We start from the raw sequence: 61,154 nt of genomic DNA on the forward strand, positions 1-61,154 counted from the left end.
AGGATTTATTTTTAATATTTATTTATTATTTTCTTTTCCCCCTGGGTCCTTGATCAAAGATGCCTATAGTCCTGCCTCTCTTTGGTTAAAGTTTACCTTTTCCTTTTATTGTTTTGTTATTTACTTTCTGCAATTATTTTTCAACATTTATTTATTGTTTTACTTTCCCCCTGGGTCCTTGTTCAAAGATGCCTACAATTATGCCTCTCTTTGGTTAAAGAGTCCCTTTTCCTTTTATTGCTTTGTCATTTACTTTATGCATTTTTTTTGAAAACATTTTATTTATGCATTTTTTTTATTAGATGATGAATTGTTAGGTTTTGTTTACTTTATTTTTCATCTCAATTCAATTGCATTGGATGTATGGATTAGGACCGTTTGTTTAGTTTAATTAATTAGTTAACAAATTTGAATCATTGCACTCTCGCATTACCATTAAGAGGTTAAATTCTAAGTGGCATATCTCCCTGAGATTGACCCATTAGCTACACGATACCGTGTGCTTTGAGGTTATTTTTATTTTGCAAACAATGGTGGAGGCCATTCTTGCTAAAATTTTGGAGTATATATCTTCTCTTCTATTTTTCTCCACCCCTACCATATTCCATCTTTCATTTCGTCTACCCTTTCATAGAGATATATATGGTGTTTTGGTTAGTATCTCTCATTGGTGACTCCCCCAAGTTGTGTGATCCCTTGAATAGACCAACGATGACTTGAAAATGTTAAAAATATTGTGAGTAGATCTTCCTAAATAACTGTCGGATAGATAAATATTTGAAAGCCACGTTACAAGTGTACGATACGTCTTAGGTGGCATCTTGGGGCCCCAGGGGGGAGTATTGTTGGAAGAAAAAAAAAGTGTGCTTAGAATTGTTATATTCTATGCAAAAGAAGAAATAATAATAATAGTAATAATAATAAGGTTGAATTTATCATCTCTATGTATGTATTTCATCCATTTAGCCCCTTCCAACATTATTTCAACCTTCACAAAGCCTCCTCATGATTAGTTTATTCCATGCCCATTTTTATAGGTGCATACTATTTTGGGTTATTATTGGCTATATTTTCAAATTTATTTGGTTGTCACATTTGAACTCGAACTATTTTCAAATTATTGGCTAGATTTGAACTCGGATTATTGGATGCAAAGTCCAATATCCTAACTAGTAGACTATTGAACCACATAAACAAGAAGTTTCCTTGGTTAAGCTAGATTAGGAAATTGGAGATTATTTGTATTTATTTAGTTCAAGGACTCTTGTCCTAATTAATCTAGAAGTCCTAAGTGAAATTGTATAAGAGGGTGGACATAGCAACACCAAAAGGGTCAAATTTCAGAGAGAGCACTACTTGGGGATGCTGGACCTTGGGAGGCACCTTGGAGCTTGGACACAAGCTAGAGTCCTCGACCATTCAATCTAGAGTGATGTATCCCTTAACTTATACTTCTTCTTCTCTCGTGATGTTCTATATTTTTGCTGCTAGAGTATAGATGGATCCTTACATGAATTAAGTTATTGATTTTTCATTTTTCAGGCAATAAAATCCTCTACTCTTCATCTTCTTCAATTTTGTTCTTAATGTCTAAATGCCTAATCAACATTCATGAATTCATGATATATTCTCATACATGTAACAATGGAGAATGCACGCTAGATCTAGGGTTGAAGAATGATAAATTATATCAAACATATAACAAGTTAGACAGCTTATTTGACCTTGTTTATGAATTCTATGTTTCACACAATGCATTGAATAGATATTCTATGCGTAAACGGTAGAAGGAATTTGGTGTGTTGGGCACCCTCAAGCATAACAGGTGATGTGATCTAATTTTGTAATCCCGTCGGCAGGGGTAGAGAGTAAATTGATTATATGAAGAGGAGGGATTGATAATTTATGACATGTTTGTTGAAATCGAAGCTCTAGTGTTTTTGTTAATTTATTTATTTCATGTTTGCATTAGTATAATTAGTAGCTAAATCTTAGTTAATTCTCAACTTTGATTGACTAGATAATTAAAAGTGTTTTTGAAGTTTGTACGTAATTTGACTCAAGTCAATTCCTATAGGAACGAAATCCCTCTTACTTCTATATTGTCTGGGCAACTTTGAGCACTTGTGAGTCAAATGCAACATCAAGTTGAAAGAATATGTCGGATTAGCTAACAAAGCTTCACTTTGTATTGGAAGGTTGGTTGTGGTTGAAAACTCAGATTATACTGATTATAACAAGTAGCAGCAATGTGATTAATCAATGACAAATTTGGCATGTGGAACCTCAGTTGTTTGATTGATTAGTGGTGTTGGGTTTAGCCATAATTAGGCTGATTTTGTCTACATCCTCATTGACCTAAGTTGTTGTAGTAGCCATGTCCATGTCCTCATTTGTTGCCTAGTGCATTTTTAGGGTAGCCATATGATGGTTTAACAACAAAAATGGTTTCAGCAGATGGTAAATGTAAAATAGAATTTCCCTATTCCTTCAAAAACTTTTGAGTAATTAAGAGGCCATTTAAGTCATTTGGTAGGAAATGATCAATTCTTTTTTTCTTTTTTTTTTTGGTACGAAAAAATGAAATGATCAATTCAAGCTATGATAGATGTTGAGAATGAATCATAATCCAAACCTAAGCCTTGTAAAATGCTAAGAATTACATCTTGATAAGTAACCGAATTAGCAGCAGCAGCCAATATGTCAACCAACCCTTTTACTTTTTTTAGCAGCAACCAAGAGCTCGATGTGACTCAAAAAATAATGATAGCAGCTTCAATTCCACATTGCAAGCATCTAACGGTAGAAATACCGCAAATGAAAATCCCCTGAAGATATGTTACAAAGGAGGGTCGGTTTGGGTTCGCATCCATTCAAAACATGTGACACGTGTCAAATTATTGTGGTAGTGGATAGTCTTCTTAGTTCTTACCATCTGGTATAACCTATTGATATGGAGAGATTATGATCAGACCGGGTTCATACCTGGTCCAACCCTCGACCCCGGTTGAGACGGAGAGATCCGACTCGCTCCCGAGCGAACCGGATCCGAAAGATGGCTTGCTGAAGAAGAAAGCTTTTTCGGCTGCAAGCGCGCCCTAATCCTACTTATGGATTAGGGTAATCACCCTAATAATGGCAGACTCGAATTGACGGCTGCGGATAATCATTATCGAAGGGATAATCATCACATTACCTAAAGGTTATCTCAGGAGTCCTCTACTAGTCCAAACTAGTAGAAGTCCATTGCTCAACGGATCTAACTGTTAAGATCCAACGACTACCCGAAGAAGGCTCAAGTGCATCCAACGAAGGAGATTCGAAGGTACACTCTATATAAACCTCACTACCATACAAGGTGAGGGGATCGGTAAAGAATACTATCTCGAGACTCGGAGTTCGGATACATACCGATAGACCTAAACTATCGCCGATCGCTATCTAGATCACCTTTCCCGATTCTTCATTCCTTAAGCTCTGCCTTCTAGCAGAGCCGTTTGTGATTAAGTTCATCAACCGACTTAGCCTTCGGAGGTGGACTCCCGACCCCGCGGTCGGGCCACATCCGACGCTTTCGTTTTGCGAGGACATCACGAGGAGATCTAAGGGCTGAGCAGATTTTGGACGCATCAATTGGCGCTGTCTGTGGGAAACAACTTGAAAAGCCATGGTGACTAGATCAGCAGCAGCTGCACAACGCAATTTCGGTGTTCAGATCCCTGGAGTGAATAATCCAGATATTCCCCAGGAAAGCCAAAATCCTATCGAGGTAGATGGTGGCCGGGGAGGACGTAATCCTCCTCCCGATACAATCCAAGATCAATTGGATCAGGTAAAGATTCAACTCTTAGAGGTGAGCCAAGCACTCCGCATGCTCACCAGGACGAGTGGTTTTACCACAAGAGCCTGATCAGCGCGATTCAGGGAGACGTGCATTGCCACGTGACCAGAGATTGGCTGAAGATCGGAATATCGATCAGAATTTCCCCGAAGGAGACCGAGGACTTAGGAGGATCGATGATCAACCGAGGCGAGACGATCGGTTCGACAGACCGCAAGAGAGTACAACTGATTCAAACACAAGGTTGGATACGGGGGTAAGAACTCACTCACCCACTGTTAGAAGAACCGTCTGTGATGATCGAGCAGTTCGCGACGAGAGGAATGCTCGGGAAGGACGGGCTGTTCGTGATGATTGAGTAGCACGGGATGATCGTGTTAATCGAGGTCATGATCATATTGCTAAAGATCACCCGACCCAGATTGGTCAGGAATTGGCCAACATCAATGAGAAATTAGGGCAGTTGGCTAAGGGAAGAATAACTGAGGATATTTACTCAGTCATTCGGAAGACTCCCTTTGCCGAGCCAATTGCGGGATATCAGTTTCCCCGTAACTTCCGTTTGCCTACCTTTTCAACATTCGATGGCTCCGGAGATCCAACAGCTCACATCGGCTATTACCAACAGAACATGGCAGTTTCAAGTAATTCTGATGAAATTTTATGCAGGATTTTTGGTTCATCACTTATCGGAGCAAGCACAAAAGTGGTTTCGAACCTCCCCTCCGGAAGGATCGTAAACTTTGACGAATTGGCGTGCCAATTCATAGGGCGATTCCCGGAGTGGGATACAGGTCAAGAAAACGGAAGAAACCTTGTTTACTGTCAAACAAGGAAAGAGCGAATCAATCAGAGAGTTTTTGAAAAGATTCAACAAAGTGACGATGGAGATAGAAAATTTGGATGAACAAGTAGCCAAAACTGCTCTATTCACGGGACTCACTAATCGGAAACTCCTGGAGTTATTACTACAGGATATGCCTGCGACTTATGCTGAGTTGGTACAGAGATGCCGAAGCAGGTTGAAGTCATGGAGATTCTAGATGCGCGCCAAGGAGATAATAAAGTCTCCAATAAGGAACAGAAGGCTCTGAGCGAAGCAGAAGGCAAAGAAAAATGTTCGTGATCGGGTTGGAAAATCTCAGCCTTGGCGCCAAAGGTCCCCCGGTAAAAGTGAGTACACTCCATTGAATGCTCCTCGGGCTGATATTTTAAATATCCTCAAAAGAAAAAATATTTTAAAGTGGCCGCCTAAAATTCTTTTGAAACCCGGAGAGCAGCAGGAAAGAGAAAAGTATTGCTGATTCCACAAGGACTATGGTCATTATACTAATGATCGTCGTCATCTCGAAGGCGAGATATTGAGAGATTAATATCTCAGGGACATCTGTCCAGTTTCGTTAGCAGAAGAAGGGAGGAGCCACGTGAGCCACGTGCGGCTGCTCCGAAAAGGGATCGTTCGGTTAGTTCGGAACGATCAAGGGAGGCCCCGAAATCTAAGAAGGGCAAGGAGGTGATTGAAGCTACTCGGTCACCAATCCTTACCATCTTCGGGGGACCAGAGCCCGAATCACTCCGGAGTCTGAAAACAAAATCCAAATTTGTTGGAACCGGAGAGACGCAGAAGCGGAAGAAGCTGAATGGTGAAGATTCTATCACCCTTAGCGAGGAAGACGAAAGAGATGTTTGTTTACCTCATGATGATGCTATAGTCATCAAGGTAGAGATTGCACGACGGGAAGTGCATAGAGTTTTGATTGATACAGGTCTCTGCAGTGACCTAATTTCCTACGAAGTGTATCAAAAATTGAAGGTGGATCAGGACTTGATGAAACCTTCATCCACACATCTATATGGTTTTGCAGGGTCATCTGCAGTGGCGGAAGGATCGGTCCAGTTGGATTTATCCATTGGAAGTTTTCCTAAGGAAACAACTGTCCGAATCAATTTTTTGGTGGTTCGGGAACTGCCAACTTATAATATGATCCTCGGGCGACCATCTTTATCCAAGATAGGTGCTATTGTTTCGACAAAGCACCTGAAGATAAAATTCCCGACTGATATGGGAATTGGTCAAGTCTCCTCTAACCAGAAGATCTCTCGGCAGTGCTATGTTGCCTATTTAAAAGACAAGGAGGGCCCGAGGAAGGTAACTGCCCTCCCCATAGAAGTTCGAGATGATCGGGAAGAGACAGAGATGCAAAGACCCGAACCAATGGAGAAGCTGGAACAAATCCAGCTGTGTACCGAGGATGAGAAAAAGATTACTTATATCGGGTCCGAACAATTTGGAAGAATTTAAAGATGAGTTGAAGTTTTTTCTTCAAATGAGAATAAAGATGTATTTGCATGGTCTCTGCTGAGGACATGCCCGGAATCGATCGGGCCATTGCAGAGCACAAACTCGGGTTAGACCCTAAGGCGAAACCAAGTGATACGAAAAGAAGAAATTTCTCCATTGAAAAGTATGAAGCCGTTCGAAGCGAAGTTGAAAAACTTAAGAATTCTGGTTTCATAGAACCAATTGAGTGCCCAACTTGGTTGGCCAACGTGGTAATGGTAAAAAAGGCGAATGGGAAGTGGAGGATGTGTACAGACTACACAGATCTTAACAAAGCTTGCCCAAAAGATTGCTACCCGTTGCCTCGGATTGACCTCTTGATAGATGCGATTGCAGGATATGAAACTTTAAGTTTCATGGATGCCTACTCGTGGTATAATCGGATCCTTATGAATAAGGAGGATGAGAAGTATACGGCTTTCATGACTGATCGTGAGAGCTATTATTACAAGGTCATGCCTTTTGGCCTCGAAGAATGCAGGAGCAACATATCAGAGGGCCGTCAACAAGATTTTCAAAGAGCTGATAGGAAAGAATGTTGAAGCTTATGTTGACGACATGCTAGTGAAAAGCAAAGCTTTACAAAAGCAAATCATATTGCAGATTTGACTGAGGTATTCTCGATCATGCGGAAACATCGGATGAAGCTAAACCCGAGAAAAATGTGCCTTTGGAGTCTCCTCGGGCAAATTTTTGGGCTTCATGGTATCACGAGAGGGGAATTGAGGCTAATCCTGCCAAAATACATGCTCGATTGATATGGAGGCTCCCAAAACTGTTCGGGATGTACAGTGTTTAACAAGGAGAGTTGCTGCTTTAAATCGATTCATCTCCAAGTCTGAAGAAAAATGTTTGCCTTTCTTCAAGGCACTTAAAGACCGGAAGGGCGGTAAGGAAGCAAAGTGGACTCGAGGAGTGCCGGAAAGCTTTCGAGGAATTAAAAGAAGCACTTGGACAACCACCGATCCTGTCCGGACAGAGAAGGGGGAAATATTACAGCTATATCTAGCGACGTCCCTTTCAGCGGTCAGTGCAGTACTTGTTCGTGAAAAAGATAAAAAACAGTGGCCGATTTACTATGTAAGCCACGTGTTGCTAGATGCGGAGACAAGATATTCACAGATTGAGAAGCAGGCTCTGGCTCTCATGATGGCCGCCCGGGAAGCTAAGGCCATATTTTCGGTGCTCATCCAATTGAGGTATTTACAACTTTTCCTCTTAGTAAAGTTCTTAACAAACCTGATTTGTCCGGAAGGATGGTGTCTGGTCGGTTGAACTCAGCGAGTTCCAAGTGAGCTTTAAGCCCGTAACTACAATCAAGGCTCGGGCATTAGCCGACTTTGTAGTAGAAACTATCGCACCGAGTGGAACCCACCATTGAGGATCCCATTATACCAACCACTTGGGAGGTATATGTGGATGGTTCGAGTAATAAAGATGGAGCAGGAGCTGGAATTCTATTAAAAAGTCTAGCAGGATTTATTATTCGATATGCTTTGAGATTCGCATTTGACGCAAGTAATAACGAAGCAGAATATGAGGCTCTGATAGCAGGACTTCAATTGTCAAAAGCATTATCTATTGCAGATGTTACTATTTATAGTGACTCTCAACTTATAGTCAACCAAGTCCAGGGGCAGTATGGTATTAAAGAACCACGCTTGCAGAAATATCAAGAGATAGTGCAGGCATTTCAAAACCAATTTCGGAATTTGAAGATATCTCATATTTCGAGGAATGAAAATTCAGTGGCAGATGAGCTATCCCGACTAGCCAATGCCAAGGAAAAGAATCTAGACCCTTCGGTCTACATTGAAGGGATAACTTTTCCAAGTTATCATGAGAAAGAAATTTCTTATATTGAAGCGAACGTTCTTTGGATGGATCCAATAATCGAGTATCTAAGGGATGACAAATTACCCGAGGATCCAAAGTAGAGGCAAGGTTGATCAAGATTCGATCAGCTAGATTTGTCATTCGAGAATGGGAGACTATACAAAAGATCTTATGCTGGACCCCTTATGAGATGTATAGGCCCCGAAGGAGCAAAATTAGCTTTGGCTGAGGTTCATGAAGGAATTTGTGGAGCTCACATGGGTGGACGAGCCCTGGCTCACAAAATTTTGAGACTTGGGTTATATTGGCCTAAGGTCCAAGAGGCTGCTATGGAATACGTTCGTCAATGTGGTAACTGTCAAATTCATGCTACAGGATCGAAGCGCCCGGCGGAAACTATGACTTCAATTCTAAATCCCATTCCCTTTGCAATGTGGGAATTGATATCATGGGCAAATTCACCAAGGCATCAAGCGGACGGGAATATCTCGATAGTAGCAATTGATTACATCACAAAATGGGTAGAAGCCGAGTGCATCGGCGGCAATTCCTGAGAAAAAGTGGAGAAATTTGTGCTTGAATCAATCATATATCGCTTTGGGATTCCAAAGATTATTGTCACCGACCATGGTACTCGGCCCGATTGTCCACAATTTGAGCAATTCCGTGGAACATATATGATCGAGCATCGTATGTCCTCAGTGGCATACCCCCAAAGCAATGGGCAGGTAGAGGTTACTAACCAAACGCTACTGGAAGGAATAAAGAGAAGACTCGAAGCTGACAAAGCTTCTTGGGTCGAAGAACTTCATAATGTACTGTGGGCTTATAGAACTACGATTCGAACACCCACAGGAGAAACTCCATTCAGGTTGGCATATGGATCCGAAGCATTGGCACCAGTGGAGATAATGGCGGGGACATTACGGGATCGTGAGTTCAAGGAAAAAGCAAATGAACAAGGGCTGCTTGATAGTCTTGATTTGTTGGACGAAGTTCGGGCAAAGGCAATAGCACGAACTCAACATTATCAAAGAAGGATAGCGTCTCATTATAATACTCGAGTGAAGAATCGTCGGTATTTAGCCGGAGATTTGGTGTTGAGAAACACCCTAGCTTCCGCCCGCGTCACCAAAGAAAATTAGACCCTTCCTGGGAAGGACCTTATATGGTTGTGAAACCGGTCGGTTCAGGAGCTTACAGGCTGAAGAACATCAACACCCAGAAAGAGTTGGATCGTTCGTGGAATGCTAGGCATCTCAAAAAGTTTTATCCTTGAGGATGATTTCATACACCACATTCAAGAACAAGATCCAACTATAAGGCATCGGATGAAAATTCGTGTGGGTCCTTCAACACTTATGGAAATTTTTGGACTTTCTTAAGTCGAGGCATCGGATGAAAATCCGAGTGAGTTCCTTTTGCAAGGCGTCGGTTTAAAACCCGAGTAAGTTCCTTCAAGACTTATTGAATTTTTGAATTATCCTTAAGTAAAGGCATCGGTTTAAAACCCGAGTGAGTTCCTTCTCAGACTTATTGTATTTCTCCGGAAATCCTTAAGTAAAGGCATCGGTTTAAAACCCGAGTGAGTTCCTTCTCAGACTTATTGTATTTCTCCGGAAATCCTTAAATAAAGGCATCGGTTTAAAACCCGAGTGAGTTCCTACTCAGACTTATTGTATTTCTCCAGAAATCCTTAAGTAAAGGCATCGGTTTAAAACCCGAGTGAGTTCCTTCTCAGACTTATTGTATTTCTCCGGAAATCCTTTAGTAAAGGCATTGTTTCAAACAACTAAGACCTAATGCAACAGCGATTCAAGTGGCTAGCAAAGTTCAAGATAAAGTTAATTTCTTATTTCTTCAAAAGATCCAAAGAGGCCAGTATCAAAACAATTACAAGAGCTGGATACAATCTTCGGTCAAAAAAGAAAGTCATCATAGGTGACTGTTGAGAAGTTATACAAGATCAACGCGACTTTGCTAGAACAAACATATGAGTCAACCATTGATGGGGATTCAAGGAAAAGAAGAGAAGAAATGAGGATTACAAAATATTTCGGTATGCATAAAATCCTCCGCAATTTCATACTCTTTGTCCAGGAGAAGCATGGTCCTCGACCAAACTCGCATTCATGACAAGCTCGTCATAATTGACTTCTTCCAGGGGAGAATAAACAGGAGAATCTTCCAGATAATGCATAATATCTGGATCGGAATGTGGAGGATCAATCTTATCCTTGGTCCGATCGGGAGGAGGAATACCCAAGTCGGTAAATACTTCGGGATGGCAAACAAGACCTTGTAGGGAGTCGTATCAAAATGAGGATCCTTCCTTAATATTGATTCCCATACTTCGTTCTCACCATCCCGATGCCTTTGCAAGTTATAAGCATTCAGCATATCAACAAAAGGCTTACTTGTGTAAATACTTGAAGACGCGAGCTCTGCGAACATCGGTTGGAAGAGATTCGGGCAAAGGAACGACAGCTTGCCTTTCGGGTAACGTTTCGAGATCCTTTGGCTTCGACTTTCCAACTGTTCGCTCCCAAGAGCCGGATCTTCTCCCCGACATCATCCAAGTCGACCGAAGACGACCAATCATCGAATTTTTTTCTCCGCCACCTCCCAAGCTAGATTCCGAAGGCGAGCAATCTCAACATCTTTAGCTTCGGAGATTTCCCGAAGCCTAGAAACTTCATTGCTCAATCTACTGAGCCTAGTAACTGCTTCCACTTGGTTGTAGAAGTTACCAGCAAGACTCCTGCAAACAACTTCCGAGTTAACGAGGAGCAGAAAAGTAATTTTTCAGAATCAGAGGATAATGAAGAAAGACTTACATCACCGGTGACTTCGAAAAGACTTCATCCGGAAGTTTGGAAAGAACTGCGCTCTCAGAAGTCATTCGAGCAGCAGTACACCATTCCAACGCTCTGTCAAACTCGTTTGACACTAATTCAGGCGAAGGATGAGAAGGATGAGCTACACCAAGAGAAGGATGAGCTGCATCACTTGTCACCCGACAACGCTTCCTAGTGGCAAAATCCTCCAACTCGGAAGGAGAGGAGGAGATGCCAAACAAGCACTGGAGTTGGAAATAGGAGCAGCACCTGCTGGGACCACACCTTCATCAGACGCCAACATAGTTGCCTCAGATGCCCGAAGAGTCTCTTTCGGGGGTGCACCAACAGTCTCACCAGCAGGGGCGTCGGCAGCACCATCGGCAACGGAGTGATCAAGATCTTCCTGGGAAAGACGAGCGATCACTTCGAGCAAAGGAGGCGCAGGGACCACACCTTCATCAGACGCCAACATAGTTGCCTCAGATGCCCGAAGAGTCTCTTTCCGGGGTGCACCAACAGTCTCACCAGCAGGGGCGTCGGCAGCACCATCAGCAATGGAGTGATCAAGATTTTCCTGGGAAAGACGAGTGATCACTTCGGGCAAAGGAGGCGCAGGGACGACATCAATAGAAACTGTGGGAATCTGACTTGAAGATTCACCGGCAACAGTCGCCTTACGCTTGGAGGATTCACTAGCTGAAACTACCGCACTGGCCCCAACCACCACCGATGGAACGATTTTCTTGCAAGATTTTGCTCTGATAAAGTTCGGGTTGATCTTGGGAGCCACTATGCAAACAAACAAGCCGTATCAGTACAGAAATAAACGACAACAACAAGAGGGAAACCCTAGTTTTTTATTACTTCCAACAAACCCAAATAACTAAACCCCAAGTATAACTACTGTGCAGTTTACTCAGGGGGGAAGTGGGGAAAGAGATGAGTAATCAAGAAACTCACTTGTTTAGAAGTTGATAGAGCTATTGTTGGAGTACGAGGAATACGGAAGCAGGCCGAAGGACGAAAGGTCGCTTTAACACTTTAGCAAATCTAACTTGCAGAAGAAAGGATAGATGGAGAGTACCCACGAAGGCTTTAAATAGCCTCAGGTATTAAGACGACAGTTGAAGGCTAAGGACAACCGACGACCTAGATCGAAATGACGCTTCGAAATCCGCAGAAAGCAAGATCAACGGTCGGAGGGATGCCACATGGAAACATGTGGAAGCGAGCACCTGATGCAGAGATACCTCCAATCGTCACACCGCCATTAAAATAATGGATGTATTTCCGATTCATTGGAAACAGTGAATGGTATACAAAGGCAAGAAAACGTTTGAACTTCGCAGAAGGGAAACGTGCGGACTTTGCAATAAATGAAGTAGTGAAGAAGATTAATGCATCTTCCCGAAACGCATCTTCACAATATTTCTACAAGATTATTATTTGGCGAGGAATGTAAAGTTAAGTGATGAGTTTTATCATTAATACTTTGATATTCAAGGCAAGATTTCGGCAGGAGACGTGGAAATATAAAGGCCAACATGAGAAAGAAATGTCTATTCATTAAATAGAGGGTAAATCTGTACAAAAAGATAACTCCCTCAGGATCATGAGAAGAGCCTTCCTCAAGAATGGCATCGGCTGAGTCCTCTACAGCAGCAACTTGAGACTCGGCTTGTGATTTCTCCTCTGGAAGTGGCGGCTCGTCAGCCAGGTATGCCTCATATTGAGGGTCAGCTGGAAAAGGATCATCTTCTTCCTGAGCCCAGTCCGGGAGATCCATACCAACTTTCCCGAAGACCTCTTTGTGGCACACCTCACGAAAAGGAGCAGTGTCGAAGGCAGGGATTGATCCGAGGATTCGCTCCCAAACGTCGTTCTGCCCCAAGCGATAAGCTTGAAGGTTGTAGATACCTAGCAGCTCGGAGAAAGGTACGCTGTTCAGGTATTTCCGAACACACTCCTTCCGAAGCTCTGGCTTTATATGCTCGGGCTTGCTAGGGATCGCCAACTTCAGATGTTCTTCGAGCTCCCTACTTTTGAATTCAAGCCTGTCACCAAACAACATGGCAGCTGCTTTTTGCTTCCTGGCCTCGCGCTCGGCAGCAGCGGCACGAATCTTCGACGCTTCGAGGGCCTCCTTGAGGGAGATCACTTCTTCCTCATGCTTTTTCTGCAGCTCCACGGCAGCTGCAGTCAGCTGGTCTATTTCAGAATTAGCTTTCGTCAAATTCTCTTCACAGGTTTGCAACAAGGAGCTGGTGCGACCAACCCGGCTCAATGCTTCCATGTGTTGATAAAAGCTCAACACAGCATTCCTGGGAAGGCGGAAAATATCAGAAGAAGTCATAAGGAATTATGAAAAAATAACTAAGCAAGAAGACCGGTACCTTGTAGATTGACTAACAAGGGAGGTGTCATCCAGGGCTTCAAATTCCTGGCGATCAGAAGGAGCAAGACTGAGGGAGCTCCATTCTGCAGCTTTCTCGGGATCCCAAGTCACCGTGTCGGTCAGCTTCAGGGTCCACTGAGGGGTAAAGACCTCCTCACCATCCATTGAAGCTTTGGATTTTTTATTGGAGGGAGCATCAATTGTGTCATGCCTCCTCTTGGTTCGGGCGGAGGAGGAGACATTAGACCTCTCCACCATCGGTTTCTTCCCTTTACCAGAAGCATCAGCCACGGGCCTAATATTCCTGATACCCCTATAAGAGGGGTCGGGAGAGGGAATAGAAGCCTCTTGATCTACGGTCAAGGCTCTGGGCGATCGTTGCTCGGCTGTCACAACGGCCCTAGCGGCCTTCACCCGCAGGCTTTCAGGGTTCATTCTTGGAGGCACTGCAAAGAAGAAGGACAAGTGTCAGAATTAAAAACATATCACTTCAGTCAAATTAAAGGATGGTGGTTAGAAGCTCACAATGAGCCAAGCCCCAGTACTGAAGGATGGAGTTATACTCCACTTCAAGTCCATGTATCTCTTGATACCACGGAATGGATTTGATCTTCCTGATGGTCGCCTCGTCTTCTCTGGATAAGGGAAGGCCTCGGTTATTCTCGGAAGAAGAAGTACACCTCCTCCAGGTGGTTGGGAAGTTAAGATCTGATGGAGGCGCTCGACAGAAAAAGTATCGTTCGCGCCATCTTTTGTTGTTAGAAGGGCAAGTTCCTTTGACAAGGATGCTGCCCCTCCAATCAAGTTCAGCCTTATTGCGTTTGGACAGAAAAACCCATCCGGGAGGATGGGAGATAGAAAGAACATGAAAATGTACAAAGAGAGAAAGAGATGGCGTAATGCCAAGTTCAAAACACAAACCCAAGAAGCCGACGATAAGACGCCGGCTATTGGGGAGGAGCATTCCGGGACAAATGTTCCAATGATTCGAATCACGGAGAACAAAGGATTAAAAAAGGGAAAGCGAACCCCGCTTTCCGGTGCATCTATATACGAGAGAAAATTCACCCGAAAGGGATGAATCAACCCTCTCATCGGGGTGGGGAGCCCTAACCTGATATGAGGAAGGAAAATCAAAATCTTGGACAGCTGAAAGAAGGGTTTCCTCATAAATGGAGGGAACAGAGCCAGGTCCACCATCGGATCCGGAAGTTTGAGGCTGCCTAGAAGACTCGACAATCTTGGAAGATCCAGACTCGAGAAGGACAGGAGAAGTTTCGGTTTTTCTTTCAAAACCTTTTTGAGAAACTTCAGCGAACTCGCACCAGAGGACAGTTAGGGTTTTGTTATCACTATCCCGATGTTGGGGGAGCGGGAGAAGCAAAAGCCTCACTGCTATTACCAACACCGGGTACCGGAGAGAAGCCCTATCGTCCGCCATTACTTGTTTCGATAAACTACAAAAAGAAAAAGACTAGTAAACTTACTGATTCGGTGAGGCGGAAGCTTGAGAGCAAGAAGGCGCGAAGCAGACAACAAAGGTTCAAATTCCAGACAGGAAGAATGAAACCTACGAAGACAACGAACCGCTTTTAAAATTCCCGCACGAGTGTTCGGGAATCTAAACGATCGAGATTGATTCAAAATCAGCGATCAAGATTGAAAGACGTTTTGAAAGTTTGAACTCACGAATCCGAAATAGGCGTTCGGAAACCGTCGCTTGGATGACGTGAGCCATGACAGATCAACTGCAAGGAGATATGTGGCCTTATACTCACAACGCTCGAGGAAAAGTGACCACCGCATTAAATGTGATATGACATTTAATGAAGCACGCAGAGATTATCACCTGACCACGAACCCAGTTAAAAACCAAGCCCTCGGGATCGACCGAACGCTTGGTCTGGGGGGCTCGTGATATGGAGAGATTATGATCAGACCGGGTTCATACCTGGTCCGACCCTCGACCCCGGTCGAGACGGAGAGATCCGACTCGCTCCCGAGAGAACCGGATCCGGAAGATGGCTTGCTGAAGAAGAAAGCTTTTTCGGCTGCAAGCGCGCCCTAATCCTACTTATGGATTAGGGTAATCACCCTAATAATGGCAGACTCGAATTGACGACTGCGGATAATCATTATCGAAGGGATAATCATCACATAACCTAAAGGTTATCTCAGGAGTCCTCTACTAGTCCAAACTAGTAGAAGTCCATTGCTCAACGGATCTAACTGTTAAGATCCAACGACTACCCGAAGAAGGCTCAAGTGCATCCAACAAAGGAGATTCGAAGGTACACTCTATATAAACCTCACTACCATACAAGGTGAGGGGATCGAAAAGAATACTATCTGAGACTCAGGTTCAGATACATACTGATAGACCTAAACTATCAGCGATCTGCTATCTAGATCACCTTTCCCAATTCTTCATTCCTTAAGCTCTGTGCTTCTAGCAGAGCCGTTTGTGATTAAGTTCATCAACTGACTTAGCCTTCGGAGGTGGACTCCCGACCCCAGCGGTCGGGCCACATCTGAGGCTTTCGTTTTGCAGGACATCACGAGGAGATCTAAGGGCTGAGTAGATTTTGGAAGCATCACCTATGGCCCGCGTGGGCCATTGGCTTTCAAAACTTTTCGTCTTCTCTTTCTTTCTCGTTCATCAGACGCAGCAGATGCAGGTCTGTATCTCACTTTCCTTCGTTCCTTGTCTCAAAAAAAATCAGGAATATATGAATCCCTTTGGCATTACATACTTGAAAAAAATGGAGACATCAATATCACACTCGTTTGTACTGTGAGGTCCTAGGCTTCTGAGGTTTGCTTTATCCTTCCACTGTCATTCATGAATATGAATGATCATATGACCTTCATAAATAAAAATCATAAACAATCATATTGAGAAAATTAAGGAATGCAAAAGTACTAACCTAATTGCCGAGACTACCAATTCCAAAGGAAGTTTTCCTAAGAACCAACCAAAATGACCTTGATTGTTTTCTGCGATAATAACATTAGTGTTAGTTCCATCAAAAAATGGATCACAACTGAAGCTTAAGATCAAATTTCTTCCACCAGTGATATTCCTATGTTTAAATTTATTCACCGTTTATCAGATACACAAGGGGATTACAATAAAATTATTATCTGCAATAGGAAGCTCCATTTGACTTTGTTTAGTGAAGTAACCTGGGTTGAGATCAAAATTATATTTTACTTTGCAATTTCTGCAGACTATCACTGTTCCAAGATATCATTTGTGAGTTTCCTCGATTCCTCTCCCACCCCAAATCCATATGTGAAATAGCAGTCCACCAAGAGTGCTAAGGAGCAAGACACGTTCGAGATTACACTCGGTGGGTTTGCAGAGCATGTGAAATACCTAACGTAAAACTGGAGTGTTGCCTTTGTCCTCCTGTGAAAGGTACGTTTTCTAGTTTGTACGTAATTTGAAGTTTGTACGTAAATTACGTAGTTTGTACGTAATTTGCTAGCGAAAAGGATTCTTGGGTGAGAGTTCTCTGTAAAGGTAATCTGGTCTTTTTAGATTTATTTAATTGGTTTGAGCCAGTTCTTTGAATCGGCTTGGTTCACATGTATTGTATATATCATTTGGCTGGTTTGGTTCATTCATTCTTGTATGCAATCGTATTTGGGGGTTTTCTGGTTTCGGGAGAGAGCGATGGCGATGGCGATTCCTCTTTGTTCTTCAGCATCGTACTTGTTCTTGGAGAATTTCTAAGCCGCTGCAACTGGTGATGATCCGGCGAGGGAGAAGAACACTCGATGGCTGATTGAGGGTGATTTGGTGCCTATTTTGATTACTCTTGTATACTTATTTCCCTTCTAATCTCTATAAGTTTTCCAAATCCCATAGTAGAATTGGACTCCTTTCCTGAGTCTCGGAGACGTAGGTCCTCTTGACCGAACTCCGTCATCAATCTTGATGCCTCCTTGCTTTACTTTTTTGGTAAATCTCAGTCTATTGATCACGCTTTGGTGAACAGATTGGTATCAGAGCCTGTGTTTAGGTGATTTGGTGGAACTAGATTAGGGTTTCTATGTGTTTCATATCTAATGTGGTTTATATAATCTCATATGGCAATTAGGTTAGATTACTAAATCAATTTGGTTATATATATATATATATATATATATATATATATATATATATATATATATATATATACATTCTACTGTTGCTACTACTGTTTACAGATTGTATTCGGTTCTAATGTTTCCTTAAAAACCTATGGATTCTGTAATTGATAACTTAGGTATGAGATTGAATTCTATTAGAATTAATTATTGATTTAATCTTAAATATGATGTGTTAGATATTGTTATATGCTTGCAGTATTTGTCTTTTCTTGTTAACCTGGCACTGTATTTGGTCTATATGGGCTGCTGTGTTAACAATGTTGTACAATTTAATGCTGTTGTAAATTGTACATGTTTATCTAATGAATTGTGATTGATTAATTCTTGTAATTAATTTTTTAGAATTGTTCATATCAGTATTCTTGAATTATTTCTTGTATATACTGATCTGTGAGGTCTACCGGCTTAAAAGTGGAGTTTAGCAAGGGGCTAAGTCTGCCTGGGGAGGGTTCTCCTCCCAGTGTGGTTACCATTAGCTCTAGTAGAGCTATAGGTCTGGGTGAAAACCCTAGGTACCTAAGTTTGGAAGCTCCAATGGGGAGTTCCAGGGACTGAGGATTTTGGAATATGGAAGAGGAAGATCAAGGCTCTCATGGCACAACAAAGACTCCTTAGGGCAATAGATGATCTTGATGCTTTCTTCAAAAGCATTGACCTTGTGTTAAGGACTAAAGTGAGGGAGAATGCAATAGGTTGCATGCTCTGGAACATCACTGATGGTGTTATTAGGTGCTTAGATGAAGAGAATAACACTCCTATCAAAATATGGACAAAACTTGAACAAATTTATCAGAAAAAGAACTTAGGTAATATGATTTATTTAAAAGAAAACTTGTATTATCAGTCTAGATTTTTATCTAGACGTGTTTAAGAAATTAGTTCAAGATTTGGCCATTACTGGGGAGAAAAGCAAATTAGCTGACCAAGACTTGTATATTATCTTGTTAAATTCCCTTCATAATGATTATCTTATTGTTAAGAATTCAATTAAATATGCTTGTCAAAACATTACCCTTGAGCAATGTATTGATGCTTTAAAGAATAGGGAGTCAGAGTTATTGGCTTCTGGTAAGACTAAAGGAAGTTGGGGAAAGTTGTTTGTTAAGGGCAAGGGCTCTTACAAAAAGGGAAACCCAAGGGAAAGGGTAAAGATATGACAATCATGCCAATAACACCAAGAATAACAATGGGAGTAAGAAATCTGATTCTAGTACCAAGAAATGCTTTTACTGTAAGAAAGTAGATCATTTTAAGAAAGATTGTTTTGCATACAAAAGAAAATTAAAAGAAAATGAGACATTTAATTCTAATATGCATAGTTCTAGTAATGGTCAAGCTAATGTGTATGAAGATATTTATGAAGTATTGACTATTTCTGATAGTGATAGGCATGATGGATGGATTATGGATTCAGTGTGTACTTACCATATGTGTCCTCATTTGCATTGGCTTACACACTTGATTGAGATAGAAAATGTCAAAGTAATGATGGGAAACAATGATGTATGTGATGTGATTGGAATTGGCACTGTTAAATTGCTCACTCACAATAAATATGTTTTCACTTTGCATGACGTTAGATATATACCTGATTTGAAGAGAAACTTGATTTCAATAAGTAGCATTGATAGTACTGGATTTGACACAAATATCTCTGATTGTATTCTTACTATTTCTAAAGATTCTCATGCATGTTTGAAATTTGATGGTAGTACATACTTTGATGGTGTCTCTAATATTTGTTGTTTGTCCAGTGAGTCAACCAGTACAAGTGTGTGGCATTCTAGGTTGGGACACATTAGTAATAGAGGTCTACAAGCTCTAAAGAAACAAGGCATATTTAGCAATGATAAAATTGAAATTTTAAAGTTTTGTGAGTCCTGTATCCTAGGTAAGCAACACAGGTTGAGCTTTGGGGTTGGATCCCACTTATCCAGTGCTATATTGGAATATATTCATGTTGATTTGTGGGGACCAACATCTGTCTTGTCTTATGGAGGAAACTCCTATTTTCTATCCCAAAGACCAAAGGCTATTGCCTTGCAAGTGGATATTTAAAATCAAAGATGATGGAGTAAACAACTCCAAGAGATATAAGGCCAGACTAGTTGCTAAAGGTTTTGTCCAAAGAGAAGGGGTGGATTACTATGAAATTTTTTCCCCTGTTGCCAAGTATAAGACTATAAGGTTGTTGTTGTCCCTAGTTGCTCAGGCAAAAATGACAATAGAGCAAATGGACGTCAAAACTGCCTTTCTTCATGGAAACTTAGAAGAAAGGATTTATATGCAACTTCCTTTAGGCATCTCGGCAGCAGGAGATGGATCTCAAGCTTGCTTGTTGAAGAAATCCCTCTATGGACTCAAACAAGCCCCTAGGCAATGGAACAAACGGTTTGATTCATTTGTTTTGAGTGTTGGTTTTAAGAAAAGTGTTTATGACAGTTGCTTCTATTTTCTCATTTCAGATTCTGTTGTTTTGTATCTAATACTTTATTATTTTTTTTTTTCGGTAAGATACTTTATGTTGATGATATATTGATTGCTTGTGTCGATTCCAATCTTATTCAAGAAATGAAAGACAAGCTAAAGCCTAAATTTTAAGTGATGGAACTTGGGACAGCCAAGAAGGTGATAGGGATTGAAATTTATAGGGATAAGGGGGAGGATACAATGTTTGTCTGTCAAAGTTTATATTTGCTAAAGGTTCTTGAGAAATTTAATATGTTAAATTGTAAACCAATGAATATTCCTTTAGCTGCACATTTTAAACTTTCTAATGATCATTGTCCTAGAAATAGTTTTGAAAAGAATGAAATGTTTAAAGTCCCTTATTCTAGTCTTTTAAGTTCTCTTATGTATCTCATGATATGTACTAGACCTGATATTGCTCATGCTGTTAGTGTATTGAGTAGATTTATGTCCAATCCTGATAAGGAGCACTAGCTTGCTCTCAAGTGGTTCTTGAGATATTTGAGAGGTACTGTTCATAAAGGTCTTTTGTTCAAGTGCTCATCTGGTGACCTAATTCTTGAAGGATATACTGACTCTAATTATGCTAGTAATAAAGATAACAGGAAATCGTTATCTTCTTATTTCTTCATGTTATCTGGTAATTGCATCAGTTGGAAGGTGCAATAACAGTTTGTAGTTGCCTTGTCTACTACAGGGGCTGAGCTTGTTGTTGCATCTGAATGTGTGAAGGAGTGCATATGGTTAAATAGCTTGTTATGTGAATTGGGTGTTTTAAAGATTAAGTCTATTGTATTTGTTGATAATCAAAGTGCTATTTTCTTGTATAAAAACTCAATTTATCATGATAGGACCAAACACATTGATATTAAGTACTTCTTCTTTAGAGAGAAAATAACTGATGGTGTGAGTTTGATTGAAAAAGTAAGTATTGAGCATAATCCTGCAGATTGTGGTACTAAGGCATTGGCTCTTTCCAAATTTTTACATTGTCTTGATTTGTTGGGATTTGGTGATGGTGTTTCTTAGTTTTATATATATTTTCTGTAGTCTTGAGTTGTATATTACTTGTTCTTTTAGGTTGTGGTGTGTGTCTTGTAGTCTTTTCTGTTTATCAAGTTTGCATTTGTTGCATTTTTAGGGGAGATGCTGCCCAATTTTCTACAGCTCTTGTTTGTTTTATTTCTTTTATGAGATGTATGCCTAGTTGGTGCATGTTTACTCTCCATGGTGTTTGGTTGAGTGGTGAACTGTGAGTTGTTGTTTAGGGGCTTCTCTACCTGTTGCATTGGTTGCATGGTGTGCCTATAGGTAGTCCTTTGTTGTTGACATATGTTTAGATATTTGCATATCTGTATTTGTCTTGTATTTGTTGGTCTTTTCTTTTGTCTTGCAGGTACACTTGGACGATGACGGTTGAAGTCCAGTCTTTTATGGGTATTTTATGCTTACAGATTAAGGGAGAGATTTGTGGTAATCTTGCCTTTTTAGGTTTATTTAATTGGTTTGAGCCAGTTCTTTGAACCGACTTAGTTCACATGTATTGTATATATCACTTGGCTGGTTCGGTTCATTCATTCTTGTATGCAATCGTATTTTGGGGTTTTCTGGGTTTGGGAGAGAGCTCTGGTGATGGCGATGGTGATTCCTCTCTGTTCTTCAGCATCGTACCTGTTCTTGGAGAGTTTCTAAGCCGCTACAACTGGTGATATGATCCAGCGAGGGAGAAGAACACTCGATGGCTGATTGAGGGTGATTCGGTGCCTATTTTGATTACTCTTGTATACTTATTTCCCTTCTGATCTCTATAAGTTTTCCAAATCCCATAGTAGAATTGGACTCCATTCCTGAGTCCCGAAGACGTAGGTCCTCTAGACCGAAACTCCGTTATTAATCTTGGTGCCTCCTTGCTTTACTTTCTTGGTAAATCTCAGTCTATCGATCACGCTTCAAAAGCCATAGGTGGATGGATGATGCAAGTCAAAGGCTATAGTACCATGATAGAAGTAGAAAGTCGTATTGATATAAATTTTCCCCTTGATAAAAAAATAAAGAAGTTGATACTACAATTTAATGTGGTTTGAGTTGGGATAAACCTAGATCCATGGCAAAGTAGTTTAGCTAATCATTTCCTTTGAATAGGATCCTTATTTATCGATGGAGTACATTATCTATGAGCAAAGGTTCCTCCACATATGCAGTCACAAGATGTTATGACATGGCAAATTGTATCATCTCCACTGTTGGTAAGTCTTGCTAATCCTTCGTGGGTGGAATCTCTTGAGGCAAATCATCTCCATTAATTGAATGATTAATTTTAGTAGCCATCTTTCAGTAAAGTCTTGCTGATAAGTTGAATTTGAGTTTAAATTCATTCTTCTCATAGCTGTCTCCACTTTGGAAGCCTTGCCGGTTGATTGAATTTGAATTTTAAGTTCTGAATATCCTCCATATAACTAGAAAGTTCAAAAGATTATAGAGAAACAGACGTTCCCTTTATTCCTCTACCACCATAGGAGTCTCAGGTGAGACTTGAGAGGATGTTGCCCATCCTCTCTACCCGTTGTTCCCTTGGTTTTCTGCAGTTGTGGTCATACCCACTAATATGTTAAAGAGACGACTTTTGGTGATACTGGGATCAGAATATCCATGTCTGTTTCCTGTGCAAGTTATGATTCTTTGTTCCAATCACCATCTCCTATATAGATAAGAATCACCACCGTGGACATGATAAACCCTAATAATTGTTCATGGTTGTCAACTCTTCCTTCCCTCAATCCCTCTACACCAAACACAAAAAACATAAAGACATATAGACAAACCAGGAAAAAAAAATTTTGTTGCTACAGGGTTTCCTATTTTTATTATTTTTGGTGATAGAATCATGTAATATAGATTCATTACCTATTCCCATGGTTCTGGAGCCGTAGGATTACCTCCTTGTGGGATTCTGAGAGTGATTCTTATGTTGGTAACAATGTCTCTGGGGATAACCATGAAAGATGGGTATAGATATGGGATCTACCAAAGTCAACTTAATGGTTGTTTTGATTCTGACCTTTAACAAAAGTACCCCTGAAGAATAATCTCCGCAAGAATCTTATTACTTGGTTCACATTTCTGAGAGTAACATCAGTAAGGCTAGTTTCTGCAACTCAGTCAAAACTCTATCACAATAAACTGAATCAGAGATGATTTCCTCAAAAGAAACTTAAAAAAGCATCAGAATATAACAGAGACATCACTGCCAGTGATAATAGACAGTGTACATTATGACCCACACCAGACCCTACAGCCGTTTGGAGAATCATACTTTTGTTCTAAATTCCTTGGAGATGTTTAATCCTATTAGCATAGTTGTTTTCTAGAGTCTCTTATAATTTTTTTCCCACCTTACAAGATCCCCATCCATTATAGTCCTGTGTTTATTCATGCATGTTATTGTCATGGTATCCAATACCTTTGGAAGAAAGCTATTTGTAAACAATTAGGATCAGGAAACTTGAGAGGCCTAATAGTAAAGATAGCAGATCACATATACCTTTTGTTGGGGAAAGAAAAAAATACAATAATATTAGAAGCCTCTGAAATAACCAGTTCAAAGGATACAATACCACACCAGGAGGAAAGTAATGATTTATCTCATTTTTTTATTTTGAATCTAATTTCCATCAGCCACTTTTATACTTAAGCAACCATGGTTTTGCCTAGAATAGTCTGTATAATTAGGGTAGGAGTTATAATATATCAGAGAGTGAAGGATTACTTTCTGATCCACCAAATTTTGGGAAAAGAATGGAGGATTCCTACCAACCAGTGTTAATCCAATTAAAACGACTATAGATTGAAGATGTGCGTATGGATAGAAGCATGCTGGAGCTTATCTACTATAACAAAGTGTAATCAGTGAATAATTTTTCCAGGGAAACAGATGGCTGTCAGGTTTACAGTTTTTGTGCCCTGAAGAAAAAATCCCACCCCCAGTTTGATGTTCTGGACGCACTCTTGTTACAGTCCTTACTGGTGCAGTAGCCACAAGGCCTGGCAAATATTCCCCTATGTATATTGCTTTCGTACTAAATGTATCAAGAAGAGAGAAACATGTAACATTAAAACCAGCATTAAAAACTAAAAAACAAACGTTGATCAATTACTGCACAGGAAAGAGCATTTCTAATTTTGAGTATCATGTACAAGACCATCACCATAATATCAACACTATACCTTGCTTACATTATGAAAAAGCTACCTGGAGAAGTTCTGAACTTGACCAATTACATCCACCAACACAACCGAAAAATAGAGGGCTTCGTTTACCCTTGATCGTAAAATAATTATCCCGTTATGCCAATTGATAGGACGTTCAGATCACATTGCCGGCTTGCTCCTGTTGCGTGGGTCTGATGCACAACCCATGTCTTCATGGAAATCAGAACTGTGAAAACAATTCCCCCCCCCCCCCCCCTTTTTTCCCTCTCCCTTCTAAGACAGCAGGAGTAAATTGGATCTAAAATTTTCAGTATTGAAAATGAAGAGTAACTCTGATGGAGTCAAGGTATTTTCTCCATATCACCAAAGAAATTAAGAAAAGAAGTTCAATGTGTTCTTTTCCTCCTTGCATTTATGATGTAGAAGGCTCGAGGTGAACAAAAGTTCAAGAACTTCTTAACAGCCTTTTATTATTCTTTTCCCCATCCCTTGGACCAAAAAAGCTTAAACTGAGGGTTGATCCAGTGTTTTGCTGCATCAAACCGATTTTGGTTGTAACAAATAGTTGCAATACCATGGCAGCCAGAAAGATGTGTAGTGTGAACAGAATCAAGTCATCTGAACATGAATGATGGGCTATAGCTGCCAGCAACAGGCCAATGATGACCCCATGGTGGTCACTGCAGAAAACCTCACCATTAGATTAAGACAGATCATTCCTCCATGGTAGACCACACTCTTGTGATTTTTCTGGTGGGAGTAGAGGGGAGTATGGGTTTTAACACCCCCCCCCCCTTCCCAACAAAAAAAAAACAAACAAAAACTAAACTCTCTTATCTTTCTAGTGCCTCTGGTGCCGCCTTCTTGCTGGTTTCAGGTCAACAACAATGACTGAGATGTTATCAGAACTATTTCTCCTATAAGCAACATCTGTTAGATGGTCTGCAACTAATTGGGCTGGTGGTGATGAACTATTATTGGCCACTGTAGATCTACGTAGGCGTCTCAATAGTTGGCGAGCTACCTCTCCAACCTCATCATTGGTCATTACATCCCAAAGTCCATCACTTGCTACTATCAAGCATTCATCTTCTTCACTCCTTGTGGTGAAAGTAACTTCAGGCACAGGGATGATCCATGGCCTCATATACCGGTCCCCTGGGCAAACCAAAACTCAATAAGCTAATCAAGTAAAGTGAAACAAGCACATAAGAATCAGTAACTAGACTAAAATATCACCGATTGTTGGAGGAACTCCGTCTTTTGAAATCAAGTTCTCCAACAATCAGCTGATTTAGATTTATGTGCTCCCAAGGAGACCTATGCTAGCAATGCCAAGAAACAAAAGACAGTCAAAAGATAACAGAAAAATACCTAATCAAAAATTCAGAATGGACATTCCATTCCATCCATGCGACATATATTACTTATAAGAGTGTCCCATTATCTAGATACAATCTTTGTACGAATGCAGTGGTAAGGCTACATACATTATAACTTTTCCCAGACCACGCAGTGGTGGAAGCGTCATGCTTTAGATGTGTTCATTTTACGCAAGCACCCGATGAGGTAAATTTGTCTGGCCTAGATACCGTTTTAAAGCCATGGTTACTTCAAAGATGAACAGGGCAAGGAATTCAGAATCAGAATCATGTACAAAGGGAAAACTCATCCATGTTGGGTTTGCTGTCCACTATTGCTAGGAAGGCAAAAATTGGAAGAAGTTAAGAGCAAATGTGAGATGCAAAAAGAGGGCAAAACTGAGAGTCCAAGATTGAAATAGCTTAGGAGATATATTCATATTTGAGTTCCGTTAGAAAATAGGCTTCAATGAGTCAAAACAGTGTAGAAACAAGGATAAGAACAGAGAAGAAAGGAGAAGAAGTGAGAGGAATCACAGCAAGACCTTTGATTCCAGCAAGGAAAACTAGAATTGCAGGCAACCTTTATTTATAGCCTTCAATGTTGAAACTACAACTTGAGAAACAAGAAACTTATCCTCCATAAAAGGAAATAAAAAAACACAATCTGCGGACAGAAATTTCTAGCATTTTAACTCCTAAGATCTGTCCAAAATAGAAACTATAGAAAAGGAAAGTTCTGAAATTAGAAACTAACAGAAACTTAGAAAGTATGCTTTCCTAAACACCAAAACCTTGTTCACCAAGGTTCCTACACCAAAAACAAAAGGAAATGCAACATAACCAAAAAGGAAATATCCCCAAAGGTAAGCTTCCGCAGCCTTGGTGCTTCTGCGCATTCTTCAACACTCCCCCTCAAGTTGGAGCATACAAGTCTCCCATGCCCAGCTTGCAACAAATAGTTTGAAACCTCGGCTTGAATAGAGATTTAGTGAACAAATCTGCTAGCTGGTCAGTTGAACTCACAAAAGAGGTCTCAAGCTAGCTGGTCAGTTGAACTCACAAAAGAGGTCTCAATAATTTTCTTCTTGGCTACATCACAAATAAAGTGACAGTCCACCTCTATATACTTTGTCCTCTCATGGAACACTGGATTGGTGGCCATATAGGTAGCATCTTGATTATCACATAAACATTTTCATAGGTGCAGTAATTGGGAATCCCATTTCCCCCATTAGAGAACGAAGCTTGGCAATTGTGTGAGCCATGGCTCTATACTTTGCTTCAGCACTAGATCGGGCGTTTCCTACTCCTCCACGTTACAAGATTTCCACTAAGTGCAATAACTAGTTGTAGACCAGCAATCAACTGCAAATCATGCCCAATTAGAATCATAAAAGCCACCAAATCCATACTTTGATTTGGCCGATAAACCAGTCCCTTCTGAGGTGCACTCTTCAGATACCGAAGCACTCTCATCGCTGCATCCCAACGGGCCTTTCTAGAAGACCGCATTAAGTGGCTTAACGTACCAACAAAATAGGAAATATCAGGACAACTATTAGTGAGATAAATAAGCTTCCCAATAAGACTCTTGTAACGATGGACATCCTCTAGCAAGTCAACATCATCCGCTCCTAACTTCAACTGAGGGTCTAAGGGAATATCAATAGATTTAGATGCAAGCATACAAGTTTCTATCAAAAGATCCAACACATACTTTCTTTGCGACAAACTAACTCCTCGTATACTACAAACTACCTCAATTGCCAGGAAATTCTATAGATCACCCAAGACTTTGGTTTGGAAAAACTTATGTAAGTGTGCCTTAACTATATCAATAGCCCCAGTATCATTGCCTGAAAGAATGATGTCATCAATGTAAACTACCATAATGACAACATCACCATCCTGTCATTTAACAAAGATAGAGTGATCAAAATAACACTATACAAATCTAAAGGATTACATAGTCTCGCTAAATTTCTCAAACCAAGCCTGTGAAGATTGTTTGAAGCCTTAGATGGCTTTATGAAGCATACAAATACAAGTATTGTCCTCCCCTTGAGCAACATAACCTGGAGGTTGCTCTATATAAACCTTTTCATTGAGGCCACCATCCAAAAAGGCATTCTTTATGTCAAATTAAAACAGAGGCCAATCATAATTAACATCTAAAGAAATCAACACACTGATAGAATTAAGTCTAGCCACAAGAGAAAAAGTCTCAAAGTAGTCCACACCATACACTTGTAAATACCCCTTAGCTACCAAGCGAGCCTTGAGCTGTTCAATTGTACCATCAAATGATATATAATACTATACACCCACCAACAACGGACCACATCTTTTCCATGAGGCAAGTCTACCAAAGACCATGTTTGACGAGATTGTAAAGCATCCATTTCCACATCCATGGCAGCTTTCTAACCAGGGTTTTTAAGGGCCTCATTATGGTGGGTAGGAATATGAATGGCAGGCAGAGAAAGGGCAAGACAACGAAAGTTGGGAGGTAATTGTGGAACAAATACATAATTAGAAACAGGGATAAACAATGTCAGAATGCAAAGTGCAAATACGAGTACCTTTTATCAAAGCAATTGGTAAGTCATCTGAAGTAAGAGTGGGATCTCCACCAGAAGAATCTGTTGATAGAGAGGGTGAAGAGGGAACTTCCGTAGGACCAGCCTCAACCTCACTAAAGGAGAGCTGCCAATATCAACAGGAGGAACTGTGCTATCCACAACATGCTCTGCTAACTTACGTCACCGCTGAAAACCTGTAGAGGGACACTGTCGTTCGAAGGAACAAGAGAAGGAATGGGAGGAGCATCATCCGAAACATGGTTTTCATTAGACAAAGATGGACTAGTGTAAAATGGGGTGTCCTCGAAAAAGATCACATCATCACTTACAAATTTTTTTCGATGAACATGATCATAACACCGAAAACCTTTCTAAGTACGAGAGTACTCAAAGAAAATACATATAATAGATCTCGGAAAAATCTTATTCATAATATATGGTACATAAACAAAACAAACACAACCAAAAAATTTGGGTGGAACTAAAAACGATTCTCTATTCAAAAAAACAACTAAAAACGGGGATTTGTTAGAAAGTAAAGCCATAGGCATTTGGTTAATTAAATGACCAGCAGTTAAAACCGCATCATACCAGTAAGTCTTAGGAACATTTATCTAAATTAAAAGAGCATGTGCAACCTCCAGGAGGTGGCGATTTTTGCGTTCAGCCATGGGGTGTGAATTAACAACTAATTTGATAAATCATTCCAAAAGAATCATAAAATTGGATATATCATTTTGTACATATTCTAAAGCATTATCTCATCTAAAAACATTAACTAGAAGAGAAAACTAAGTCTTCATTTCATGAATAAATTTCTAAATATAGGCAAGAACTCAGTTCGATCCTATAGAAGATATAACTATATAAGACGTGAAAAATCATCCACAAAAGTAACAAAATACTGAAGCTCATGCCAATTACTAACACTGCAAGGACCCCAAATATCGGAATGAACTAAAGAAAACAAAGACTCACTATGAGGGATAGAGCAAGGAGGATAGGTGGCACAGTGATGCTCCCCCAACTCGGACGCCTTGCAATTTAACCTAGATATTGATTTTAAAAAATGAAGTAAAAGTTTTAATCTAGCTAAGGAAAGATGTCCTAAACGACAGTGCCACTGGAAAGCATCTACACCATCATTAGAAAGAACCACAGTAGGGGCAGTATAGTCCAGATAATAGAGACCGTTCCTTTCACACCCTCAACCAATCGTCTTCCTCATGTGAAGGTCTTGGAAAACATAAGAATTTGGAGTAAAAGTTATGGAGCAATAAAAAGTTTTAGTTATTGGCTAACAAAAACACATTAAAAGAAAAATTAGCAACATGAAGTATGGATGACAGAGTAAGGGAAGGTGTAGGATAAACACTTCCAAGGCCTAGAATAGGTGTGGAAATACCATTAGCTGACAAAAGAGTTATTAATAAGTATATTTGTAAAAAGAACTAAAAAGTGATGACTTATCAGTCACGTTGGAAGCAGCCCTTGAATCAACGATCTAAGGAGTAGATGTAGAGGTGAGAAGGGTTGTGTTACCTACATTAGAGAGAGTGGTAGGAGAAGTACTAATGGATGTGGAGGCAATGGTCTCAATATTTTGTAGACGGCGAAGGATTTGGCTTACATCATCTCGAAGGGTCTTCGACAAGTCCCCAGCAGAAAATCTCAAAACCACTATCCTTGTTTGCTACTGTATCAGTACCACCATCAGATACAACAAGATTGGCAAGTTGCATAGCCTACTCTGGCTTTCCATGTTTGGCCCAACAAGCTTCCGCCAAATGCCCAATTTTACCACAATAAGAAAGCCTAAATGTCTTAACAAATTGCTAAACACCACAATTTTCAGGAGGTTGACTAACTCCACCTGAACTACGTCTCCTTCCACGAGATGTAGTAAAGGCAGTATTTTCTCCTTTAAAAGTAAGAACCCCCTTCAGGCAAGGCAATTTGTTGAAATCTAGCATATGCTTCACTAAGGTTGGGGACATGTTCACTAGCAAGAAGATGTCCTTTCACAAACTTCAGTTCGGGGTTCTATCTTGCAAGAAACTTGGATACAAAAAATTCATGATGTTGTGCCTTGAGCTTCCTTATGTCTCTAGTGAGAGGTTGGAATACATTCAACTCCTTCATTATGCCTTTAAAAGAGTTGTAATAATCCTATAGAGACTGGTCAGCTTGCTAAAATTGAAATAATTTTTCATAATTACTATAAATCCAAGTCATATTTTTAGCTTGGGAATAGGTTTCTTGGAAGTCATCATATATTCCCTTGGCAGTCTTGTGATACATAATATTAGCTACAATATCAGGTTTCATGCTATTCCACATCCAAATTTTGATGATTGCATCATCTTGAGTCCAATTGGGGTAGGATTTGTCAGTCTCAACTGGAGGTTCAGACTTGATGAAATTAAGTTTACGTTTTGCAAGTATGTTTACATTTTGCAAGTATGTAAGCACAAACAACTTGTGACCAAAGAAAATAATTAGAACCACTTTTGAGTTTGATGGAGGTAATATGAACATTCAATGGATCAACTTGTAATCCTTCGGATTCAGCAGTACTTGTAGTCAAATCACCAGTAATTGAAGACATTATAACTTGTAGTAGATATCACACAATCAATAGGATAGAAGCTTGAACTAGTATCCCAGAACTTGAAGTAGAAATTGCAACAGAAAATCTGCAAAACACAGGCCGAATGGGGAGAAAACAAATTCTGCAGAGTGCAGTATTAAAAGCCGATGAAGAGAGGTAAAAAACCAGAATATGATCCAAATTCTGGGACCTTTAAAAGTAGGGTAATAGGTAAAATAGATTAATTTACATAAATTCTTGATCTAACAATATATTAGGTGCAGCATTAGGTGGCTGCGCACCAAGAAGAACTGAAGACAGATTTGAACTTCAGAAGAAGGAATGGATTTACACTGTTTTGATTCAATAAAGCTCTGATACTATGTTAGAAAATAGGCTTTAACGAGTCAAAACAGTGTAGAAACAAGGAGAAGAATAGGGAAGAAGAAAGGAGAAGAAGAAATGAGAGGAACCACAGCAAAAAGTACGATTCTAGCGAGGAGAACTAGAACCGCAGACAACCTTTATTATAGCCTTCAATGTTGAAACTACAACTTGAGAGACAAGGAACTTGTCATCCAAAAAAGGAAATAAAAAATATAATCTGTGGACAGAAATTTCTCGCATTCTAACTCCTAAGATTTGTCTAAAATAGAAACTACAAAAAAGGGAAGTTTTGAAATTAGTAACTAACAGAAAATTAGAAAGTATGCTTCCAAAACACCCCATCCTTGTTCACCATACACCAAAATAGAAAGCAATGCAACATATCCAAAAAGGAAATATCCTCAACGGTAAGCTTGCGCATTAAGGCAGCAACCTTGGTGCTTCTGCGCATTCTTCAACAAGTTCCTATATAGATTCCTATTGTAAGTTGACTGAAAATAAGCTTATAAATAAGAGATTTGGAAAGAGGAGAGCTTATGATTTCCCTCAGAGCCTCCCATAGAAAAATCAAGTTATCTTTTTCTTCTCTCCTTCGTTCCTCTCCTAATTATCTTCTCAAAATTACAAGATATCAAAGTTGTAGGACTTCTCTTCCCTTTCGATTCTAGACATTACTGGTACAAAGAGTTCTACAGAGAGGAAAGAGATCATACCTGGTGTGAGAGTTGGATTCTAGAAATTAAAGGCGGCACAGCACCTTATGCTGCACTCTTGATGGGTTTTTCTTGTTGAAGATCGACGCAGCTTCTTATGCTGCAACTTTATTGATGTTAGTTGAAGACTGAAGGACCCAGATTGTGGAGGAGAGGTGTGCGATGACTTCTTCCCAGGTTTTGACCTCTGTTTGATGCGGGAGATGTGCCGGATATGTGCCAGAGCTATGCACTTTTTCTCATGAGGTTTCTCAGCACTTTTTCCCTTTTCCAATGAGGTTTCTTCATTGTTTTCCTGCTTGCGATTTTGGGGTTTGCAGTTTGTTTTGAAACTTCTGCTGGTTCATTTTTTTGTTCAGATTCTGATTTAGTTTTGGGTTCAATTCCTGGTTTGTTTTTCAGTTCCTGATTTTCTGATTCAATTTGGTTCATATTTCTGGGACCGATGCTAAATCTGATTCTGATTCTTGATATTTTCAGGAGTCACTCCTAATTTTATTCCTTGGGAAAAGGAAAAGGAAATTATTTTGAACTCTAGTTGTGGGTACACTGTGGTTGAAGTCTGTTATTTGTGATAAATCTGTTGGATATGGAAGAAACCTCATCTAGTAAGGCTGACAATAAAAATACCATGACTAAAATTATTTCATCCTCTCATCCATTGATGAAAAGAAAGTGGAGGGTGTACCAAACTTCCATGAATGGAAGGCTATAGTTAAAGTTGTTCTCACTGGATGAGGACAAATAGATCACTTGACTAAAGCATCACCGATGACGATGATAATTGGGCAATCACTAATGCCTGCATACTTGGGAAATGTTTAACTCCTTAGCAGACAATATTGTTGATCTGGCTAGTCACTTGCAGACTTTGAAGGACTGACAAGAGTATCTGAATGTGCCATACTCTGGACATAATAATTTGGCTAGGATCTATGAATTATCCCAGGACTTCTATAGAGTAGATTAGACGGGTAGAGATATTACCTCAGTATTTTGCAAATTTTAAAAGAATGTATGAAGAACTAAACTCTATCCTACCTATCTCCTCTAATGTAAAAAGCATACAAAATCAAAGAGAACAATTAGCTATCATGAGTTTCCTGAGAGGTCTTGGAAAGGAGTATGAGGTAGTTAGAACACAAATTCTTGGTAGTGATCATGTCCTCACTTAAGCTAACAAATTTTCAAGACTTCTTCATGTTGCAAGAGAGAGTCCAAATAACACTACTGAAAATTCAACCTTGGCAATAGTTTCTCGCAGCAATTTTGGAGGATAGGCCCCCAAACAAGTATGAGACGAAATCAAGGGAATAATGTTGGAAGTAATTCAGGTTTACAGAACTCTTCTGGTAGTACAGAACAAGTCAAGACTTGTAGTCGTCCAGGACATATTCAACGGTTTTGCTAGAAACTTCATGGGAAGCCTGTCACAGACACATCCGATGCACAAGATTACCCACAGGATTCCCATTGGAACCACTGATATAGTACCATAAGTAACGCACATCCACAACATTTACAATAGAAATAATCGAATAACATACAATAAATTTAAAAGAGAAGTAATGATGGTTTCAATTACTCTTAAGGTTCCTTATTTATTACATTTATCTAGTTTAATTTCAAAAGACAATAAGCAAAAAGTTAGATCCTATTGTGATTTGATCTACGCCTAGCCTCCTTTGATAGAGTAGCCCCGACATCTTTGATTTTATCTAAAAAGGAAAGATTCCTAAGGGTGAGTTCCACCAAACTCGTGAGAAGAAAATAAGCACATTCAAAATGCACATGACGTCTTATATGCCATCTATTTCATATGTTATGCAAGTCTCGGACTTTGGTAACACACTCTAATACATAACCACTCCCTAAGTTAGAGATAACACGCTCTAATACATAACCACTCCTCAGGGACAGTCTCTCGGTCCACGAAAAGAAAGTACACGATAGGGGGTATAAGGTAAGGACCACATTGAGTACCACTACCAGGGTCAAGGGATATAAGATCCACTCCTAGCTTGCCATCCCTTATCATCCTCACCATCCACTCCTCACAACCACTTACATAGACTGGCACGTGTCAAGACTTACCTAGCCCAACGTGAAGTCTTTACTCTGGGTGCACTTTATGGCTTGGGAATACCACCCCAAGCACCCACTGTCTTGGCCTAGATCCCCTCACCATTCTAGATGTGTATATTCTCAAGCACCCGCCATTTTGGATGCAAGGTCCGAAATATTGTCAACATGTTGGGTTTCAGTGGTTGGTGAAACCACCAAAAACCCGACATGTCAGCCAAATTTCGCCAACATTTAGCTAGGGTTTCGGTAAAATTTCACCCCCCCAGTTTCAGGGGGTATTTTAGCCTAATACAATTATAGGTCAATCAACCTTACCTAATACATTTCAATCAACCTTACCTTAGAATTTGGTTCTAACTAAAATTCCAATCAACCTCACCATATAATTTCAAAATCAACCTTATTAATCTTATCTTATAAGTTCAATCAACTTTACCTTATAATTATAAGCCAAACAACCTTACCTTACGCATTTCAATCAATGTTGGTTGAGTTCTACTAAAACTTCAACTCTATTAGAGTTTTTGCTCATGTAAATTTCTATTCCTCGTCACCCAAGTAATGGTATTTATGTAATAATGTTATTTCCACTTATTATAAATAGAGGGGTTGAGATCACGGATCGATCCAGCCATTTTGCCAACATTGTGTTTCACTACATGGCATCAGAGCCTAAGTTCGATTAGGGAAGAGAGAAAGAAAGAAAAAGAGTGTCGAAGACCTACCTCCTTCTTCTAATTTTTGCTAATCCACCGCAGCTCTTCAAACCCATCGCCTCTCTCTTTGTGTCGCAGACCTACCTCCTTCTAATTTTTTTTCAAATCCATCACAGTTCTTCAAACCCATTGCCTTTTTTTCTAGCAGTTGTGCCTTCTTTTACTAGTTGTTCTTCTGTTCCGCTATATACGGTGAGTTCAATTCGACAAAACCAAGAACAGAACAAAAAGAAGAAGAGCAGAAGAACTCCACTGCTGCACTACATTCTTCAATTCCACTGCATATGGTGAGTTTGATTAGAAAAGACCAAGAATATAACAAAAAAGGAAAGAAGAAGAGCAGAAGAACTCCGTTGCTGCTCCTGCAACACCACCTTCCTCCGCCACTGCACTACAGTGAGTTATTTCGAACCATTTTACCTTCCACTGCACTACCGCTGCTCCTGCAACCTGTTTTTTTCTCTGGTTCTTCGTCTGAAATTGGCCTGCGATTCGATTAGCCCACACAAAACAGAAAAACAAAATTCTGATGTTTGAGGGGTTAATTTTGTAAATTTGCATTCTTTCAAGGGTCTATTGGTAAATATGCATTAGGGGCTTATTTGCAAATTTACATACTTGTAGGGACTTATGTGTAATTTTATGTAAGTTCACGGACCTATTTGCAAATTCAGATTTTTCAGGGACGTATTTGTAATTACCGGGGAAAAAAAAAGAAAGAGAAGAAGAAGCCATGGTGTTCCTTATATGCACTTTTTAAATTGTGATTTGGCTATTGAATTCTGCAACATTTGAGTTGAAGGGTGAAGATTGAAGAACTGCAGACAATTTTTTTCAACATGACAACTACCGATGGTACTACTGCTCCCACCGGCTCCGAACATTACCCCACTCTTCATCCTCTTTCAGTAAGATTTGATGGAACAAATTATTTGATCTGGTCTCGATTTGCTTACCTGACTATTGCCAGAAGAGGACTTGTTGGCCACATTACGGGCACCACTATCAAACTTACTATCACATGTGTTTCATAGGATAAATGGATCTCGAATGACTCTCTTATTATGTCATTCCTTTTGAATTCTATGCATCAAAATATTGCCCGTGAATACCTATTACTTGATATTGCAGCCCAAATCTGGAAGGCTACTACTGAAACATATGGACAATTGGGGAATGATGCACAGGTTTATGAGCTAGGAAAGAAGCTTCATGAGACTACCCAAAAAGAACTAACTGTGGCCCAATATTATGCTGAGTTGCAATCTCTTTGGCAGGAGTTGGATCATTATGGGGATTATCACCCCACTAATCCAGATGATGTGACTACTTATAAGAAGCACGTTGATAAGATTCGGGTTTATGACTTCTTGGCAGGTTTGAATGTGGAGTATGGCCATATCAAACTGCAAGTATTAAGTAGTTCTCCCTTTCCTACACTAGAACAGTCTTATGCCCTTGTTCAATGTGAGGAAAGCCGTCGATTAACCATACTTCATGCTTCTATTGTGGAGAAATTAGCCTTACAGTCTGTTATTACTAAATCTGATTCAGCTAAAGAGATTGTCAACTGTGAGCACTATCACAAACCATATCATACCAAGGCAAATTGTTGGAAGCTCCATGGGAAGCCTACTGATTTTGAGCAAAAAAGACACAAAGAAGAGGAAAACTGAAAGCTCATATTTCTGAGACAATTTCCACAACACCCTTTACAGACATTGGTTTTTCACATGAGGAGTTAGCTACTTTGCGACGTATTCTGCAGTCTTCTCTTGCCGGTACCGCCTCTACCACTGCTTCCTTCACTACCAATACCAACTCCTACCTTGCTACTTCAGGTAAAAATTTTATCAGCTACCATGTTTCTTCAGTTTCTCCCTGGATCATTGATACAAGAGCCACAGATCATATGACAAGTTCATCCTCTTTTTTCTTAAATTATGCTCCAACTTTCGGAAAAGATAAAGTTCGAATTGCTGATGGCTCATATTCTTCCATTACTGGAGAAGGGACCATTCAGCATTCTCCATCCATTTCTTTGTCTAAAGTTTTACATGTTCCCTCTTTCTCTACTAACTTGCTCTCTATCAGTAGTCTTACACATGACTTGAATTGTAAAGTGACTTTTTTCCCATCTTATTGTGTCTTTCAGGATCTGGCAAAGGGGAAGGAAATTGGACGTGGTAAACTAGACAATGGACTTTATCTGTTAGAGCCAAGTGGAGGATTTACTTCTGCTCTGACTGCATCTCCTATCCGGTCCATTCAATAATATCAGACCTTCAGCAATGGCACCGTAGGCTAGGTCACCCACCTGTAGGAACTCTTAAGAAGGTATTTCCCGATTTAGTTTCATCTTGTAAAACGGATGAATTTTTTTGTGAAGCCTGCATTTTTGCGAAGCAGACACATTCTACTTATTTACCTTCTCTTCACAATAGAAAATCTATTACTTTTGGACTCGTTCATACTGATGTGTGGGGACCATGCAGACGTGCGTCTATTATTGTCCATAGATACTTTGTTACTTTTATTGTCACTCTCGTTCTACATGGATTTATCTTTTAAAAAAAATGAGGTTTTTCGATGTTTTTGGGATTTTCATTATATGATTAAGACTCAGTTCAATGCCACTGTGAAGATCCTTTGCAGTGACAATGGCACAGAGTATATTGATGGTAAATTTCAGAGATATCTCTCTAACTCTAGCATAATACACCAGATCAGTTGTGTTGATACTGCTGCCCAAAATGGGGTTGCCAAAATGAAGAATCGGCATCTTTTAGAGAGAGCCTGTTCACTTATGATTGCTATGAATGTCTCTGACCAATACTGGAGTGATGCTATACTCACTGCCTCTTACCTTATGTATAGGATGCCCAGTAGGATACTTGGTTTTAAATGTCCTTGTTAATATTAGTGGGTGGGTCCCACTACAATTTGTGCTATAGGTGGCGGCAAGATGGTTATGTGGTCTAAGATGACTACTTCTCTATTTAATTGAGTCTAAAGAGGACTCTAATATTCCCTCCCTAAGATGAGTCTAAGGAAAACCCTAATTAAGGAATTAGGGTTGAGGGAAAACATTATAAATAGAAGGATGGAAAACCAAACAAAAACACATGATTCAGAATACTCTCCCATGCTCCACGAATTCTCCAAACTAATCCTGAACCTCCATCATTGTGGTTCGCCGATTTGGAAGTGTGGAAATAACCTATATAGTTCACAAGCTTAAAGAAGGGAAAGGGAATGCAAAGAGGCACCTCCAGTGTCTAGATCCATTGCAGAAAATCACTAAGGTAAAGGATCTAAAAACCTTTCTTTCATTGATATCAGAGCTAGGTTGGGGTTGGGGTTAGGGTCACTGGCAACGGCTAGTTTTATGGGTGTTGGTTGATAGGATCTATTGACATTAATGGGTGTCAGATTCAATCTTTAACCAATTGCTTGACCTCTACCCAATTTGTGATATGAAATTGGATGAGTAGTTTTCTTTTATTTTCCTTATGAAGAATTTATTTTTTTATGATTAAAAAAAATGTTGACCGTTGTGCTTCACGTGAACTTTCGGTGAGTTTTTTTTGTTTCGGATTAAAAAAAAAACAAGAAAGAAGAAGAAAAGGACACCTTCCTATTCGGCTTTTTTTTTTATTTATTTTTTTTGGACCGTCATTCACGTTTCCACCACACTACGCATCACAATCTTGTACTGACTCGATGTGTCATTAGAAGTACCAAACTTTGGGTTCCTCTGGTGGGACCCATGCGCACCCGTATATATGGCTCAATTATGTGATAGGAGATGCCCATTCCTCTGATGTATACTTATTGGAATAATTTAAATTAATTATTCTCAATACATATTTCGTGGGGTTTGACATCGAACAGTGTTAGATGATTGACACCACAATATGGATTAAGGATAATTAATTTGGAAAAATTCCAATGAGTGGTGAAAAATATACTATGTCCTTTTTTTTTCCAACATTCTGGATGTAGTCAAGATGGCCTTTAAAAACGTGATCGCTGACCTTCTCATGGGTGAGAAACTTCTCGGTCATGAGAACTTTAAGAAGAGGCAATGGAAAGTCCAGTACTACCTTAATAACCAAGATAGTATGGAGCATCTTACCACGGAAATGACTGTACCGACCAATCCTCCCTTGGGAAAAAAGACTACCCAGTCTCGTAGAGATAAGGATCTGTATGATGCTTGGGTTAAGAAAGACCGAAGTGCACGGTTTTTCATGCTAAGTGCCATGCAAGATGACCTACAAGGGGAATATGAGGTTTTCCTTACAGCTAAGTCCATGTGGGACAAGCTAAAGCGTGCTTTTGGTGGTACATCCACAACTAGACTGCGAGGTATGATCCTCAAGTTTGAGATGTACTGAATGGACCCCAAGCATAAAATGACTGAGCACATCAGAACTGTCAAGGAAATGGTTCGCAAATTAAAAGATGTTGGACATGACCTTTCTGATGAGCAATAAATCCAGGCCTTGATTAGGACCTTACCTGATTCCTGGGCACCAATGAAACAAGTACTTACTCATCTTGAGCGCATCAAAACGTATGCTGATCTAGCTCAACACCTTGATATGGAAGCGGAGCACCTAAAGGTGACCCGCACAACTGCTCTAGTTGCTTAGGCAAGTATACGTAAGGGCAAATGGCTTAAGCGTAAAGGACTTAAAAGAGGGAATCAGGAGGGTACCAGAAACTTGGCACCTAGGGAGGGAATGGTCAAACAGAAACGTGGAAAGCATGGGGGTAAGAAAGACATGTCCAAAATAACGTGCTACAACTGCCAAAAGAAGGGACACTTTGCTCGTGATTGCACTGAGTCAAAGAAGGTACCATCTTTATCTTTTCCTTATACCTTTGTGAGTACACATGTTTTGGTTGCCTTAACACAATCAAATTGGATTGTTGATACAGGAGCAACCAAGAACGTCACACGGGAAAGAGGCAGTTTCATAAATTATCGTAAAGTGTCATTGGAAGTGTATAGAATTTACGTAGGAAACGGCGCCTACATTGATGTTCAAGGCATTGGATCAGTCCAACTTAGCTTACGAACGGGCCGCACGTTGATCCTCCATGATGTACTCTATGCACCAGACATAATGCATAATTTAATTTCGGTTTTAGCACTTTTAAGTTTTGGATATTCTTTCAATTTTTCCAACAGTGCTTTGGATTTGTTATTTGAAGGGGCCACATGGGGCCACTGCATTCTTGACAATGGATTTTTTTAAATTAAATTTGATTCCGGTTATCTCTAATTCTTCTTCTTTAATTGTTGACAGTAATATAGAATCTGTAAAATGGCATTCTAGATTAGGTCACATTGGGAAGGACATGATGTCAAGATTAGCTAGAGTCGGCCTTTTAGGCTCACTCGCTAAAGTAGACCTGCCCATATGTGAACCTTGTCTGGCTGGAAAGGCTCATCGAAAGCCTTTTGGAAAGGCACCCAGATCAACTCAACCATTAGAGTTAGTACAATCTGGCATCTGTGGACCCATGAAAGTTAAGGCAAGACATGGAGCCTCCTATTTTCTTACTTTCATAGATGATCATTCGCGATATGGTTATGTTTATTTGATCGCTCACCGTTATGAAGCATTAGATTGTTTCAAACGCATTGTGACAGAGGTTGAGAATCAATTAGGCAGGAATTTAAAAATTCTGCGAAGTGACCGTGGACGCGAATATTTATTTGAACAGTTTAAAAAATTGTGTGAAGAAAAAGGAATTGTGAGACAATTAACTATTCCTAACACTCCGCAGCAAAATGGTGTAGCAGAAAGAAGGAATAAAACTCTATTGGACATGGTTAGGTCCATGATGGCGCAAGCAAACCTCCCAATTAGTTTTTGGGGAGATGCACTTCAGACTGCAACCTATATCTTGAATAGAGTACCATCTCAGTCAATACCATCTACACCCTATGAGCTATGGAAAGGTACAAAGCTTGCTCTAAGACATTTACAACCATGGGGTTGTGCTGGGTATGTTCACACCTCTTCCCATAAATACGGGAAATTAGGTCCTAGAGCTAAGAAATGCATCTTTGTGAGGTATCCTAATAGCTCTAAGGGATATGTTATGTATAGTGAACACCCTAGTGGAGGTATGACTGAGATTGAGTCACGAGATGTCGAGTAACTAGAAGCAGATTACCCTAGTTTATCTGATGCGCATAGAGATCTTGACCTCTATGAGATAGGGAGGATCACAGCATACCAAATCCTCTTGGCGAGGGTGGGGAAAGAACACATCCTTTAGTCGCCAGAGAAGATATTGGTCATAGTGCACCAAGTGGGAGCACGAATGCAGACTGTGAACCTAGTGGGAGTGTACCTAGTGGGGACACAACACCCATAAACGATTGTGATCTCAATGCATGTAGAAGCACAAGAGGACATATTCCCCGTCATTGATTCGAGATTGAAGGGTGTGAAATCCAGCCCAAACCTAGCCAGGACACCCTATCTGTTTTGGGTAAAGAAGCGTTAGTTTAAATGTTACACCTTAAAGTTGGACCTTGATTTGATCTTAGCTTGTTGCTTGTAGAACCTTTTGGTTGATGATTTGGTGTCGGAACCCTAGCCCATGGACATTGTCGATGATGCCCCTCACTTGAGAGCATTGTCAGTGTTAGTTTTGAATCTGCGCACCGAAGAGGGGTGAATTAGTTGAAATACCTAATGAACTCCTGTACCCAATCTATATATATTTCCCGAAACTAGACTTCTTGATGGACTTGAAGGAGAAAACCTCACTCAATTTGACCCCATATAACCTTCTAAATCCTTGTCCGAAGTTGCTGAACTATGTCTGGCAAATCCTGCTTGCGCATCGAAGAAGGTGAGCTTAGTTGGTGGACCTAATGAACTCCAATTCTTGATCTGAAAGTATTTCTGGAAACTAGACTTCTTGATTGACTCGTAGAAGAAAACCTCACTCAATTTGACCCTGTATAGCCCTCCGAATCCCTGTTTGAACCTTGCTGTCCTGATTGGTCGACTCATTGGTCGACTGGACCAGTAAACCAATCCAATCGACCAATTGGTTCTGAATTTACCAATTTGGTCCTGTCTCCTCTATTTAAGTCCAAATCTTGGGATTACTTCGCCTCCTATGCCTCCTAAGCCTCTGGAATGAGTTAGAACCCTAATCTAATCAATTCCCTTGCATTCCTTGGTGATCTCTCACAAGACTTGAAGAAATCTTCATCCTCCTGCAGCAAAGGTATGTGTATACTCACTCTTTCTTCTCCATCTCTGATTTTCTTTCTTTAATCTATTCTTGGCTGAGATCAGGAAGAAGATGATGCACTCTTGCAACCATCCACTCCATGATCTCATCTTGTTCCTTGAGATCTATGATCATCATCATGATCTCAACCCCAGCCAGTTGAATTCTTGAAACCCTAATCTAGAAACCCTAACCCTTGAAACCCTAACTTTGTGTGGTCATCATGAGAACCTTTTTGGTAACCCCCATATGAGGGAAACCTCATGGGTAATGTGGAGGTTGATCTAAATTCAATATTCTTTAATTCTTCTTGTTGTAATTGGCCAATCATCAATTCCCTCCCTCCTGCAATCTCAACCTTTTCCTGCGAGCCAAAAAGGGTGAAACCCTAACTTCTTGGATCAAACCAAGAACCCTTAGTTTGATCTTGTTAACCTCCAATCAATGTGTTTCCCTTACTAGAATTGTAACCTATCAATCTTTAATTCTTTATCCTTGATCATACTATATTTTCTTCATGATCCATGTTTAACCTAATTAGGATTTCTAGATTATTCTTTCTTCGTTCTTGTTCTTGATTGAGATCAGGAAGAAGATGTTGCAATCTTGCAACCATCTATTCCATGATCTCATTCCATCCTTTGAGATCTATGATCATCGTCATGATCTCAACCCTAGCCAAAAGGGAGAGATTTTGAGGGGAAATTCTTAGGTAACCCTTATGAGAGGTTAACCAATTTGGGAACCCTTTTATTTCTATTAATTTTTTATTGTAAATTCTTTGCCCTAGGGTGAATCTTTATTCTCCCTAGTCTTTCTGTGGGATATACGGATCCTTGTTAGTAAATACCTAATCGTATGATTAGAATTTGTTTCCTTTCACTTTAATTGAGAACCTTATTCTCTCTCATTGGTAGACCCTTCCTAATTCCATTCTTAATTTTGAAATACTAATGAGATGTTCCTTTATCTATCTTGGGTTGTTTTTGTGAGAGTTAATTATGGGTAACTCTTATGAGAGGTAACCATATCTAAGACCCTAATGTTCTTTTATCTGTTGGAAACTTCCCAACACCTTTTCTGATTGTGCATTCTTTGTTTCTCTTTCCCTAGGGTGAATCTTGATTACTCCTAGCCTTTCCATGAGAGCCATCGGTTATGTATGATGAAACCCTAACCCCTTTGTTATAGACCTTTTGAGTTTGATTTTCACACTAAGATCTCCCCCATGTCTTCATTAGGGTTAGGTTGTACTTGGTCATCAACCTCATGGGCAATGTTTTTATTAACCTAAACAAGATTTTCTTATTATGTTCTTGATTGCAACCATTCCCTTTCTTCTTGTGATCATAACCTTTTCATGGGAGCCATAAAGGTTGAAACCCTAGTTTCTTGGGTCAAATCAAGAACCCATATTTTTACCATGACTTGATGATTTTATCTTCCCATATGATTCTAATACATCCTAGGGAGTTCCCCTTTGAATTTCGGATCAATCCGACTTCAAACGAAGAAGTTATGGCCAAAACAATTTTCACTATTCCGTACTGACTCGATTGGTCGACTGCTTGGTCGACTGGGTCAGTAGACCAAGGCAATCGATCAATGAAGACAGTAGCTTCAATTTTCGCTCAGTTTGATTCGTTTTCTCTCTGATCTTTTAGGCATCTTTCCTAATGTTATATCTATGCTTGTTAGGGGTTTATTTGCCATGTTTGGTGTCTCTCTCTGTGATCTTTGGATTATCTTCGGCGATAATCAAGGTAAGGACAGTTGATTCCTTAACTACATTGATTAATTGTTCTCTGGTTTCTACTCTATGAAACTATGAGATTACTTACTATTGTTGTACTTTAATTCTGATCTCCTACTGTGGGAACAGTAGCACTTGTTTATATTGTCTTTTTATTATTCATGATATATGAATTACTTATTATTGCCTAATCTGATTTTTGCTTTTACATTCTCTTGTATATGATGAACTGCTGGTTGTGTATGTCATGACTGTTCTGAGAATGTGTTTGCTTATGTTTGGTTTGGGATTGGGGAGTATCCTTTCGATGCTTCTGTCCTTGGACATCGGAGGGAATAGTATGGGATGTTCTCCGAAGATGCCCATCGACACTTTCCCGAATCATTGGCTGTCATACCTAGGGATGTCTAGCAATGTTTGGCTAGGTTATACCCCTGTTATATCAGACCCGATTCGGAAGGGTATTGAGACCGAACGACCCGTGGCAACAATGGGGATTCACGGGCGCTCGAGACCGGTGAGTTATATCCGTGAGAGGACGGGAATCACATTGTGGGGGCCATTTATTGGAGGGTTGCATATGGCTAGACTTGGGCTCATGGGCGCTCGAGACCGGTGAGTTATATCCGTGAGAGGACATGAGAGCTTTCCGTTTATCATATGTGGATAACCAATAGGGTTGATGAGTCCGGTGAGTAATATCTGTGACTCTAGTGGAAAGGATACCGGAAAGGATCCCGAGAGGGCAGGAATGGAAGTATCTGGACCTGACTTGATGTAACTGAGTAGATGACTTGCATTGGGCTAGGTTTTTCCCTGACATGCGCCGATACTTATGCCAAATGGTTGTGAGAGAGTGTGTTGACTTAACCCCCTACCATGGTTTGTCCGAGAGGGATGCCCGGACCCACTACCAACAGGAGCCGTATGCGTGACCTACCCAAAGAAGTACAGAGCTATGACTTAAAGCATGTCTGCCATAGAGACCAGCATATATAGAGTTTAGATGCATACATACATTACTTGTTTCATATTGCATTGCATGTTGTTATGGTTTGCTTCCATGTTATTTATGTTGTTATGGATTAACTTGCCTTACTGAGTTTCTTTCGAAACTCATTCCTTTTTTTTGTACAATCTGTTGTTAGACTCCTCTACAGGTTCAGATTTCTTTGACGGTATGTATGAGGAAGCACAAGGTGAAGAAGATGAAGACTGAAGTGCAAGAAGAGCTGACTGAAGATGTGGATTAGATTTATTTTGTTTCTTCTAGACTTATCTTTTACTTTACTTGTATTAGCTTAGAGCTTTACTTGGATTTCGATCTACCTTCCGCATGTGTTTGTAGGGTATATTTTCGCTATACTCTACAGTTGTCTTTTGATTTGGTATCTTGTTATTCCGCACTCTGATATTCTATAGTGATCCTTCTGAGATCCTTTCTTGACTTTTATTATAAATTACTTGAACATTATGATTTGTTCTTGCTTTTGATTATGTTATTGTGCGAAATGGATATGATCGTTCCTAAACTTGATCTTTTGGGCTGTGGATCACACTCTCGGGTATGTCAGTTAGGGTACCGGCTAGGAGGATGTGACAAAGGGGATGCCCTTTTGTGTGCCTTAGCTGATGAGGAGGAGCCTTCATCCCTAAAGGAAGCGCTATCATCACATGCTAAGGACAAATGGTTGGCTGCTATAGAAGATGAGTTGAGTTCTATAGAAAAGAACCAAGTCTGGGAGTTAGTTAATCCTCCACCTAATTGCAAAACTATTGGGAACAAATGGGTTCTTAAGGTTAAGTGTAGGGACGATGGATCAATTAACAAATATAAGGCACGACTTGTGGCGAAAGGCTACACCCAAAGAGAGGGTGTGGACTATGATGAGACATTCTCCCCTGTGGTGAGGTTAGCATCCATTCGTCTTATTTAGTCCATTGTGGCAAAACTAGATCTTGAACTCTTTCAAATGGACGTTAAAACAGCATTTCTCAACGGAGAACTGGACGAAGAGATCTATATGGATCACCCAGTGGGTTTTTGAGTCCAAGTGACATGAGCGCAAAGTTTGCCGCCTTAAACATTCCATTTATGGCCTCAAACAATCGTCCAGACAATCGTATTTTAGATTTCATCATGCTGTAACTTCTAATGGCTTTGATGTGATTGAAGAAGATCATTGTGTGTATATAAAACGGTCCAAGAAAGGATTCTTAGTTCTCTCTTTATATGTCGATGATATCCTTTTAGCAGGGAATGACATTGACATGATTGTCGCCACTATAAAGTGGTTGTCCTTCACATTTGAGATGAAGGACATGGGTGAAGCCAACTTTGTGTTAGGCATCAAGATAGTGAGGAATCGCTCAAAGAACTTTCTTGGTTTGTCTCAACAAACTTACTTAGAAAAAGTCCTCTAACGATTCCACATGCAAAATTATAAGCTCATTGACACACCAATGGACAAAACGTGCAGACTGAGCCTAGATAAATGCCCTAATAGTGAAGAAGAAAAAAATCAAATGTCAAGAATATACCCTATGCTTCTGCGGTTGGTAGTCTGATGTACGTGATGATATGCACGCTCCCAGATATCTGCTATGCTATTGGGATGGTCAGTCGTTACCAGAGTAACCCAGGACTTACCCATTGGCAGGCAGTGAAAAGGATTTTCCATTACCTTCGTGGGACAACAAATCTCATGCTCACATATAATGGTTCAGATTTGAGGTTGAGAAGTTACAGTAATGCTGACTAGGGCAGTGATCAGGACGAGCAGAAGTCTACCTCAGGTTATGTTTTTATCCTTGAGGTGGAGCTGTTACTTGGAGTAGCAAGAAGCAAACTTGCATTGCTTTGTCCCGATGGAGGCTGAGTATATTGCATGCTCAGCTACTGTTCAAGAGGCAGTTTGGCTTAGAAGACTTTTGAGAAGTCCTAGCCTATTCTCACATGCAGATGATGTGATGCAGTGAGTTAGTATATTTTATAAAGATGTCACCAGGCATGGAATTGACCCACTCACACGGGTAATTCACCTTGGCGCTTGTAGATAGCGAGCAAGATGAGCCTAAGGTTTGTAAGGCTTTAGGGGGCTTTCAAACCAATGTCAGGCGCCTTAGTTGGAGCTAAGATGAGACCTCAATGGCCGTACATAGAATCATCACATTTCTATGTTGCCTGGATTGTAGCCGAATGTGAATCTTTTATAATTGGTCAATGTGTGACTGGTTATAGAAGAATCAGGTTAGGCACTTTAAGTAACGACTGAACCAAGATTCGTATGGCATATTTTTTGTTTTGTGACATGCCCATATTAGTGGGAGTTACGCCATTGTATGCATGTTTATTGCATGCCCATACCGATGATGAGAGTGATTGAATGGATCCCTGTTTCGTCACTGTGTGAGCCATCAGGATCACATTTTGTTGATCCTACTTGTACCCTTTACTTTAGACTATGCCACGAAGAGGACACCCAATGATGCTACTTTAGCTTGTTCCTTAGGATCATGGATGATGCAGTCTCGCAGGGCAAGACTGGGAAAGCAGTTGGGGATAATCCAAATAACATGAGGGCTATGGGAAAACTTTTCATTCTATACCCATCAATGATGTGACTCATTGCCCGAGCAACTTGTCATTGGACAAAGTCATGAGTACATCATATGAGGATAGTTCACATTGCTCACTATGAGGGATCGAGATTGTGGAACTAGGTATAATTGAATTGTTTAGGGTATAATGAGATAATTTTCGAGTGATGTGCTATGTTGGTTAGATGGAAATTTGATATAGCACTCCTACCCTAAATACATCTCTTAAGTCGCACATTCCATTTCCGCATTGAAAGGATTAGAGTCGATGAGAGCATTTGGATAACTCCGCCACCTTGTGGCGAGTGGGAGATGTTAATATTAGTGGGTGGAGTGGGTGGGTCCCACTACAATTTGCGCCATAGGTGGCGGCAAGATGGTTATGTAGTCTAAGATGACTACTCCTCTATTTAATTGAGTTTAAAGAGAACTCTAATATTCCCTCCCTAAGATGAGTCTAAAGAAAATCCTAATTAAGGAATTAAGGTCGAGGGAAAACATTATAAATAGAGGGATGGAAAACCAAACAAAAACACATGATTCAGAATACTCTCTCATGCTCTACGAATTCTTCAAACTAATCTTGAAAACCTCCATCATTGTGGTTCGCCGATTTGGAAGCGTGGAAATAACCTATAGAGTTCACAAGCTCAAAGAAGGGAAAGGGGACGCAAAGAGGCACCTCCAGTGTCTAGATCCATTGTAGAAAATCACTAAGGTAAAGGATCTAAAACTCTTTCTTTCATTGATTTAGTTTAACAGTCCTAATGAGCTTCTCCAAGGAACCTCTTATTTTCTTATTCCACCAAAGGTTTTTAGATGTGTCTGTTATGCCAGAATCACATCCCATCAAAGTAAGTTGGCTCCCCGTGGCCTACTCTGCATTTTTCTAGGGTATTCTGCTACTCAGAAAGTGTACAAATGTTATCATCCTCCTTCCAGGAAAACCATTGTCTCTATGGATGTCATTTTTAATGAGTTTTGCCCTTACCAAACACCTCTCCAAAGGGAGAGTCCTAGAGGAGAGGTTATTTCTAACTCTAGACCTTTCTATCACACCACCACAACACAACTTAGGAGTTCAAGAAGTATTTATTGACCATGGGGAGACTTCAACTAGTATACCTGAGGACTCTAATTCCCCCCCCCCCTCTCCGATTTTTTAACCATGTGAAGAACCTAATTAGGGGGAGACCACTCCTGTGAAGCACACTATTAAGGTATTTCAAAACAAGATTGACCAGAATAAGAAGGTGCAGACTTATCAAAGGAAGAATTACAACCAACTAAAGTAGGTGGAGAAAGGTTAGACGCTACCACTTCAGTCTCCTGTAGAATCAGATTCTACTATTCCCCTTGAGGTATCTTCTTCTAATCTTCCTATTGCTGTTAAAAAAGGAGTTAGATCTTATACTCAGCATCCCATAGCTAAATATGTCTCTTATGACTCATTGTTTGACTCTTACCGTGCTTTTATATCCTCTCTATCATCTATATATGTTCCTAAAAGTTGGCAGAAAGCCTGTGATAAAAAAAAGATAGAAGGCAACTATGGTAAAGGAAATGCAGGCAATGAAGAAAAATGATACTTGGGAGCTGGTTACACTTCCTCTAGGAAAAAAACCAGTGGGTTACAAATGGGTGTTTGTGGTTAAACAAAATATGGATTGTTCAGTCAACAAGTTGAAAGCTATATTAGTTGCAAAGGGGTTTACCCAGACCTATAAGATAGATTATGAGGAGACTTTTGCCCCTGTTACAAAATTGAACACTGTCAGAATTTTGTTATCTGTAGTTGTGAACAAAGACTGGAACTTGCACTAACTAGACGTAAAGAATGTCTTCTTACATGGGGAGTTAGAGGAAGAAGTCTATATGAAAATCCCACATGGTTTCTCTGATGACAATACTACAGGGAAAGTTTGTCGGTTGAAGAGGTCAATTTATGGATTAAAACAGTCTCCTAGATGCTGGTTTGGACACCTCCTGAAGGCAATGACTACTATTGGGTACAAGCAAAGCAATGCTGATCATACACTATTTGTCAAGAAGTCAGGTACTAACATCACACTTCTCATTATTTACGTAGACGATATTGTCATCACAGGGAATGATGGTGAAGAAATTCAAAGGTTGAAGGACTTTGTTGGCAGAGAGTTTGAAATTAAAGATCTAAGGAAGTTGCAATACTTATTAAGGATTGAGGTGGCTCGATCAAAGAAGGGTATATTCCTATCCCAAATAAAGTATGTCTTAAATTTATTATCAGAAGTGGGAATGTTAGGGTGTAAAGCAGTTGATACCCTTATTGAAGCTGGAGCTAAACTTAAAGAAAAAGAGGGAGAACCAGTGTGGACAAAGGAAGATACCAAAGGCTAGTAAGGAAGCTTATTTACTTGTCCCACACCAAGCCAAACATCGTTTATGCCATGGGGATAGTGAGCCAATACGTGCATGATCCATATTTAGCTCATATGAAGGTTGTTACCAGAATACTACAGTATTTGAAGGGAACTCCTGGAAAAATGAATACTGTTGTCACCTACAGATAATCTAAGAGTATAAGCATACACTGATGCAGACTAGGCTGGATCTCCATACAGGAAGTCAATTTCAAGTTATTGTACATTTGTTGGAGGTAATCTAGTTACTTGGAGAAGTAAGAAACAGAATGTGGTAGTTTTATCCAGTACCGAAACTGAATATAAAGCTATGGTTCGTGTAGTTTTTGAGCTACTATGGTTGAAAGGCTTGCTATAAGAAATTGGAGTCCAAGTCCAAACCCTATGATGTTATATTATGACAACAAGGCTGCTATTAGTATTGTTAATAACCCTGTGCAATATGATCGAACTAAGCACATTGAAATTGACAGGTTTTTTGTCAAAGGAAAGCTGGAACAAGGGCTTATCTATATGCCTTTTGTGAGGTCTGGAGACCAAGTGGCAGATGTTTTCACTAAGGGTTTGAGAGAAGGAGATTTCCTTCCTATTGTAGGCAAGTTGGGCATGACTAATATCTATGCCTCAACTTGAGGGGGACTATTGGTTGAGTTATACCAAGACTTCAACTCTATTAGAGTTTTTATTCATGTAAATTTCTATTCCTACCACTATTTGCCCCCCCCCCAAATTAGAAATTAAATTTTATGGTGAAGATGATGGGCATAGATGTCATTCTTAATTATTATCAGATGGTTAACATTAAACCCTAGTTTTAAGGAACAAAAAGTTAAATCCTAATTAAAATCTAACTCATGATCCTTGAATTTCTCCCTATTTATTCTCTCATATTTTCATTCTTATTTATTCTCTCTTGAATTTCCTCTTTCATTCCCTATTTATTCTCTTTTTCTCCTCACACGTCTCACAAAGTATTGGAGTAGTTGGCAGATATTGGAGTTTTCCTAAATCTTCTCCACAATTATCAGGTATTCACTATCTTTTTCTCAAATTATTCCTTTCTCTCTCACTCACTCACATTTTTTATGTGGTAGAAACTCAGGATTCTCTCTCTCTCTCTCTCTCACGATTTTTCTAGTATTCTCTTTAGAAAGCATATTTGAATTTTTTATTTTATTTTATTTCGTTGTTCTTTCTTTCTCAATTTATTTGTGTGTTCCCAATTTGTTTTTGTATTGTTTGTTATTATGTGTTTTGGTTTTTCTCTTTCTTTCTTTCTTTTTTTTTTTTTTTTTTTTTTTTGACCTAGGTATCGTTTCTTTTCTTTCTTTTTTCGCTTTCTTTGTATTGATTTTTAGTTAGTATTTTTTCCATTGTTTTTTGTAATTATCTTTTATTATTTGTTTTTATGTATTGTTGATTTGTTGCCGTTTTTTCTCTTTCTTTATCTTTATTTTTTTTCTTTTTAGAAAACAATCAGCTAATTGAAAGTTGTTTCAATTTAATTATTGAATTAATGGTTTTTTCTAACATTGTATATTTGTATATTTATATGGTATTGAACTAATTATTGAAATAATTATTCTATTAAAAAATTATTGAACTAATTGATAAAATATGACTCTTATTCTATTTGATTGAGTTTTATTTTGAATCATATACTAGCTAACAGTTAAACAAATTTTGTAGTAATTGGAATACAAAATTGAGTTGTTTAGTTTATATTTATTTGAGTTTTTGAATTTAACAATCAATCAAATTGAATGGATATAGGTGGGACTTTGGGAGAACAAACTGCTATTGCAATTTCTTTTAAAGTGAGTGGTGCGGTTCTTAGAAGTAGAAGGATTTGCTTAACCATGGAAAAGAAGTCTACCAGTGAGTCTTTCTTTAAAAGAAAGAATGTTGAGAATGACATAGTTGATGCATCACTCCCTACCTCTATTTCTGAGACATCAACTAATTCCTGAATCTCACAAATCCCTCACCCAAATCCCACCCCCTTGGGATTCAACACCCTCCTCCCTCCCCTAACCTCCCCTAACCTTAGGCTTGATGTCCTCACCCGAAACCCTAACTTTTAAAATTCCTCCTTCCCCAAAATCCTAGATCCTAAAACTCCCACTCCCCTCCACCAACTTCCCTACCCTTTTAGGATCATCTGCCCCTCCCTTTCCCTTGTAATTGATAGCAATTAGGTACACTAGCTACCCCTAGAAACCCTAAATCTATACACCCTAACTTTCCCTAACCCTAGACTTGAGAGTTTCAATTCTGAATTAAATTACAGCAAGGTTCAGTTTTGAAGCTTCTAAGCCAAAACTGAACCTAGCCTACCCTATTCCCAAACCCTAGATCTTTCATAACAGCCTTATACCATAACCACAGAGTTTAGAACCATAATTTATTGCTGAATTCAATTGAGATGATCCTGAAGACTGGGCCTAAATTTGGGGGTTAAATTACAAAGTCTGGAAAGATAACCTATACTAGAAGAATATTATATTCCATGCCCAGCAGAACCAGTTCGCATCACCATGGTTTACCATACTTAAAAATAAGGCTTATTCTATACCCTAACCCAAAACATTGAACTTTGTTAGAATTTCACTTTTTTTTGCTCGGCTTTCTTTTTCTTGGGCCGTCTCCTGGTGTGTCCTTTGCAATAGATTTGGGAAATTTAGCAAATGTTCTTCCTTTTAGCTTGATTTTACATTATAAATAAAATACCTGGGGAGAGCCAAAAGATTCTTGCACAAGCTTTCTCCCTCTTCTCTTCCTCTCCTTCTTTTTCAGTCTTCTTCTATTCTTCTTCTTCTTTCTGAATTTCCTTTCAGCCCCTAGGCTGATTATAGGTGTTGAAATTCTAACACGGTAGCAAAGCAAGTTTAATCTAGTCCGTATTTGTTTCTTTCTGTGATTTCTGGTTTGAGAGTCATTTAAAGATTCTAATTTGAGGAAATAATTCCTATCTATTTCTATGTTCTTTGTTGTAAAAGTATGAACTAGACCTTCTCCTAAACAAGTCATGAAGGTTTGAAGATTTTGAAGTTTGACTACATGAGGAACACATCTACTATTACATGAGTTTTTTTTCTTCTGTGATCTGAATCTGTCCTTCAGATGTCCTCAATCTCACTTGATTCTGATCTCGATTTTTAGGTTTCTTGCAGTGTGATTGCTAATTTGCCATTCATAGCCTTGGTTGGCTTAGTTTTGTTTGCACTGCTTCTTACCCTGTTTTTGGGCTATTACTGCTGGTTCTCCAGCTATGTCTTAATCATGGCTCATTCAAAGTTCTCAACCAACATTATATCCCCCACCCCCAAAAAAAAAAATTGTAGTTACTGATCAAAATTTCTTTATGCTATTTCTTTGTGTTAGTTGTGCGATTTCTTGTTGTTACCTTTCTTAATTTACAGCTGTTGCTTTGACTCTAGAGGTTGAAGACAATGGGTTCTCCTATTGCCATAGTTTCTATTTTGTTTCCCCAAAAAAAAACTTTTATTTTGTTGGGTGCATCACTTCCAAGAAGTTTTTTTTTTTTAATGAATAAATAATTATATTAAAAACACAAGGCCAACAAGAAATACAAAGAGAAATAGGGGGGCAGCAGCCAGTCAAGAGGGCAACTGGAAAGAGGAGTTTAGACTCCAGGAACTAACAATCAACCTATTCCTCAACGAGTCAAGGACTGGGAGGTGGGGAAAAGTAATAAGTCTAGAAGAAACATCAAAATAGATTGCATTCCAAATCAAGGCTCGGGATAGGGATTTGGAAGTCCATCTTCTCATGTTGCGCTCCCATCATAAACGGTGAACAATGGCGGCAAAGACGAGCTTACCCACTTGATCGCAAATCGTGGAGCCAGAGAAGGTTCTCAGGATCCAATGCCAATCTCAAGCAAAACCAAAAGAACATCTCGATCCAAGCCAAATAGAATCAAGGGCTAAACTCCAGATGGATCGGGAGAAGGGATAAGAGAGAAAAAGGTGATCAAGGTCCTCGTTTCCATTCCAACAAAGAATACAATTGGGGTTGGCGGGGATGTGGCGGCTGATGAGTAAAGATTGTGTTGGGAGGGCCAAGTTAAGGGCTCTCTAAAGGGTGAGGGAGTGGCGGGGGATTTGGCCTTTGAACCAAACAAGAGGGGCCCATGGGACAGGGGGAAATGTGGACCTGAGGAGGTTCCAAGCAAAGGCAGTTGTGAAGGTTTTGGTATGGAAGGGATCCAAATGGTGTGGTTGGAAGCAGAGGACGATGGGGGGGTGGGGGGAGTTCCAAACTTGTGTGAGACTAGGATGAGGAGGAGACCAAAAGCCATGAACAATAAAGATAAACTTCACTAGTAGGTGTGATATAAAGTTGATTTCTATTGTAGCTTAGGTTTCTGTTTTAGTTACTATCTAATTGTTTATTGCTTGGTTGATAAGTAATCTCCCAAGGATAGTATTCTTTTTAATAGATTTAGGAAATTCTATGCAAAATGTAATTTTCCCCTCTACTGTAACTCAGTTTAGGAAACTTTCCTAAACTAAGACTTAATTTTACATTATAAATAAAGTACCAGGGGAGAGCCAAAAGATACATGCACAAGCTCTCTCCCTCTTCTCTTCTTCTCCTTCTTCGTCTTCAATCTTCTTCTATTCTTCTTCTTCTTTCTGAATTTCCTTTTAGTCCCTAGGTTGATTACAGGTGCTGAAATTTTAATACAAAATTGAATGGCAAGAGTCAAGCCTTACACCTCTCAATCAAAGTCCTTCAGATAGAGCACCCAAATCACGCAGATCAAGAAATTCTCCCGATCCACATAGTCCAGTGATTTATTGCCCTAGGCTAGCTAGGCCAGGTACTTTTACCCAGATCAAAAAGATCAAGGATTTCTTCCTTCGGCTGCAGAAGACATCTGCAAGCACCATACCAGCTATAGAATACATGCACAAACTATTTACAGCAACATGACTGTTCTATATGGGAAGAATTACAGACCATATTTAAGTGCAAAATGAGAATTCCAATCATAGAGTCAGTCAGTTACCACCTCTGGGGATTTGCTAACCCTTGCTTAAAACATCTCTCACCGTCATTGCCATTTTATGATTAAAATAGCATCCAAACCTTACAAATATGTCTGGAAAATATCTGTGTTTGAGTGTGCTACTCTCTTAAACTCATTTGGCTAGCATTCCTCTGATTAATTTACATGAAGGGTCAAGCTATCATATCTCACTCCTATATATTTTTCTGTTATTTCCAGAAAATTTTGAGAAGCTAGACAATCACCCAATCTTATTCTAAAACAGTAACCCCCTGAGATGATGAAGCCTTTATTATTTTTATCCACTTTCCCAGTGTTGACAAATCTTTCAGGCCTTTATTGACCTACATGCCTCTACATTCAAATCCCAATTAGTAATATCCACCTTGAACAAACAATTATGATGTATTCATTGCAAACCAACTTGTTCAAACTTTGCACTGTCCAAGCGCAGTAGGGAAATCAACTTTATATCACACCTGCACAGGAACCCATCCAAAGGCCAACTTATAACTCCATGACCAAATCTTTGGCCACATCGAAAGATAAATCCATTGATCATAAATTATCAAACTTTTCACCTAAAAAAGAATCTGAGGAAAGGTTTCTGTCCCTTAAAAATCATATTCCTCCTTATTCTCCTTGACAAAGTTCCTTACATAGGCATAACTGCATCTTGCGTCACTATGTTTATTAAACTACAATTGCCCAAAGAGTAAAACCTCACCCTAAGAGAAAAAAAGGATTTCCTCTCTAGCTTCTCTACATTTATTGGTGGCAACAACCATATTGAAATCATCTGATTCACTCCCCAGCGTATGTCAAACATCTCAACAGTGGGTACAGGCCACTGAATCCATTAAAAGGCTGAATCTAACTACCATTCTACAGATTGCACCAATGAAGCACACCTATCATGATGATTTCAGTCAACATATCCAAGGATAAAGCTGGTTGACACAACTAAATGTGGCATAGTTTTAGAAGATTCAGAACAGAATGACCAAAGAAAAAATGGGGATTAAGGGAAAAGAAAAACCTATTGCTCGAGACATGGCAAGAACACCCAAAACCCGAGCACCATTCCAGTTTATGACTTTTCCTCCCCCTCCTTCAATTCTCATTAATTCATCTTCTCTGTCTGGCTGTAAAAATGAAAAGAAGAATGAGCAACAGCACCACTAAAAATTGTCAACAAAACTGGAAATGACAATACATGCATGAATTGGAGAATCCTGATAAAGTATTTCAGTTTTAAGCGTCAAACTTGAAATGTGCACTTTTGCAACCTATTTGATAATCATAAAGCATAACTGGGGAATTTGAACATATCACTTGCAGACTAATGCAACTAATGCAAATTATAAAATTTTTACCAAAAGCACATAAATCTTGGCAATTTCTAGACCAACTGAAGACGATGAAAACAATGAAACAAAGATACATGGAATGACCTTGTGATCGACAGTTAACGGGACCGTTTGAGTCCCTTGACAAAGCACTGCCCTTGAATCACCACAGTTGGATGTAATAATCTGACAACCTGATACAGCAACCACAACAGCAGTTGAGCCAACTATTTCTGGTGCTATTGAGTCTGCCACAAGCTCATTGTCAGCCCTCTCAAACCCAGTAGAGAATGCCACTTCCCATCTCCTACGCCATTCATTGTCACTTACTAGCTTTCCCCACTCCTCTGCCACAACTGCATGGACCCGCTCAGCACAAAATTTAGCCACCTATCAAACATGAAAAATGAAATCCGTACGTATTAATGGTTTATGCAATTTGGTAAGTTGGCATTTTTAGATATCAGATAAATGGGTAACCCTATGCAGCCCAAGTAACCATTTTGTACATATGTGTTCTTTGCAGTGATATTAAAATGAAAATGTGTCACAGAAGCTAGGGTTACTACGTTACAGTTTGGCTTGTTAAGTAACTCCAATGCCTAGGTCATGTAGCCCAAGATTGAATAGGATCAACTAGAGGCCATTCTTCAAAGATCTTGAAAAGAACCAGCTGGTGGGGGGATTTAGGTTTTATGATGGTAGGGTGAGGGTGTAACGTGTATGAAGTAAGGGGATAGGAATAAAGTGTATGTGGTTTGAATTTGGGAAGGTTCTACTGGTCAAATCAGATAGAATTTAGGTTAAAAACTAATGTTTATGGGGGAAACAAAAATTCAAAAAGGGGGAAATAGGATGAATTTCGGTTAAAAACTAATGTTTATGGAAGGAAACAAAAATTCAAAAAGGGGGAAACAGGATTTGAGACACCAAAACATTATAAGAAGAAAAATTGGAGTTAGAGGATAATTCAACTAACAATTGATGCAGGTCCATCCTCTATCTGGGCTTGTTTTTCTCAGGAATAATCCAAGGGATGAGTCATATAGTGGTCAGACCACTTGTCTATTGATTTATTTATTAATGGGCCTTCTACATGGGCCCAAAACAGTGGTACTATAAAGGTACATGAATTTAGTTTAATTTTGGGTCCATTTTAAGTGATTAATTTGTCCCATGACTAGGTTAATCAGGTTAGCAGGTCACTAAGTTTGTTTTCAATTAGAAGGTCAAGTAACGGAACTACTAAGTTGTGAAAGAGCAAGTTGGGGAGAGTTCTATTCTAACTGGAATCCATTTTTGAGTTTGAGTTAGTTTAAAACGATTAGTTTGTCTTCTAGAATGAATCTTGTAGGGCTTGGGTCATCATTATAAATACCCCAAGAGGATGAATAACACTAGATTTGTCGAGATGAAAATTTGATTGTCACTTGTGGCTGATTTTTCCATTGTGGAGAAAACCTTGGTAGTTAAAGAGTCCAAGGAAATATTCATTACTGGTGCTTAAAATTCCAAACTTGTCTAGGTTTTTCAAATCCTTAGAGAAAGGAGAAGAAGAATTTTTTTCTTCTCAAACATTCCTCCTCCATTGAAGCTCGAGGTTTCAACCTCTTTCATATCATCCTCAGGACCTGCATACCAATCCTTTAAGAGTTTGATTTAAATCCAACCGCAGGAAATACCCAAAATATCCCCCTACAGCCTAGCCCAAAAATCTGCTGATTTCATTTGAGGAGAAGAAATCACATAAAGAAGACGCAGTTTTGGGAGTGGGGAGGAGGTGGGAGATAATCATGCGACCATCTTGGACCACTGCACCTTACAGACACTAATAAACAAAACTCAAAATTCAGTTATTAATCAATTTGTTTCTAATACCCCTGTTACAACCTTATATAAAAGACTTAAAAGATAAACTCATATACTAAAAAGGGAAGTCCTAGCCTAATTCTTAACCAACTAGACAGCCTAGAATGACTACGAAAGTGAAACAATAAAGGAAATACATTAAAAATAAGTCCAAACCAAACTAATGAAATAAAGCTCATTTTTCCTACTTTCTACCAATATTTTAGGTTCATCAAATTGGCTGATTAAAAAGTAAACTCATGGAATCAAAGAACAAATACATATTTGATCTGATCTTAGATTAATTCAATGGGAAAAGAGTCTAACTTGGTTATGAATCTGCATCAGGCTATGGAACCAATTGAGGGACAACTTTTCCTGTATTCCCCCTACAAGGACAAAACTAGTTTCACAGTGACTGGGTATGCTAATCAAAAAGGGTTCTGATTCTCCCAGTTCTCAAGGTCATAGACATTTGAATGGTTAACAAAAGCCACATGAATTTGCCATACCATGTATGGTTTCCACTTACCAGAAACAAAGGTCAAAGAAACTGAATTCCTAAACTGATAACAAAACTCTTCTTAGCTAAGCACAGAGATTCTCCTTAAAAAAGAAATCACACACCACCTTCTAAATTTTCTTTGCTTTTCTGTTTTTTCCCTTCTCTTTTTTTTTTTTTTTTTTTTTTTTGGGGGGGGGGGGGGGGGGGTTGTTAATTTTGACTAGAGAGAATGGAGATATATAATGAAGATTAAGGAATGTGAAGTGTAACTTGTAAGATCTTTCTAAATTGATTGATTATGATATCTTTTCCAAGTTTGACTATTCGAACATGGGGGTTTCTCCTTTTTTTTGTGTAAGTTGTTCCTTTCCCATAGAGACAAATGTAACTTAAGTTATTAAGACTCCTTTCGTCCTATTGGTTTCTTGAAACATCCACTGATTCCTAAAGTTAGTGAACTCCTATATTTGGCATCAGTCAGGTGGCATATGAATTCATTAATAAAAGGGAAAATTAATCTAGTGGCATATATACCATATAATGGAGATTAGATATGCCAGGTATCAATCAAAATAATTGGCTAAGATCGAACTAATACTACTCTTTATTCCTCTTAATTAACTAGTAGTTTTTGTATGGTTGGCTATGTAGAATGATAAGGCTGGCAATTTTCCTTTTTGGTGCTTTAATTTTTTTAATTATTAGTTGGCATTGACTACAGAAACTAGCCGTAAGAGCTTTTCCTATACTTTCCTGCTGTCCACATCGTTAGGTAAATAGATGTGGACCCCACTAGCAATCCGTCAGGACACAACAGCGATCCACGAAATACACCTGGCCAACATCCGAGAAGTTAGGACTGGAACCCTAACCTCCAGATGGACCCCACTACATAAAGTCATTACTAACTCGACAGCCCACCTGTCCAGGGATTTTATGGTAGGACGAAATGTCCATCCTCCCAAAAATTTAATTTTGCTCCGTAACAGGTGTTGCAGTGACATCAAGGAGTCAAAATCAACCAAAACTGGGGGCCCACTTTCCCCGCCACGTATTGCTTTACAGGTATGTTAAACAAGAAGGACGGAATTGTGTCCTGCCGTTGATTATGGTTAGAAAGAAAATTCCGTAGTTTTGCAGCTCACGCGACCACCAGACCAGACCGGCCGGCCGGCTGCTTATATACTTGGACGGACGTGATGTCATCTTCTATAAATAACATTACATCACAGGTCACACGTGTCCAATTAGGAAAGACTGACAAAAAGGTCCCAAAGAAATAAAGCCCATTCTTTTGATTATTAGGTTCTTTTCGTGCAACACCATACTCTGTTTGCAACGTGTCCTTCCGTGCCATTAAAGAATTGAAATCCTTCCATAATTCTTAATTAAAAAAATCGAGAATTCCCATTTTCAGCACGTGTTGGTGACTACAGATTGACTGTGAGATTGGAATCTGAAAACTACGTCTTGTTCCAGATTTCAATCGGACGTCCAAGGACACAGCTTGGATAGTTGATTTATCACGTGGAGTGGACTAGTTTCTAAAGAAAATATTGAAAATGAAAAAGAGAAAATAAAATAAAGTACCTGGGAACCACCGTGACCATCGTAAACGCCGAAGAAATGGACGGGGGAGATCTCGCCGGAAGTTCGAGAGCCCGGCGCCGTACAACCGCCGATGTGGTTACAAGGACTGGAGAGGAAGCCAGGGATAACGGAGACGGCGTCTTCCATCTCTGGCCGTCGCCCAATGACTGAAGTGAACCCCCAAGTCACTCCTTTGTTGTTCTTTCCCACGCACTTCTGCCTCGCAGTCGCTAGAGGCACCGTTAATCCCTCCGTTTCCATGTTAACACCGCCAGAGGAGACTGTTGAGGATACTAGCAACCTCGGCACTAACACACCTTCGACAACAGAAGCCGGAATCTCGCCGGAGCTACCACTGCTGCTGCCGTAAGCATCAGTTGAGCTGGTGGTGCTGCGACTGTCTTCGGTGATAAAGAGAGAAGATACGCTTGAATCAGTAGATGTGAGGTCGGATTCCCTCTGAGATTCGTCTCCTCCGATATCTTCGTCTTCCAAGGGATCCATTCTTATTGTTTTCGGAACCCTTACATTTAGCAAAAACGGTTAGAGGTCGAGGAAGAAACGGAGAGAGCACGCGAGGAGAGAGAGAGAAAGAGAGAAACGATAATTGATCTAGGAGTTCGAACGAAGAGAGCGAGAGACAGGAAAGGAGGGAGAGAGAGAGAGAGAGAGAGAGAGGGAGAGAAGAGAAAGAGAAGAGGAGAGGAACGGAGGGAAGGAGATAAAAAGGTTGAGCGAAGGAAGGAAGCATCGCTGTTTTCGCATAATGGAGCAGGACACGTGTAAGGATACATCAATGCGAGTGGATGACACACGCTTCCTACAATCCTACTACAACGATGAGAAAACTCAGAATTCAGCTTTTTCAACTTTGTATTGTAGCCACGTGTTGATGGTCTATCGTTCAATCTTCACGGACCAAATTGTTTGGACCCACTGCCAATTCAGCTTGATGTGTCAAATCGGAAAAATGGGACCAAGATTCAAGAATATCAATTTTAATTAAATAAAATAAAACAGAAAAAGAAAAATGTCGTCTCAAAGCTTGCCACGACTTATATTGTGAAGCTACAGCCAGGATATAAATAGGAAGAGATCTTCAGTCACCCGAATACTAAAAGGCGGTTCTCTAGGCTGGGTAAGGTGAGATATAATACTAATCCTTCAAAGTACTTGGGTTACCTGTTGATTTTGTCGTGGATAAGTCTCAACTGTTTTAAGTAGGTAGAGGAGAAGGTGGCAGGCAATGTACAAGGATGTAAATATAGATT

The 61,154-nt window shown here is 39.7% G+C and overlaps 1 protein-coding gene across 1 annotated transcript; it reads right to left on the minus strand.

The window, feature by feature from the left end:
- Nucleotides 1-24,359: 24,359 nt before the first annotated feature.
- Nucleotides 24,360-60,637, minus strand: LOC149011340 (protein phosphatase 2C 56-like). Its single transcript, XM_089161458.1, has 4 exons — nt 59,884-60,637; nt 56,046-56,330; nt 55,631-55,736; nt 24,360-25,247 (listed from the first exon to the last, which is right to left on the minus strand). Exons 1-4 carry the CDS (start codon nt 60,385-60,387, stop codon nt 24,931-24,933), a joined length of 1,212 nt encoding a protein of 403 aa, XP_089017584.1. The 5' UTR covers nt 60,388-60,637; the 3' UTR covers nt 24,360-24,930.
- Nucleotides 60,638-61,154: the final 517 nt, after the last annotated feature.

Source organism: Hakea prostrata, chromosome 7, assembly GCF_041222555.1.
Source record: "Hakea prostrata isolate BN-2017 chromosome 7, UWA_Hpros_2, whole genome shotgun sequence".
In the NCBI taxonomy this organism is placed as follows: Eukaryota; Viridiplantae; Streptophyta; class Magnoliopsida; order Proteales; family Proteaceae; genus Hakea; species Hakea prostrata.

Excerpts from the sequence above, each read along its gene's own strand:
- LOC149011340 (XM_089161458.1), bottom strand. The coding sequence starts at position 60,387 with ATGGATCCCTTGGAAGACGAAGATATCGGAGGAGACGAATCTCAGAGG. Across the intron at positions 56,331-59,883 it reads ATGGTCACGGTGGTTCCCAG|GTGGCTAAATTTTGTGCTGA; the intron begins GTACTTTATTTT and ends CATGTTTGATAG. Across the intron at positions 55,737-56,045 it reads CGTTAACTGTCGATCACAAG|CCAGACAGAGAAGATGAATT; the intron begins GTCATTCCATGT and ends TCATTTTTACAG.